At 40.4% G+C, this 68008-nt stretch overlaps 1 protein-coding gene across 5 annotated transcripts; it reads right to left on the reverse strand.

Moving 5' to 3' along the window:
* Positions 1–902: 902 nt before the first annotated feature.
* Positions 903–59397, reverse strand: nexn (nexilin F-actin binding protein). Of its 5 annotated transcripts, XM_002939643.5 has the most exons (15): positions 59024–59396; positions 42364–42447; positions 33625–33816; positions 31283–31364; positions 28576–28724; positions 24735–24776; positions 21942–22139; positions 21427–21606; positions 20983–21171; positions 20431–20622; positions 13783–13980; positions 12661–12882; positions 4550–4735; positions 1373–1727; positions 903–1271 (listed from the first exon to the last, which is right to left on the reverse strand). In XM_002939643.5, exons 2-15 carry the CDS (start codon positions 42388–42390, stop codon positions 1258–1260), a joined length of 2226 nt encoding a protein of 741 aa, XP_002939689.2. In that variant the 5' UTR covers positions 42391–42447; positions 59024–59396; the 3' UTR covers positions 903–1257. The 5 variants fall into 5 exon arrangements, with proteins under 5 accessions (XP_002939689.2, XP_004913973.1, XP_004913971.1 ...); XM_004913916.3 differs by lacking the exon at positions 33625–33816 and having other exon boundaries at positions 59024–59397; XM_004913914.3 differs by lacking the exon at positions 24735–24776.
* Between the last annotated feature and the right edge of the window lie 8611 nt (positions 59398–68008).

Consider the following 68008-nt stretch of genomic DNA (forward strand, 5'->3'; position numbering starts at 1 on the left):
AAGCCCAAAATTTGTATATGTTCACGTAATATGTTGCACCGTAAAGTCTATAGCACATGGGGCAAGTTCCCAGTGTCTGGGCTGCCATGGACAATGCTGAATAAGTACCCCTGCTTGCTTTCATAAAGCCAAATGTGAAACAGTTGAAAGCCCTAGCAGGGGTACTCATCTGGTTCTTTACAATGTTTAGGGGTGGTGGGGTGATTTCACCCAATTTGGCTAAATCTTTTTTCCACCAAACACCTTATATATGCCCCATGTGCCATATGACTAAACATCTTAAGGTTTAGGGATTGACGTTACCATGTTTTATTGTAAAGGACCACATTTATTCTAATTTGTATGCTTTGTAGGGAACCAGTGCCTAGGTGGTCCCCCAGTTACTTATTATGCATTTTGCTTAAACTTAAATAGACCTGACCCAGCCATTCTTAGTTACCTTACACCTGTGTCAGACTATTTTGAGGTCTGCAAATGACTCCCTCTTGTCCATTTTGTTGCTTAGCAAAAGTTTTGCTATGCTGTTCATACTATATATAACATTTCACTTTCATAGTGCCCCCTCTTCCTCAGACTGTTTCTGCGGTGTTCTAACATACTTTGGCCTACTTTGTCATATTAGTAAGTTGACACAATTTTGGGTCAGTAGAGGGGTGCGTGTATATGCACCATATTTTTATTGCAGAATGACTTCAGTCCAGAGTTAAGTTATCTGCCTTTGCAATTGTATATTCTGCATGTGTTGTTTCACACTTTGTGAATATATTTGCATTTCTATTGGATGTATGAGAAATAAAATATTAAACTCTGAATTCTAGCGTAAGCTTTTTTTTTGTCCAATTTATTTGTAAATTTTAAAGTACTTGTGAGACTTTTCCAGTGTGTGAAATAATACAGTAATGTAAGGTAAAATGAAATTATTTATTGGAAAAGTTTTTGCAGTTATACAGCTGTTTGAAAATAAAAGCATCAAATTCAACTTCAGAAAAGATAAATGAAGTAGTAATTTCAATTTCCTAGTTTCTGAACAAAAAACAATATTTATAAAATAAGTTCAGCTGTGAAATAACTTTAATACAAAGCTACTAAAATGTCATTCTGTTCAGCATTGCGCCTGTCAAACATGCATTCATTGCCTTGCCATTGTTTGTTTCAGGAATGCCACATTAATGTAGCAGGTGTTCTCGTGTTACTTGGCCCCCACTGAAGAAAGGATGGATGCAATGAGTCAAAGAAGGGAAACTCCAGTAAAGCAGATTAATAGTCATCAGCTAGAGCAAGAAAAGGAAGATTAAGGAGAGAGAATTTAGACTTGAATGTTTAAAGATCATGCAATCTAAAATTCAAGTGTGAGAAATACTTTAGTTCTTACTTTCAATGCTGAGAATACAGCTGCTTGCTGCTGTGCCTCTGCTGTTTACTGCTTTACACATATATTCCCCATCATCCTCTGGAAATGTCTCAGGGAGATAAAGACAGTATGTTTCTCCTCTTTCAATATACTGATAGTCTTCGCAGTCCTGTAGCATTTCACCTTCAAACCACCATGTAATGGTGGGTTTTGGCTCACCAGTGACCTTAATAGTAAACCTTACTGGTTCTCCATCAACAACGGACATATTTTTAAGTGGTTTCTTAAACCAGGGTGCCCCAGACCGAGCAAGCTCTTCATCTTCATATTGTGAACCATTAACACTTGCTTCCTCTTCCTCCTCCTCTTCTTTTTTCTGTAAAATGTTAAGTGGGATGCATCACCTCAGATAGTATACAGCACACACCAAATAAATGTTAGTGGGTAGAATTTTGCTTCTTACCAATTCTAAATATATACTTATAGTTTGAAAAGCAGTAAAATCTTGCTGTATGAGATATATATTCTCATTTATGTAGCAGCAAAATGAACAAACCCTGCATGCCACTGCCAACCATTTTCGGCAGTTTCCTTCAGTATGAACAAGAAATGGGGAACTGTAATGTACATACTCATTGATAAATTAGTAAAATGTACAGCCATGTGTATGACGACAAAAGAGATAGACACGGGTGACAACCAAAGGTCTTTATGACTAAACATGATATATACAAAATAGGTTTTTGGGGTTTTTTATTTTTGCAGTTTTATTCAAGAATTACTGCTACAGAAAATACCTGGAAGAATAAAACCACAATGAATAATAATAATCAATCTAGGGAGCTTTAAAGGAACAGTAACATCAAAAAATAAAAGTGTTTTAAAGTAATTAAAATATAATGTGCTGTTGCTCTGCAAAAAAAAAAACATGTTTTTGCTACAGAAAAGCTACTATATAAATAAGCTGCTGTGTAGCCATGGGGGCAGCCATTCAAGCTGAAAAAAAGGAGAAAAGGCACAGGTTACATAGCAGATAACTAGTACATAAGCCCCATATAATGGTGGTTTGTCTGTTATCTGCTAAGTAACCTGTGCCTTTTCTCCTTTGAATGGCTGCCCCCATGGCTACAGAGCAGCTTACTTACATAAACTATAGTAGTCTTTCTGAGGCAAACACACCAGTTGTAACAATGCAGGGCAACAGTAACATATTGTTACTACTTTTATACACTTTAATTTTTTGGTGTTACTGTTCCTTTAAAGGAACAGTAACAACAAAAAATGTATATATTTCAAAGAAATTAAACTATAATGTACTGCTGCCCTGCACTGGTAAAAGTTTAGTTTGCTTCAGAAACATTACTAGAGTTTATATTAATCCTGGTGTGTAGCCATGGGGGCAGCCATTCAAAAGAAGAAAAGGCACAGGTTATATAGCAGCTAACAGATAAACCCTGTAGAATACAATGGTGTCTTATCTGTTATCTGCTCTGTAACCTGTGCCTTTTTTCCAGCTTGAATGGCTGCCCCCATGGCTACACAACAGCTTATTTATATAAACTATAGTAGTGTTCCTGAAGCAAACACCCCAGTTTTACCAGTGCAGGGCCACAGTACATTATATTTCAATTACTTTAAAACACTTTCATATTTTGGTGTTACTGTTCCTTTAACAGAGGAATGCCATTCCTATTTAAAAGCCATTTTTAATAGGATAGAAAACTTTTGATGTAAAAAAAAAAAAATGAATCGGTTAATAAGTATTAAATTTGGTGTATGGCATTTGTTGAAAAGCAATTTAATTTGTGAATTGTAGATAATCTGTTTTTGGTGTGTGCTAAATTCAAAAAGCTTTATTAACTTTTTATATTAAGCATGTCCCAGTTAGCGACTTTCCAATGGACTGTAGCAACCAGAAATTTCAGACTGCAATTCAAAAAAACTGCATATATCTCATACTAAGTGAACATGATAAACTATTTATTTTTTCTTTGTTTTTTTTTTATAGTGCTGTAGGGGTTATGCGTTTCAGTCAGGGATGAGCAAAATAATTTGCACAGCAAATCGCTTCCTTTGATGTTCCTTTGGAGTTACTTCTTAGGGTGACAGGTCCCCTTTAATGGGAAGCATACTTAATTCATAAATTATCTTTTAAACCAGCGGTTCTCAACCTTTGGGTCAGGACCCCTTTGGGGGTCAAACAACCCTTTCACAGGGGTCACTTAAGACCATTGAAAAACACACATTTCCAATGGTTTTAGGAATAATTTTATGGTTGGGGGTCACCCCAATACGAGGAACTGTATTAAAGGGTTGCGGCATTAGGAAGGTTGAGAACCACTGTTTTAAACAGTTGAACCTTAATTTTACATCCCCTGATTTTAAATTATCCCTTATTATACACTATTATATTATGCTTAATGCGTTTGCCTAAATGTCCAGGATTTTACACACCTTTTTCTGGTGCCCTGAAAAATGTAAAATGGGTTACTACTGTATATTAAATTTAGTCATTTAGTTAAACAATAGACACAAAGTCAGAGCTTTCTATAATAGGTTTTATAGGTCTGTTTCAAAAATTATAGACAAGTTGTTGTTCATATAAATCATATTTAACATGAAAGGAAGCTTCCATATTACCTGCCTGAACTAAAATATTCAATGCAGACTTTTACTGTGGGGGTACTATGCCACTAAAGTCTATAGAGCTAGCCCTGCCTTATGTAAATATCTGCTGTCTGCCCCAAGTAAACCACAAGGCATTTCAGGGTTTATCATGTCTGAATTCCAGGGAGAAAGGGTACACCCATTATAATTTATAACTCCCCAATATTCTGGAAGATATTTTTTTGTAAATACAGGTATGGGATCCCTTATCAAGAAACCCATTATCCAGAAAGCTCCGAATTACAGAAAGCCTTTCTCCCATAGACTCCATTTTAATTAAATAATTCAGATTTTTAAAACCAATTACCTTTTTCTCTAACAATGAAACAGTACCTGTACTTGATCCCAACTTAGATATAATGAATCCTTATTGGGGGCAAAACAATCCTATTGGGTTTAATGTTTTATTGCTTTTTTAGTAGACTTAAGTTATGGAGATCCAAATTACGGAAAGACTCCTTATCTGGAATACCCTTGGTCCCGAGCATTCTGGATAAGAGGTCATATACCTGTATTTACAAAAACCATTACCTTTTGTAAGGCTGCATCAATCTCCTTCTGTTCAAACTGCATACGCTGAAGTTTTTGATCTTCAATTCTCCTCTGCTCTTCTTCCTCTCTGGCTTTAGCCATTTGTTCAAACCTAGCCTTCATGTTAACTTTGTGGGAAAATGGTGCATGACTCTTGATAGCTGGTCTGACATCAACATCTTCATCCTACAAATATTAGTAAAACAGGTTAATATAATTGTACGCAATCTGAGTCATCTTGAAAAACTTTTCATAACTCATCCAAGCGAATTTTTTTCAGTTCCAAGTTATTCATTTTGGAAAAACTTAAGGGATCTTTGGTAAGTATTTTAAATGTTTTTCCTGCATACAAGTAGTAGTGGCAGCTTGGGCACACTGATATTACTATGAAACTTTAAGTTAATAATAATTTAAAGTGCAGATGAGACTTCTGGTGCTATATAACTCATGGTGATTATATATGGGTTTTTATACTGTTGTCATGGGGGGTAGCTTGAAAAATAACATTCTCCTTTTGTAGCAGCATTTGTCATTGTGCCCCAATAATATGCTTATCCAAACAGATACTTTAAATATGGGTCCTTCTTCCAGCTATTGTACAACTTTACCTCTCAATATCCACTAATCATTGGGAGCAGCCAAAGGGGCTTCTGTGAGATGTCATACTATCTTTTTTGAAGCCCAATCCAGACCCAGTGACGTTACTACTGAGGAAGCAGACCCCGCAACTGGGGTGGACAGAAAGAGATGTGGCCTGGAATGGATATCAGATATTTTACTTTTGCTAGGTGCTCTTTTGCTGCCTGTCACTTGCCACTGTTTTCCTGCTACTGCTTACTGTGGTGGGGCCGGGCCAGTTGTTTGCTGAGGTGTAGTGGAGGGTCGGGATACAGGAGGAGGGGTGCATAAATGCTGCCACAGTGCTTAATTACCTTTTGCTCTGCCTGCAGCCCTGGCCCCTACCCATACCATTTGCACATCACATGAGAGAATCCCCAAGCCAAGGTCCTTTTCTGTTGTAGTTAGGTCCATAAATATTTGGACAGAGACAACTCTTCTAATTTTGGTTCTGTACATTATCACAATGAATTTTAAATGAAAACTCAGATGCAGTTGAAGTGCGGATTTTCAGCTTTAAATTAGTGGGGTGAACAAAACGATTGCATAAAAATGTGAGGCGACTAATGCATTTTTTAAACCAATCCCTTCATTTAGGGGTTCAAAAGTAATTGGACAAATTAAATAATTGGAACTAACATGTTAATTTCTTATACTTGGTGGAAAGCCCTTTGCTGGCAATGACAAATTCATGGACATCACCAGGTTATTATTAACATTTATAAAGCGCCAGCATATTCCGCAGTGGTGTACAATAGGTGGGTTACATACATTGGACATACAAAGTAACATATAAAGCAACCAATAACCGATACAGGAGGTGAAGAGAGCCCTGCCCAAAAGATGCTGGGTTTCTCCTTTTTAATGCTCTGCCAGGCCTTTACTGCAGCGGCTTTCAGTTGCTGTTTGTGGGCCTTCCTGTCGGAAGTTTAGTCTTCAACAAGTGAAATGCATGCTCAATTGGGTTAAGATCAGGTGACTGACTTGGCCATTCAAGAATTTTCCACTTCTTTGCTTTAATAAACTCCTGGGTTGCTTTGGCTGTGTGTTTTGGGTCATTGTCCATCTGTATCATGAAATGCCGCCCAATCAATTTGACTGCATTTAGCTGGATTTGAGCAGACCGTATGTCTCTAAACACCTCAGAATTCATTCGGCTGCTTGTATCCTGTGTCACATCATTGATAAACACTAGTGTCCCAGTGCCACTGGCAGCCATGCATGCCCAAGCCATCACACTGCCTCCATTGTGTTTTACAGATGATGTGGTATGCTTTGGATAATGAGCTGTTCCACGCCTTCTCCATACTTTTTTTCTTGCCATCTTTCTGGTATAGGTTGATCTTGTTTTCATCTGTCCAAAGAATGTTTTTCCAGAACTGTGCTGGCTTTTTTTTTTTTTTTTTTTTTAGCAAAGTCCAATCTAGCCTTTCTATTCTTGAGGCTTATAAGAGGCTTGCGCCTTGCAGTACACCTTCTGTATTTACTTTCATGCGGTCTTCTCTTTATTGTAAACTTGGATATCGATACGCCTACTCAGGGCCGCCATTAGAAATCACGGGGCCCCTCACAACAAAATTTTCTGGGGCCCCCTCCCACCAGTACAAAGGACTCACGGAGATGAGACATTGGTAGCCAGCAGGGCCCCCCCTAGTTCATTGGTAGCCAGCAGTGCCCCCCCTTGTACATTGGTAGCCAGCAGTGCCCCCCCTAGTACATTGGTAACCAGCAGTGCACCCCCTTGTACATTGGTAGCCAGCAGTGCCCCCCCTAGTACATTGGTAACCAGCAGGGCCCCCCTAGTACATTGGTAGCCAGCAGGGCCCCCCCCCTAGTTCATTGGTAGCCAGCAGTGCCCCCCTTGTACATTGGTAGCCAGCAATGCCCCCCTAGTACATTGGTAACCAGCAGGCCCCCCCCCTAGTACATTGGTAACCAGCAGGGCCCCCCCTTGTACATTGGTAGCCAGCAGTGCCCCCCCCTAGTTCATTGGCAGCCAGCAGTGCCCCCCTTGTACATTGGTAGCCAGCAATGCCCCCCTAGTACATTGGTAACCAGCAGGCCCCCCCCTAGTACATTGGTAGCCAGCAGGGCCCCCCTAGTTCATTGGTAGCCAGCAGTGCCCCCCTTGTACATTGGTAGCCAGCAATGCCCCCCTAGTACATTGGTAACCAGCAGGGCCCCCCCCTAGTACATTGGTAACCAGCAGGGCCCCCCTTGTACATTGGTAGCCAGCAGTGCCCCCCCCTAGTTCATTGGTAGCCAGCAGTGCCCCCCTTGTACATTGGTAGCCAACAATGCCCCCCTAGTACATTGGTAACCAGCAGGGCCCCCCCTTGTACATTGGTAGCCAGCAGTGCCCCAACCCTAGTACATTGGTAGCCAGCGGTGCCCCAACCCTAGTACATTGGTAGCCAGCAGGGCCCCAACCCTAGTACATTGGTAGCCAGCAGGGCCCCCCTAGTACATTGGTAGCCAGCAGGACCCCCCTAGTACATTGGTAGCCAGCAGGGCCCCCCTAGTACATTGGTAGCCAGCAGTGCCCCCCTAGTACATTGGTAGCCAGCAGGGCCCCCCCTAGTACATTGGTAGCCAGCAGGGCCCCCCCCCCTAGTTCATTGGTAGCCAGCAGTGCCCCCCCTTGTACATTGGTAGCCAGCAGTGCCCCCCTAGTACATTGGTAGCCAGCAGGGCCCCAACCCTAGTACATTGGTAGCCAGCAGGGCCCCCCTAGTACATTGGTAGCCAGCAGGGCCCCCCTTGTACATTGGTAGCCAGCAGGGTCCCCCTTGTACATTGGTAGCCAGCAGTGCCCCCCTAGTACATTGGTAGCCAGCAGGGCCCCAACCCTAGTACATCGGTAGCCAGCAGGGTCCCCCTTGTACATCGGTAGCCAGCAGGGCCCCCCTAGTACATTGGTAGCCAGCAGGGTCCCCCTTGTACATTGGTAGCCAGCAGGGTCCCCCTTGTACATTGGTAGCCAGCACAGCCCTGCACAGAACGGAATAGCACAGCACAGCCCAGCCCAGCCCCCCTTGGCTGCGGCGGCTCCTCTGGCGGCGGCTCCTCCGGTGAGGTACTTCGTTGACGGTTCCTCTGCAAGTCTGAGTGCCGAAAGACGCCAGCCCTTTTATAAGGTTGCGCCCTGTGCGTACCGACGTGCATGTACGCACGGGGCGCGACCAATAGGATCACCCGCTGACCACCAATGACAGGGCCCGGAATTCATTAAAGGGGGCCCGAGCTACTAAGTAAGCTGTAGCACCGCCGGGCCCCTTTTTAAAGTTAGAATCGTCCGGGCCCGGGACGACTATACCCCCTGTGCCCCCCTGATGGCGGCCCTGCGCCTACTCCCTGGAGAGTGTTGTTCACTTGGTTGGCTGTTGACCATTGAAATGATTCTGCGATCTTCCACCACTGTTGTTTTCCATGGACGTCTAGGTCTTTTTGCGTTGCTCAGTTCACCAGTGCTTGCTTTCTTTCTCAGGATGTACCAAACCTGTAGATTTTGTCACTCCTAATATTGTAGCAATTTCTCGGATGGGTTTTTTTCTGTTTTCGCAGCTTAAGGATGTCTTCTTTCACCTGAACGGAGAGCTCCTTTGACCGCATGTTCAAAGCAAAATCCTCCACATGCAAGCACCACGCCTCAAATCAACTCAAGGACTTTTATCTGCTTAATTGATAATACATAACAACAGACTTGCCAACGAAATAGCCTTTGAGTTAATTGTCCAATTACTTTTGAGCCCTTGTCCAATTACTTTTGAGTCTGATTGTGTTAAAAAAAAAAAGCTTTAGTGGCCTCACATTTTTATGCAATTGTTTGTTCACCCCACTGAATTAAAACTGAAAGTCTATACTTCAACTGTATCTCACTGAGTTGTTTCATTTAAAATTCATTGTGGTAATGTACAGAACCAAAATTAGAAAGTTGTCTGTCCAAATATTTATGGACTTAACTATGTGTTGCAGGTCTCTAGAGCTTTTACATGAAGCAGCTTTGCATTGACAAACATATTTCTCCTCTTAGGCTCACTACAAGGCACAGTTTGTTTATTTGTATAACATTTCTTTTTTTTTTTGTATGTTATGTTAGTGTCACAGCGCAGTGAGGGAAATAAACAAAAGGAATTCTAAACAAGCTCCAAAAATAATCCCAATTACATGGGTTTATCCTATAGGCTAAAACTCACCCATTGGGTTTTAAAGCAGAAGCCAGGATAATAGCTGATCAGATTCCCAACTACAGATTGGTTTCGCCTTTCTTGACTTTCATCAGTGTAGTGGAGGATTTTCTGATCGACTTAAGCTGGCCATACACGCACCGATAACATCGTACGAAACACCTTGCTTGTATGGGAAGTCGGCGAGTCGACTGGTATCTCAGGAGGCTGCTGATATCGGTCAACTCGCCGATCGGCCAGGTCAAAAGATTTTGATCGGGCGCCATAGAAGGCGCCTGAGCAAAATCTGCCGTCAGTGCTGAATCGGCAGAAGGAGGTAGAAATCCTATTGTTTCTACCTCCTTATCTGCCGTTTCAGCCCTGAAGGTTAGTGGCGGGTCTGACTATCTTTCGTGCGACTGATGGTCGCACGAAAGATCGCAGATCGCCACGTGTGTGGCCACCTTTAGGTAGAATCACCATGTGGTTTCACAAACATATAATTAGGGTTGAGGAGGCTGCCTCCTACAGATACAAATAAACAAAAGGAATTCTGGGAATGAATTCCAAACAAGCTCCAGTGAGGGCAAACTCTGTTGTTCATCTCTACTACAACATGCCTTCTGATGGACCTGTTAGCTTTATTGACATCCAGCAGAGAGGTATTATCTATCTGGGAGAGACAAATTCAAAGGGCTGAGAAATGTCAAAGCTGAACACAGTTAAGGACAGTAACATCAGGACAGAAATTAGGTGAGATGGTAGAGACAAAAGAGGGATCACTAGAGAGAAAGTTCTTTACATGGGGGGTTAGAAGTGGTTGTGTATGGAATCACATTTGAATTAGAGAAGACATGGGTTGGCTTTTTAGAGATGATGGTTTAATTACCTGTACATATTATACTCTGTCGTAATTAAATCGTATTGCCACAGGGGAGCTAACATTTCTTTTGCAGGGGTCCCTGTGATGTCTATTCATGCCACTGTCCAGACTTGCTTGAAAAGTTCCAGACTTGACACCTTAAACCAGGGATCCCCAACCTTTTTAACAAATGAGCCACACTCAGATGTAAAAAGTATTGGTAAGCTACGCAAGCATGAAAAAGGTTCTTTGGGGATGCCAAATAAGGGCTGTGATTGGCTCTGCTTGGAGTAAAACTATGTCTCTGTGCTTCAAAAACTTGTCTCCAAGCCAGAAATTTAAGGCACCTCCTTTGAGGCCACTGGGAGCAAAATCAAAGGGGGTGGTGAGCAACATGTTGAGCAACTTGGGGATCACTACCTTAAACCTATAAAAGTGGGTCCAAAACAGGGTTGGACTGGGCACTGTAGGGGGTAAGGTTATCACCTTGCCTCATGGCAGGAGTGGCCCTGGTTGTGGGCTTCTCTTTGCCAGAGCCCTTTGAGTTACAGTGGCTTGCAAAAGTATTTGGCCCCCTTGAACTTTTCCACATTTTGTCACATTACAGCCACAAACATGAATCAATTTTATTGGAATTCCATGTGAAAGACCAATACAAAGTGGTGTACACGTGAGAAGTGGAACGAAAATCATACATGATTCCAAACATTTTTTTACACATAAATAATGCGTAATTATTCAGCCCTCTGAGTCAATACTTTGTAGAACCACCTTTTGCTGCAATTACAGCTGCCAGTCTTTTGGGGTATGTCTCTACCAGCTTTGCACATCTAGAGACTGAAATCCTTGCCCATTCTTCTTTGCAAAACAGCCAGTCAGATTAGATGGACAGCGTTTGTGAACAGCAGTTTTCAGATCTTGCCACAGATTCTCGATTGGATTTAGATCTGGACTTTGACTGGGCCATTCTAACACATGGATATGTTTTGTTTTAAACCATTCCATTGTTGCCCTGGCTTTATGTTTAGGGTCGTTGTCCTGCTGGAAGGTAAACCTCCGCCCCAGTCTCAAGTCTTTTGCAGACTCCAAGAGGTTTTCTTCCAAGATTGCCCTGTATTTGGCTCCATCCATCTTCCCATCAACTGACCAGCTTCCCTGTCCCTGCTGAAGAGAAGCACCCCCAGAGCATGATGCTGCCACCACCATATTTGACAGTGGGGATGGTGTGTTCAGAGTGATGTGCAGTGTTAGTTTTCCACCACACATAGCGTTTTGCATTTTGGCCAAAAAGTTCCATTTTGGTCTCATCTGACCAGAGCACCTTCTTCCACATGTTTGCTGTGTCCCCCACATGGCTTGTGGCAAACTGCAAATGGGACTTCTTATGGTTTTCTGTTAACAATAGCTTTCTTCTTGCCACTCTTCCATAAAGGCCAACTTTGTGCAGTGCACGACTAATAGTTGTCCTATGGACAGATTCCCCCACCTGAGCTGTAGATCTCTGCAGCTCATCCAGAGTCACCATGGGCCTCTTGGCTGCATTTCTGATCAGCGCTCTCCTTGTTCGGCCTGTGAGTTTAGGTGGACGGCCTTGTTTTGGTATGTTTATAGTTGTGCCATACCCCTTCCATTTCTGAATGATCGCTTGAACAGTGCTCCGTGGGATGTTCAAGGCTTTGGAAATCTTTTTGTAGTCTAAGCCTGCTTTAAATTTCTCAATAACTTTATCCCTGACCTGTCTGGTGTGTTCTTTGGACTTCATGGTGTTGTTGCTCCCAATATTCTTTTAGACAACCTCTGAGGCCGTCACAGAACAGCTGTATTTGTACTGACATTAGATTACACACAGGTGCACTCTATTTAGTCATTAGCACTCATCAGGCAATGTCTATGGGCAACTGACTGCACAACCCACTTTGCAGTTATTTATTTGTAAAAAATGTTTGGAATCATGTATGATTTTCGTTCCACTTCTCACGTATACACCACTTTGTATTGGTCTTTCACGTGGAATTCCAATAAAATTGATTCATGTTTGTGGCTGTAATGTGACAAAATGTGGAAAAGTTCAAGGGGGCCGAATACTTTTGCAAGCCACTGTACATCTGGGTTATTCAAATGGAGACACCGTGGTGCACTTTAAACACACAGTTGCTGAAAACCAGAAATCTAAATGTTGTGGTGTTGCTGTAGAATTTACAGTATATATATATATATATATATATATATATATAGGTATATGAGTATATAAATGGGTTAACGTATAATCAGCTAAGCTTTCTGTTGCAGTTTTTATGCCTAATGGTGAAAACGCCACAAGTAGTATGAAAAACTTAGGATTCATTCTGTAGTGATCATCAGTAGAACCAGAGGAATATGTTATTGATGAAGGTGCCTAAAGAAACTAAAATTTTATGACTTGTCTAAATAAAATATGATTAAAGTAGAAGTAATAAAACAGTGACCTCATGAAAATGTTCTGCCTCTCTCTCTTTCAGCTCCTGGTCCATGGCTTTTCTCTTAGACCTTTCCTCTTCAATTTTTCTTTGTATTTCTTCTTCAGATAATTTTCCAATCTTTTCAAATTTACTTTTCAGATTTTTAGCCTGAATAGAGCCTGTCCTTTTCAGCTTGATCAGTTCCTCATATTCCTTACTTAAAGCCCCAGAACTTTCATTTACTTCATCCTGTTTTAAAAGAAAAAAAGTTGAAGCAGAAAGTGAGTGTTTGATAAGGGTACTTGGCAGCCTTGTTGATTTCTTCACATCTGCTATTTTATTTATTTTTTTTGCTTAGATCTGCACCCCAACAGTTATTTATTACATTACTGCATAACTATAGTAAGCAAGAAGACTACAATGGGGTGCCTAGATCCTGTAGCATAAAGTGCTAAGTGTCTACAGACTGGAAGTAACTTGTCATGGGTTTTTAGGGAGAAACAAAAATTGAGTTTTTACACCAGTCCATGGGCCTCTGGGTACTGAGCTGGCCCTCAATATCAAACTAGAGACTAGAGGCCCACTACGCCTATGGCTTAACCCTTTTGAAGAGTCATTATGCCTATACTCACAGTTCATATTCAGTTAACATGGCACTTGTTACAGGGGTTGGTCATCTTTAACTTTAGTATGCTGTAGGGAGTGCTATTCTGAGACATTTTGAAATTTGTATTCATTTTTACTTGTGGTTTTTTTTTAATAATTTTGCTGTTTTGTTCAGCAGCTCTCCAGTATGGAATGTCAGCAGCTATCTCACTGCTAGGGTTCAAATTTCTTTGCAGAGAAAGAGTTTTTTGCCTACTGGGGTCAGTGACCCCAATTTGAAAGCTGGATAGAGTCAGAAGAAGAAGTTAATAAATAATTCAAATACTACAGAAAAAATGAGGACTAACTGAAAAGTTGCTATGAATTGGCCATTCTATATCATACAGAGGACTACCCCTGTTAAGTATAGTGGTATGTGCAAATTTTTCTTATGCAGTTTACTCCCCAATCTTTTTTTCACTCCTCCAGCTACATCCGGTTATCTTATTATTTTTATAAACAAGAAGTTTAAAAATAAAAACTGAATTGAAAAAATTGCCATACCTCTCCCATTTCTTCTCTTAATTGTGCAAATATTTGTTTTTCTTCTTCCAGTTTTTGTTTGCGCTCTTCCTCCTTAACTCTTTTCTCTTCATCCATTTTATGCTTAAGAAACTCTTCAAAATTAATTTCCAGTTTACCTGGAGCTATAGACTCTTGAGAAAATGTTTTGCACAGAGCAATGTTTTCCTCATCAGGCTCCTGCATGATAAATATATATATTTTTTATTTGATTATATTCACTAAGTTGCATCTTTCAAATCAGTTCAGTAAATAACCCAATGTATAAATTTATAACAAAGGCACTTTTCGGTCAGTGTGCCCCCTCGCCCACACTATACAGTGGTTTTTAGATATTATTTTTATTATGATTAACACATTTTGAACCCCCCCCCGGCATAATGTCACACCACTGTTCAATAACATTTTTGCATAGCTTGTCGAAATCACACATCCCTTATCATCTTGCTTTTTTGCCCATGATTTTTAATGCTATCCTGAAAGGCAGCTTCCTAGGCAGCAGTCAGCTAAACTCTTATGTATGTCTAATCTATTAAAATTATAGGGAGTGTTGGTCAGCTGCTATCTATTAAGCTGAACTATACAGACGAACCTCCTTATGTGGGTCAGTCTTGGTTTTGTTTTTCTTTCCTGGCTTTTGTACTTGAGTACTTAAGCTTGGCTATACACGTACTGATAAAATTGTAAAAAACCTAGTTTCATAGGATTTTCAGATCATGTGTGGGGTCCGAATTATTGTCCCGGCCAGGTTAGAAAATTTTGGTCGCCTAACAATAACATCTGAGAATGTACTGTGTAGCGGACAATATCCTTGGGGGACCTAAAATGGAAGTCACTTTCGTAAGATTGGGTTCTGGATGTATTTTATGTTCAGAACATTATCCACTTTTTTTTATAAGGGTTATCCTACAATTTCAGTCTGAATGTTAGTTTCAGATTGTTGCATTTAAACATAAGACTGTATGAGCAGTGCAGGCATTGTGTTCTGTTTATCTTGGAGTTTTCATGACCAGTTACTTGTATAGTCACATAGTCCTTGTCTCTATTTCTATTCTGCCTGCCCTACGCTGCCTGTGAGTGTCATACTCTGCCTGCCCTACACTGCCTGTGAGTGTCATACTCTGCCTGACCTACACTGCCTGTGAGTGTCATACTCTGACTGCCCTAGGCTGCCTGTGTACTCCATACTCTACCTGCCCACTGCTCCCTGTATGTGCCATACTCAGCCTGCCCAACACTGCCTGTGTGTGCCATACCCTGTCTGCCTTATGCTTTCTGTGTGCCATACTCTGCCTGCCCTATGCTGCCCGATGAAGGTGAACATGGTGGGGGTTTGTTCTGGAAGTCTGGTACCATTTGAAAATTGTGTTTAGTGGGTCCCTAAGGTGTGTTATGTGCTGGGGGTTGCTGTGCTATCCATAGAGGATGAGGAGGCATATGAATTTAAGGGTGTGGCTTAATTTGACATGAACTTTTTCCCATATGAGAAATGAGTAATATTCCTGCAGTGAGTACCAACCATTTGGTTTCTGGCTTTGCTACCACCATTTATGTGGGTATGGTCTTAACAGCCCTTGTAATAACATGGGTGTGGTTTTAAGTGGGTGTGGTTTAAAAAGGGGAGTGGTCAAAACTGGCTTCCATTATCGGCCCTTCACCATGCAGGCCAGAAAAATTCTGGCCCTCAGAACCACAGAAGTTGGACAGCACTGACTTAGATATATGTCCTTTAAATGGGAGTGTTCACCTTAAAATTAACTTTTAATGACTCAACTACTAACATTTAGTAGAAAGTAATCCAAAAAAATATTTTTTTCACTGTGAAATGCAAGATTTAAACTGATTGCTAAAGTAAGTCACACCAGCAACCAAATAACTTAGGCTAGTGTAGTAGTAATAGTTCTTTTTTTCTATTAAACATTCATTTTTAAATAAAGGCTGCAGTATGAGTAATTGCCATATGATGGCAGGGGAATTCTGCAACACTTTTCAACTGTATAACCTACTTCTGAGAGAGTAAGCTTAGCATTTCTTACATCTACTCAATATTCAAAATGCTACACTTTTATACTTTTAGATTATTAAAACTGCACTTTTTTGCAGCTGTTTCCTATGTGACTCCTAACAAATATAGAATGGACAATAGCTCTTGCTTTCTTAACTTTCATTTTGATAAATCGGCTTTTGTTAATGTAATCTTGCTTAAAACAAAAACACTGTATGTGTTTTAGTGATTAATCATTGGTTTCTATACTATGGTGAGGCTTCAACAGTTTTTAGACCTTTCTGGTGTAAGGCTCTCTGAGGCCCAACATTCCATCAGATCTCTGCTTAGCTCACAGCAAAAAAGGATATAGGAAAAATCCATTGCTGTGTTACTCCAAGAATATCTATGGCAAATACCATGTGTTCACCCCATATTCTATCATCATTAACCTTGAAACTGTGCTTCCAAGAGCATTAAGAATGCAATAGGGATTCTTCCCATAGGTTGGGCCCACCCACATTTGTTATTATTATCCTTTTATTTCTATATTGCAGCATATATTCTACAGTACCTTTCATGATTATACCCCATTCTCATCAGTCCCTTTCTCACTGGAGCTTAAAATCTTAGATCCCTGTCACACTATGATCAATTCGATCAGGAGATGCTACTGTTAACATATTTTGATGCTACTTTCAAAACAAAGTATACAGGGGCACATTAGGTAGCATCAGCGGTATACAGCGGTACATTAGGTCAGTGGTCACACCTATGTTAGCTTATGCCACACCCAAAATAATACATAGCTTCTGTATGTTAACACAACTGTGGCTGGCTAAAATAACAGAGAAAGAAAGGTTACTCATCACAAAAATTGAGAGAGTTAATCAAATATTGATTAAAATACGTAAAAACATTTATAAAACATAACATTACTGAACATACATTACTAAACATACTGAACAGTTACTGAACATACATTACTAAAATGTTATTAAAGGAACAGTAACACCAAAAAATAAGAGCTTTAAAGTAATAAAAATATAATGCACTGTTGCCCTGCACTGGTAAAACTGGTGTGTTTGCTACAGTAACACTACTATAATTTATATAATAAGCTGCTGTGTAGCCATGGGGGCAGCCATTCAGCCTGGAAAAAAGGAGAAAAGGCACAGGTTTGCTTAGCAGATAACAGACAAGTTCTGTAGAATACAATAGTGTTTTATCTGTTATCTGCTATGTGCCTGTGCCTTTTCTCCTTTGAATGGCTGCCCCCATGGCTACATAGCAGCTTATTTATATAAATGATAGTAGACTTTCTGAAGTAAACACACAACTTTTACCAGTGCAGGGCAGCAGCACATTATATTTTAGTTACTTTTATACACTTTCATTTTTTGGTGTTACTGTTCCTTTAAAGGTAGGCATCGGATCAGACAGCGTGGTAACAAGCAATCTAAAGTGTTTTTGGAAATTGAGCTGTATGAATTACTAAAACTCGTGCTCAATTGCATAGCACCTTAATCTCCATGAAAAGGACAACTATTCTACGTTTATATAGAAATAAAAGTACAAGATGGTACTTTTACATCCACGTACACAGGGGAATGTCTGTGCTTAGTTTTTTTTGCACTATTGGTCAATTTTTCAATTTAAAAATCTGAATTTCGCCTCTTTAACTTGACAAGAGTGGCTTTTTGCTGCCCCTAGAATCCTCAGGGGCGCTGCTGCCTGAGACTAGTTTCTCAGCTCGCCTTATGGCAGCAGTACACTTGCACATACAAAACATAATACAGGTATAGGACCTATTATCCAGAATGCTCAGGACCAAGGGTATTCCGGATAAGGGGTCTTTCCATAATTTGGATCTCCATACCTTAAGTCTACTAAAAAATTAATAAAACATTAATTAAACCCAATAGGATTGTTTTGCATCCAATAAGGATTATTTATATCTTAGTTGGGATCAATTACAAGGTTCTGTTTTATTTCTACATAAAAAAAGGAAATCAGTTTTAAAATTCTGAATTATTTGCTTATAATGGAGTCTATGGGAGACGGGCTTTCCGTAATTCGGAGCTTTCTGGATAACGGGTTTCCGGATAAGGGGTCCGATACCTGTACAATTACGACAATTTAATAGTTGCTAAGAAATAAAACAAAATAACAAAGAATGGGACTAAATCATATTTAGGGGCAGATTTACTAATCCACGAATCCAAATCCCGAATGGGAAAAAATCGGATTGGATACGAACATTTCGCGACTTTTTCGTAGCCATTACGACTTGCTCGTAAATTGTCGCGACTTTTTCGTAGCCATTACGACTTGCTCGTAAATTGTCGCGACTTTTTCGTAGCCATTACGACTTGCTCGTATATTGTCGCAACTTTTTCGTATTGAGCGCTCGTAAACGGCGGGCAAACCTTTGCGTCTTTGCATGATTTTGGAAGCCTCCCATAGGACTCAATGGCACTCTGCAGCTCCAACCTGGCCCAAGGAAAGATACTGAAGCTTGAATGAATCAGAAACTTTCGTACTCAGCGCGACGGCTACAAAAAAGTCGCAACAATTTACGAGCAAGTCGTAATGGCTACGAAAAAGTCGCAACAATTTACGAGCAAGTCGTAATGGCTACGAAAAAGTCGCGACAATTTACGAAAAAAACGCAAAATACCGATCATTATGAAAAAAACGCATTCGGACGCTTTTCGGATGTTCGTGGATTAGTAAATGTGCCCCTTAGTGTAAGAAAAAATTGTTAAAAATCTTTCAGCTAACTGATTCCAAGTTTAGTTTAAAGCATAAGTAACTGATACAATAAATGCAAAAATATTATTATTATTAACATATATTTATAAAGCACCAACATATTCCACATCGCTGTACAATGAGTGGGTTTTATACATTGGATATACAGAGTAACGTATATAGCAATCAATAGCCGATACAAGAGGTGAAGAGAGCCCTGCCCAAAAGAGCTTACAGTCTATAAATATATCGATATATTTTAGTCTAGCAATAGTTTTACACAAAAAAATCGTATGTTATAAATTGGTGGGTCAACTATGTGGTTTCCACAACGCACTACAAAATATAATCTAATGGCACTTTTTTTAGTGAATAGGCTAAATATTACTCCATTTCTGCTTGATGGATTCTCTTTCCCATAAACAATCTGTATTGTATTTTTTTAAGTAACCTGTGGCATTCAATTGTTATGAGGGGCACACGTTGGATACCCCTAAAGGCAGGCATACTCGCTGCTTCTCTTGTGTTCATACTCAAATAATTAATATGGAATTTATAAACTTAGTTATAAAGTGGAATGTTGCCTATTATTTTTTTAAAAATGGCATATTATAAAAAAAACAACTCAGGAATATATAGTTTTTACAAAAATTTTGCATAACTTATTTATTTTTTGCCACCTAAAAATCTGACGACTTTGGCAGCTCAAACCAGGCAATCAGGATCGGTTCCCCAGAGAAGAAATCGCAAGGGTTTTAGTACTCATCAATTACTTTGTCAGAGGGAGCAATATACAGAGACCAAAGGTGCAAGAGCATGCCTTACCTGCATACAGGTAAAACATTGCTTATTGCAACCACTTTTTTGCACTTTGCACCCTGCCCTGCACTTGGTAAATGACCTGAAGTCACTGAAACACTGTTAAAATAAAGGGGTTTGAGTTACATTTACTACCTCAGCATTTGGGGTTTGTACTGCTCACCAACAGGCTTAAATCAGCTGCCAGTCACCTTCCTGCAACTTATACATGCAGATACAAATCTTACTTCAATAGCCGAACACAGGTATAACAAAAGAATGTATAAAAGAGACTTCCTCCATACAAGTGACAGTGACACATCTATTGCAGCAATATTACACACCTCTGCACAAGCAAGTGTGTGTGTACAGGCACATAGATGTCTGTGAATCCAACATACAGGAATCTGTCTCTCAGTCAGAGCTCCCCTGTCTAGCCAGGCTTTCAGGCTTCTTGATTAGCCAGCTGAGTCATATCAGGCCCACTTGGCCAGTCTGTAGCACTCACTCTGCATGGGGAGAGGCTGATCTCTGCCATACGGTGTATAGGCAAAACAAGGAAAACCTTTGTACAAACACTAGTTTATACCACTGTTTATATTTCTAATCGATTTTTGTTTATCCCTGACCTGGTTGATCTTCCTTCTGGGTGATGTCTTTTTGGGATTGGTGGTTCCCAGTTTGAAACAAAGTAAAAAAAAAAATCTTGTAAATGATAATGGATTATAACCCTGCCAGAAGGCAGTCCATGTATTTTTAAAAGACAAAGAAAGTCTATTTTTAAAGGACAAGGAAAGGAACCCACTGGCTGTCCTGGCTGCGTGTGGGAAGGGCAGCAGGGAAAGCTTGGCCCCCACCGCCTGCAACTTGCATTTTTGCTGTGCACGTCAGCCCAAATCTGCCCAATCTGTAGGTTTGGGGCTGGCCCACACCACATCACTAACTACAATGTTATTGCACAAACAGTAACGCAAGTTTTTGTTTCTACCACAGGGATGGATACTAGCCTTTATCCGCCCTTAATAGAAATCCAGCCCTGGCCTCTGCTTCCCAAATTATGGCACAATGTTGTAACAACTAAAGTGGAAACTTACCAAGTTTTTTCTAGCCTCTGCAAACTGTCTCTTTTCCTCCTCCAAACGCTTTCTGGCCTCTTCTTCAGCTTTTCTGTGCTCAGCATTTCGGCGGCGCTTTTCCAGTTCTTCAAAACTTAGTTTTAGTTTTCCAGGTTGAAAGGTTTCTTTTGTTGATTCCACTAATAACTCCTCTTCATCCTCCTGCATAGCCTACATTACAGCAACCACGGAATAATTAATAAATTACATGGCACACATACAATTTTTAGAAAGTTGGATAATCAGTATTGCAACGCATTCTGCTACCCCTAAGGTAGGGGGATTATTTCCCTGAAATTATATACATGTAAATAATAAATTCCACAGTATGTACAACTTGATATAACTTAAGATCATATTTAATTGTTTATAATGAATTGTAGCTATAGTTTGTGAGCTTGCTGTCAAGCCATGAGATAAATAAGGTTATTTATAAAATGTTATGCTCCATCTCTATTTAAGGAGAAATGAATACAAAAGAAATTTAAGTATAAAAATATACATATATACATTTTCATTAAAAAAAATTACCATATTCTTTCTTGCTTCAGCAAATGCCCTTTTTTCCTCTTCTATCTTCCTTCTTGCCTCTTCCTCGGCTTTCCTCTGCTCCTCGTCCCTCCTCTGCTTTTCCAGTTCTTCAAAACTTAATTTTAGTTTTCCTGGGCGGATTTCTTCTTTATAAGCACTCATTGAGATATCACATTCCTCCTCATTCACCTACAAAACAATGTCTTTAATGTCCTTTAAAAAGAGTACCTGATGGTAAATATATGCCTTTGTGTAAGTCTATGATTAAAGTTTATTTTAAAAAAAAGTAAAACTGGGCTCTAAGAAGAACACTACACTCTTTTACGTCACAATGTATGGAGAAAACACAATTATTATGATTACATTTCAAGCAAAATCATAAGAAAATAAATAGGCAATTTGTACCTGCAAGGTGTTGCCAAACAATAAAATCTATAACTTTACCATATTTTGCCTTGCTTTTTCAAATTCACGCCTTTCTTCTTCTAAACGGAGGCGCGCTTCATCTTCAGCTTGCTTTTTCTGTTGCTCTTGTCTCTGCTTTTCCAGCTCTTCAAAGGTCAACTTTAGCTTGCCAGGTGTTAGCTGTTCTTTGGTTTTCTTATCTTGTGTCTCGGTGTCATCCTAGCAAAATGAGATAGGGAAGGCATAGGTGTTTTTAGTTCTTTGCTAAAAACAAAACTGCTACCATCATGCCTGTAAATGGAAAAAAATTGTTACTCAATACATGTCACATGCCCTGCAACAGAATCTTTATACTATTTCTACCAATGTCATAAAGGGCTGCTACATGTTTTACTGATTAAATGCTATATCATGAGATTATAGCCACTTCAAGAGAAGTAAACATCCATACTAGAGTAGCTGTATCAAACATAGAATATTTCAGAAGTGCACATTTAGGAACCAAATCTAGGGATATTAATGATTGCCAAGGAAAATAAACGTCTGACCATTACCATAGTTGAGGGCCGCCTCTTAGCTTCCCTGAATGACCTCCTATGCGCTTCATATCGTCTTTTTTTGTCGTCTTCACGTTTTTTGTTTTCATCTTCTTCCCTTTTCTTTTCTAGATCTTCAAAATTTACATTTATTTTCCCTGGTGATATGTTTGACCTTACTGATATGTCTGGTACAGCTACTTCCTCAACACTTTCCTGTTTAAAAAGAGAAATACTACACCTGATTAGTATACAATTTCTGCAATAGTCTGAAAGGACACCAAAAGGTTAAGTCAGAGTAACACATTCCCTAGAAAGAGCAAGTTCTGTACCAGAAGATATTTGTGTTTTGATAAAGGACATATATGTTGAATCTTAACTGTGAGAAAGTAGCCTAAGATTATTTAAGAGTTGATAAATTATAGCAAAAAATAGTGATTTAAAAAGATAACTATTATATATGTGTGGAGTTTATTTTGTTATATGTGAGAATATTTGTAAGGATTGTGTCTTGTCTAAAGGGAAACTGTCATCAAATTAAACACAGTTAGTCTTTGTGCTCAATACCTGTATATGACATGGTGTTAAATCGAACAGTTGAAAACAAAATAGCACTACAGTATAGTTGGAAGCATGTTAAAGAATGAGCTGGGTTAGTCAACCAGTGGGTCAGTTTAAATGGACACCATCAGCAAATGATAAAGTTTCCCATAAAAAAATGTAAACGATTAAGCAAATAAGAGTGGCCCTGAAAAAAGTTTACTTATGTGCTTGCCTGTTTCCTGCTTGCAATAGATGTACCTGCCCTCTTCTATTCATGTGATTATAGCTTAGTGCCGCCAGATAAGAGTCAGTAGATTTGTTTACAGAAGTAATGCAGGGCAAATAAAATAAGCTAATCTACTGAACATTTCTAATACATTTGTTTAAAAAAAAAAAAACAAATTTGATTTCATTTTTAAAGGGCACATATCACAGGAAACTAGCTGCAGTCTAGAAGCTTTCACATTATGCACATGAGTGTGCCCCAACATGGCTGACAGAACCAGGAGCTCCTGCCCAGAGCAGGCGGCATAACGCTTGCATGGGGACATGTTTTGCAAAAAAGGTAGTGTTTCCTTCAAGTGGACTGTGGGATCTATTAGACCAGTGATCCCCAACCAGTGGCTCAGAAGCAACATGTTGCTCAACTTCTTGAATTTTGCTCCCACTGGCCTCAAAGCATGTGCTTATATTTAATTTCCTAGTCTGGAGGCAAGTTTTAGTTGCATAAAACCCAGTATAAAGCCAAACAGAGCCTTTTGTAAGCTGCCAGTCCACATAGGGGCTACCAAATAGCCAATTATAGCTCATCTTTGGCACCCTCTGAGCTTTTTTTCATGCTTGCATTGCTCCCCAGCACTTTTTCCATTTGAATATGGCTCACAGGTATAAAAGGTTGGGGGCCCCTGTATTAGACTGTAGCACTGTTGGGGGAAACAATTTTTCAGTGACTGGCGCCCTAAAAGCTTTATTGTAGTTTAAATGAAAAGTAACACTAAAAATTTAGTAAAAAAAAAAGTAAAAAATCTATTCTACCCTGCCCCAATAATTGCCCTATCCAGCACACCATTTATTATTTTGAATGCTTTATTAGAAAATACCTGCTAAAACTTGGCTTCCGGTCATTTGAAATAGGGCGATACGGCGATGCAGGGCAGAATCCACTGTGCAACGATCGATTGATCGATCCTAGCCTTCCTTCTCTATAGGAAGGAGTCGGGCTTGGATCGATTAATTGATCGTTGCATAGTGGATTCTGCCCTGCATCGCCATATCGCCCTATTTCAAATGACCGGAAGCCAAGTTTTAGCAGGTATTTTCTAATAAAGCATTCAAAATAATAAATGGTGTGCAGGGTAGAATAGATTTTTTACTTAAAAATATTTAGTGTTACTTTTCCTTTAACACAGAACAGGTTTTACAAATAGATACATTCATAGTTCACAAGGCTGAATTATAGAACACACTGCTGCTAAGAGATAAAACTATGGGAACTGTAATTGGCAACCATGGAGACTGAAGTGGAACTGAGAAACTTTAGCTTTTTTAAATGTTAAAACTTAGAAAACCAGTAAAGAGTTGGAAATCAATTAAAATTGTGGTGTACAAATCAATATCAATATGTTTTGTGAAGGTGACTTATCCCTTTAATGAAATATTTCATATTTTCTAAATAAAATCCACTGCTAATTACCTTATTAGCAACAAAGCAATTTGTATTTACATCCCTACTTCCAGGAAGAGTCCTGATAGTTTGTGAGGGACCCTGACAAACACCTGCATGATCAGGGCAATTGTGGCAATTTCTAGCAATACTGTGGAAGCACAATAGTTTTAATGTGAAATCAAACCAGTGACATTGCTATAAATGCCTCAAACATGCTTTGGGACAGTGAAAAATAGCAGGAGGCCTGGGTTTTCTAACTAGGTCACTTTGCATTACATCCCCTATAAAAAAAAAAAAAAGTAAGTAGAAAATAGTTCAGAATCTTTTAATCGTTATTATGTAGACTGGAAAGTTGCTTAGAATTAATTTGTCATGAGGATCCCCTCCATGACAAAAACATATAATTAGCATATATATACAGTATTATGTTATGTTAACCATGCACCCAGGCAGTACCTGGAGTTCTCTGTGTGCACCATTCCTGGACTTTTAGCTAGGACTAGCTATAAGTCTAAATTTAAGCAGTGACAGTTTCCCTTTAAAGAAGATAACAAAAGAAAGAAAGAAAGGAATGTGTATTTTTTTTAAATTGATCAGTTTACCTCCATGTCCGAGTCACTTCCAGTACAGTTTATGTCATCAATCTATTAAATGAGAATTTCATAGCATTACATTTGGTTGTGTTTGCTATTAATAATGTGAAATGATATTTGATATCTTGAACCGGTACGCTGTTATGTCTGTCCTATGTGAAAGCAAAAATATTGGGCTGTTGCTGCACACAAAAGGAGTTGAATAAAAAAAGTCTAATGTGTGGCTTTTGATTCCCTTTAGGAAACAGACTGGTGTTGTATAAAAGCACACAAGGGCCCTCTCACTGTACTGTACTCCTAAAGTAACCAGTAAGCCAGAAGTTACCTCTGACATTGCTTGAAAGAGCTATATTGTGCAGGTTAGTTATGAAGTTCTCATACAAATCTCAAATACAAATCTTGGTTGTAAAAACAGAACATTACACATTATTTAGGAAAATGTAGTTTATAGTGTTATAACAACTAAAAATAGGAATATAGCTTGTGTTCATAGGCTCATTCTCATTTTACTTACAGGGTTTGATATTGCCTTAGTCAAGTATTTCAAAGCAGCCAGAGATTTACTTTAATTCTAATAACATTAGACCAGTGCAATCTGCTTTGCTGTATTATGTTACTATACACTACACTGCTTATGAACTCATATAAACAAGGCTGAGATGTTTATTAAACCAAGTTGATTTGTAATAAAGGATTGACCAAGATTTTGGGAGTTGTAGTTGACAATAATTTACCTTCCAAATGCAAATCAACATTCAATAATGGATTCCCCAGATGCTAAATGACCACATCATAATTGCCTTAGCTCTAATTCTCCCTTAGCTAATGTAAACATCAGAGGGAGAAGTAATAATCTCCGCTGCATGCTGGCTAATGCGCGTAGCTTGTCGGGTAAATTAGGGGAGCTGCAAGCTATTGCATGTATTGAAAATTATGATTTAATAGGTATCACTGAGACCTGGTGGGATGATAAATGCGACTGGGCTGTGAATTTAAATGGGTATACACTTTTTAGGAGGGACAGAGAGATTAAAAAGGGTGGAGGGGTTTGTCTTTACGTAAAGTCAGACTTAAAGCCATGTAATAAAGACATTACCAATGAAAACGTCGAATCTCTTTGGGTAGAAATTTCAGTAGGGCTGAAGGTCACAAAGAAAATGATCATTGGTGTATGTTATAAACCACCCCGTATAGATGAGGGGGATGAGGCCCAGCTATTGTTGCAAATGGAGGAGGCTTCAAAACTGGGTCAAGTTGTTGTTATGGGGGACTTTAATTATCCGGACATTGACTGGAGTAATGGGGTGGCTAAGTCAGAAAAAGCTAGTAGGTTTGTAAATATGCTAAATGACAACTTTTTATTTCAGGCAGTTCAAGAACCCACTAGGAATGACTCTATTTTGGACCTGGTGATTTCTAATAATAATGAACTTATCTCTAACATTTGTGTGGGTGAGCATTTGGGGAACAGTGATCACAACATGGTCTCCTTTGAGATAATGCTGCAGAGACAGCGCTATAAGGGAGTAACTAAAACACTCAATTTTAGACGTGCAGACTTTGCCAGTATAAGGGCATCTCTGCAATGTGTCAACTGGGAAAGGCTTTTCATGGGGTTAGACACAGAAGGAAAATGGAACATCTTTAAAACATTGCTTTGTAGGTATACGCAACAGTATATCCCCCTAGTAAGCAAGGAGAGGCATCGCAAAGCAAAACCTTTATGGCTGAATAAAAGTGTTATTGTCGAGGTTGGTAAGATAAAACGTGCTTTTAGGGCATTCAAGTTAGCTGGGACAGCAGAAACTTTCATCAGGTACAAGGAAGCAAATAAAGCATGCAAAAAAGCTATCAGGCAAGCTAAAATAGAGATGGAAAGGGATATTGCTGCTAGGAGTAAAAAGAATCCAAAATTATTTTTTAATTATGTGAATAGTAAAAAAATGAAGCAAGAAGGGGTGGGAACTTTATTATCACGGGGGGGTACGTTGGTTGATGAAAACGGGGAAAAAGCTGAAATTTTGAACTCTTATTTTTCATCTGTCTATACATCTGAGGAGCCAGATAATGAAGGCTTCCCTTGTAATATGCCCAGTTCTAGTAATTTAGCTACTGACGCATGGGTCACTCGGGAGGAAATTCAAAAGAGACTTGAACATGTAAAGGTAAACAAAGGTCCAGGGCCGGATGGGATTCATCCCAGGGTATTAAATGAGCTGAGCGCTGTGATTGCCAAACCTCTTCACTTAATTTTTCAGGATTCATTGAGGTCTGGCATGGTGCCAAGAGACTGGCGGATTGCTAATGTGGTGCCGTTATTTAAAAAGGGATCCCGTTCTCAGCCTGAAAACTATAGGCCTGTTAGTCTGACATCAGTAGTAGGAAAACTTTTGGAAGGGGTAATAAGGGATAGGGTACTTGAATACATTGCAGTTCACAATACTATTAGTTTGTGCCAGCATGGTTTTATGCGTAACAGATCTTGCCAGACTAATTTAGTTGCCTTTTATGAGGAGGTGAGTAGGAACCTTGATGCTGGAATGGCAGTTGATGTCATCTACTTGGACTTTGCTAAAGCGTTTGATACAGTACCTCACAGAAGGTTAATGATCAAATTAAGGAATATTGGCCTAGAACATAATATTTGTAATTGGATAGAGAACTGGCTGAAGGATAGAGTACAAAGAGTGGTTGTAAATGGAACATTTTCTAATTGGACCAGTGTGGTTAGTGGAGTACCGCAGGGGTCAGTCCTTGGGCCTTTGCTGTTTAACTTGTTTATTAATGACCTGGAGGTGGGCATAGACAGTATTGTTTCTATTTTTGCTGATGACACTAAATTGTGCAAAACTATAAGTTCCATGCAGGATGCTGCCGCTTTGCAGAGCGATTTGACAAAATTAGATAACTGGGCAGCAAACTGGAAAATGAGGTTCAATGTTGATAAGTGCAAAGTTATGCACTTTGGTAGAAATAATATAAACGCAAACTATCTACTGAATGGTAGTGTGTTGGGGGTTTCCTTAATGGAGAAGGATCTAGGGGTTTTTGTTGATAACAAGTTGTCTAATTCCAGGCAGTGTCATTCTGTGGCTACTAAAGCAAATAAAGTGCTGTCTTGTATAAAAAAGGGCATTGACTCAAGGGATGAGAACATAATTTTGCCCCTTTATAGGTCCCTGGTAAGGCCTCACCTTGAGTATGCAGTGCAGTTTTGGGCTCCAGTCCTTAAGAAGGATATTAATGAGCTGGAGAGAGTGCAGAGACGTGCAACTAAACTGGTTAAGGGGATGGAAGATTTAAACTATGAGGTTAGACTGTCGAGGTTGGGGTTGTTTTCTCTGGAAAAGAGGCGCTTGCGAGGGGACATGATTACTCTGTACAAGTACATTAGAGGGGATTATAGGCAGTTGGGGGATGTTCTTTTTTCCCATAAAAACAATCAACGCACCAGAGGTCACCCCTTTAGATTAGAGGAACGGAGCTTCCATTTGAAGCAGCGTAGGTGGTTTTTCACGGTGAGGGCAGTGAGGTTATGGAATGCCCTTCCTAGTGATGTGGTAATGGCAGATTCTGTTAATGCCTTTAAGAGGGGCCTGGATGAGTTCTTGATCAATCAGAATATCCAAGGCTATTGTGATACTAATATCTACAGTTAGTACTAGTGGTTGTATTTATAGTTTATGTATGTGAGTATAGATTGGTAGGTGTGGGTTAGGTGTGCTGGGTTTACTTGGATGGGTTGAACTTGATGGACACAGGTCTTTTTTCAACCCTATGTAACTATGTAACTATGTAACTATGTAACATCAGTGATTACAGAAAGAGCTCTGGATTTGAATAGACCTACCTCTTCTGCTTTCTTTGCCAGCTCACGTTCTATCTTACGTCTTTCCTTCTGATCCTGCTCCTGTCTCCTTTTCCTTTCCTCCTCCATTCTTTTTCTTTCTTCTTCATTTCTCTGTTTTTCCATTTCAGCAAATTTTCCTTTCACTGTTCCTACAGAAAAAAAAAATACAAAGGAAAGTGGTATTGCCTTATGTTGCAATAAAATCTTTTTTTTTTTCAGTTTTCTGGCATTGCTCAGGATTTATTAAGAAACAACTCTACTATCTTAGGCAATGTTTCACTAAGCCCATTAACCCATGGTACCTATTCAGCAGGCAGCCTTTACTGGTGTGGACAGTTAGAATAATAAAAGCAACACCTCTGATCAGAAGCAGTGATCAAAGGAACTTGTTTGGCCTATACCTTAGTGTGTCATATGTGTTCAACCGCCAACACTGGTAACAAGCTAATTGATGTATAATACAAGGATCCCGGTTATGTAAAATCAAATAAAAACGAATTACATTTTAGACTATAATAGTCATGATCCGCATCTATAAGGCAGCTGTAAAAATGGACATTGCGCTTTTGCACTCAACCAAGTTAATATTGCACATGGATTTTTTTGAAAGGTATATTTTATTGCTTTTCATACAAACAAAACATAAAGTAACACACTTAACATTACATTAAAGAGAATATGCTGGTCTTTCTTTTCAGGTCTGTCATTAAGGCTTGTTACAAATATCAAAGGGGAAGATGTGACAATATAAGGTTTAAGCATGATTCTGGCAGCAGTTACATAAGATTGGATTCATCTACCTACTGAGCTAAATGCTCAGGATGTGATGGAGAGGAGTGGAAGAGTGCCGGGGGTTTTACCATGTGAGTGGGAGTGGAGTCCTTCAGTTTCCCTCCAGGTCACACCAAGGGCCCCACACTTTATTGAATTTATCGGGCGCGCCCCTATTCTCGTATGTGAGTTTGTACAGAGGAACAACAGCATTCACTAGATTCTTCCAGGCTGTAACGGTGGGGAGGGTAGTGCCCATCCAATGCATTGCAACTGTTTTTTTGGCATAGAACAGCAATATTCTGTAGCGTAGCCGGGAGCTATTTTGGGCAATTATAGTATCTAGAACTCCTAGCAAGCAGGTTTCAGGAGCAGTCACAGTGGGGAAGGCTAAGTTGTTCGACAGATATTTGGTCACTGCTGACCAGAATTTTGCAATATGGGGGCATGACCAGATCATGTGAAAAAAGTTAGCTGAGCTTGCTGCACATCTCGGGCAGCGATCTGTTGGGGTACGGCCCATCTGATGCAACCTTAGTGGTGTGATATACAGGTGGTGAAAGATTTTGTATTGTATTAGCCTGTCTCTGGTAGATATAAGACAGTTGTATATTGTATCTGTTGCCTCTTCCCAATCATCTTGGGTGAGTGCTGGTATTTGGGAAGTCCACCATATTTGTGCGGAGTGGAAGGGTTTTGGGCCTGTTGAGAGTAGATTTTGGTATAGGTTTGAGGTAAGCTTAACTGGGTTGTTAGACTGTAAGATTTCCTCCGCTGTTAAAGAAATGAGCTGAGGGGTAAGAGTGGCAAATTGATCCCTGAATACTGATCGCAGCTGCAAATATTTATAAAAGGGGAGACTAGGTTGTTGAGCTTTCTCTCGGATCTGCAGATATGTTGGGAAGGTTGAGTGTTCCATAAGATCTCCCAAGTATTTAATATCATGGCGGGGCCAATATATGAAATTGTGTAGTGTCCTACATTGTGGTAAATATCGGTTGCCCCAGAGTGGAAGCCTAGTCGTAAGTAAGGGTGGCGGGTGTTTGAATAGTGTATGTGCAATGGTCCAGGCTTTATGCGGAATAGTTAAAGTTGTTGGCAATGGGGCTGTATCTTTAAGATGCCGGTAAGGAAAGTTGCGTAATCCTTCCAGGGAGCCAAGTATTGTTGCCTGGAGCTGCAGATTTGGATTGTAGGGGTCATGAATGAAGCACCAGTGTAGGTAGTGTATTTGTGAAGCTAAGAAGTAATGGTAAAAGTGGGGGAGGGCTAGGCCTCCTTCGGCTAGTGGAGCGCATAGTTTTGTCCAGGCCATTCTGGGGGGTCGATTGTTCCAAATAAATGGTAGGATAATCTGGTTAAGTTTCTTAAAGAAGGTTTTAGGGATAAAGATTGGGGCATTGTGCAGTATGTATAAAAATTTGGGAAGGTATATCATTTTTACTATATTTATGCGGCCCCAGAGTGTAAGTGGTAACTTGGACCATTGGGTCAGTCGGGCTTTGAGATCAGACAGCAAGGGGTCTAGGTTAAGTGGTATGTAGTTAGTAGGATCTGTAGTTATCCAGACTCCTAAGTATTTAAATTGATTGGCCCATTTTAAAGGTATATTGGGTATTACTGGTTGTGGTTGAAGAGGATCTATAGGGCAAAGGATTGATTTATCCCAGTTGATTCGCAGACCGGAGTAGTGTCCAAATTTGTCCACTTGCTGCAGTAGAGAGGTCAGCGAATCTCTGGGATCTGCAAGGTATATTAGCAAATCATCTGCATATAGCGGCACATGGATTTTAAATATCTTTAATGCAAGTACATGAAATTGATGAAAAATGTTTAAAGTTGATAATGACAATAATCTTTATCCCAGAGATACTGTGTATTTTCCTTCAGTGACAGACACTTATCTTATAACAATACTATTTGCTTTTAGCTTTACCTGTCAGTTTTGGGACATAACCCTTTTCAATTTGTTTTGGCTTATTTTCCTCTTCATCATCGGAAGCAAGCAGTTCTTTCATCTAGGAAAGTAAAATACATTTAGTGGAACAGTCCATTACATTGCTTTTTTAAAATAGGTTTAAAGGAGAATGCAAGTCAAAATTTAAAAAGCATACTGCCCAATAGTCCTCCTATTGTTTAGTAAAAACGCCACACTTTTGACTCACCTAATCAAATATTTACTCAGTCACACTTACTTCACATTTTCTAGAACAGGCAGCCATCTCTAAAAATGTATTCTCCCTTCCTTTCCCTCCTTGCTTCATACTGCACATGTGTTTCATTCCCTCCCCCCCCCCCTCTGCCAGATCCGCTTCTGATTGGCTGGTGGGCATGTGTAGCTCAGAACAGGATACAGGATCAAGTTTACACACATGCTCAGAGAATAGGAAGGCTGCCGCTGGCAGCCTACAGGAAGGACAGAGAGATTTCAGTGATGTCACTGTAGTCTTCACACTGCTGTAGGCTGCCAGCACCATATCTCAGAGAAGCAAGCAGGGATCTGGGAATTTAGATATGCAGTAAGTACTTAAAAAGAATGCCTTTAGACTTACCTTTAATCTATTTTGACCTTTCATTGTCCTTTAAGGCACTTTCACATTCTACATTTTTCCAGTTATTTTATAGCAGCATTTGGTAGCCATACGTGGAGTTATAGCTGTAACGTTTCTTTATTATATTCCCTCGGTCTCTATTCTAGCTCTCAAACTGTATTTGTATAGCAGCAAACAACCAGTGGTAGGCTGGGGAAGTATTCTTTTTGTTAAAGAGTATTTTCCCATATAGATATCCAAAGATCGCCCTAAGCAAGGGCTATTAGGTGCCAATTTAGACTACCACCCCTAGTTGTGGTCAAGCCAAATTGAAAGGAAGACCTGGTGCTATGTTGAACAAATGACCTAATTAACTTTGAGCACAGTGCTGAACTATAGTAATGCTTTAAAATTTTTTGTCTATAAATAAGCCTTACTTTCACTTGAGCCAACTTCCCACTATACTATACTAAGTAACTTTGGATTTGCAACAGGCAGGGGTAGGTAGCCTACCTCAGTGACTGTTGCTGTTGGACCCACAGAATGCTATATATGCAAATCTGACTTTCTTTTGAAGCGTTTTTTTTTTTTTACACAGCAAATCAACACCCACAGCAGGTGCTGTCATACTTTCTCCCCCATATACCAACCAAATATCAACACCCTTGCTGCATAGCTTATATTTTACCAAGTAAGCTGGTGACTCACAGATGCAGGAGATTTTCCACATGTTCTAAGCAAGCCAATATGTATATATAATAGTTATTTTTTACAGCTACAGTTTTGCTAATGTTAACTCTTAACTTTGGCTTGAATACTTAGACTTGTTACTTAGCCTACTAACTGACCTGACCTTATATCGATGTTACATGGACCTAGCAAGACATAATGAGAACAAATCTGCATTTTCTAGACAAAATACTTATCTGCATAATTATGTCTTTATAAATAGCCAAATTGCTTTATAAGTAGAAACATACAGTAGTTTATAAAACTTTCCCAGGGAACAACTCTCACATGAAAGAATCCATGAAATCTTCTTCTAAATAATTTAGCTGATTCTGGTTTTGAGAGCGCAAGCATATTTCTGATGATCTTGTTGCTATACAGCCAACATAGAGACAAACTGATAAAGTAGGAAACCAGGACCCTGCCCGCAAGAGTCTGAATCTTAATGTGTGGTTCACATGATATGCAAGAATGCAAGTTAATAGGGTAGTTTTGTGAGAATGAAAGGCTTTTGCAAGGAAACTGGTAGGAGTTTATAAGTAAGAGTAAGTTTAGGTGAAGTTTTGAGTGTCCATTTGAAACCATTTAAATGTATTGTTGCATGTTAATAAACTCCATAGGTAGCTTGCCAAAGGGTGTATTCTTGCAGTGGACCTTAAAAAAACTTACCTGATTATATGCAGAAGCACATTTTTTCCAGATAGAATAGAATACAACATATAAACCTTTTCCTATGGTTCTAGCAGTCTAGCAGTCCCATTTGATGCATTGTATTATATATGTAGCCTGGTATAAAGCTGAATTTCTGACTTGCAATTTAGCCTCTCAGCAGGGGAAACTTCCACACTGCCTACAAAAGTGGCAATGATAAAACATACATGCCATATTGCACTGTGCATTGTAAATGTAAACTGCATTATATAAGTAAAATGCATAAGAAAGAAGCCGTTTTTTTAAACAAATTATGTTATATTGTATATTTTTGCTGTTTGAATGGAGATAGAAAATAGCACAAAACCTCTTGCTTTCTTTTGTTCCAAATCTTCTCCCTGGTATATTGCTCCTTTCTTCGTTGTCTTTCTTCTGTGGATCTTCTCTGGCTCCTGTCCTCCCTTGCTTTATTCATGACTTCAAATTTGTTCTTTACATCCCCCTTGCCAAGTTTAGGTACGTAGGATTTTTGGATAGGCTTAGATGTAGAAAGCAGAATCTTTCAGATGAGAAAAACAGGAAAGAGACAGAAAAGAATGGCAGATATTAGGAAAGAATAGATGGGAAAGGTAATAGAAGTATAGAAAAGAGTCTGCTGGACAAAAAGTTTTATCTCACTTTCTCTGGAATTTTTTGTTGAAAGGATTTATTTTTTGCTTTTTCTACTTCTTTATAACCTGAAATGCAAATGCAACTGGAAACCACACTCATTGTGAAACTAGTTTTTCACTTATTTTCATGCATGACATTCAAACCCTGCCTCGTTACTAAGGTCAGTTGGACTAGAGCAACCAGATAACAGTTGAAATTCCAAACTGGACCGATAAAAAGGTGAATAATTGAGAAAAAAAAAATTGCAGTTGTTTCTCATTCACTAAAATGGGAATGCTCTGCCTGAGAAGATTGGCTTTGAGGTGATGGTAGCAATTCAAATCCCCAGTGCAGCACAAATGTTATGTGGTTGTTTAGGCAGTTTGCTCCCTACTCTAGTGTCAGAGCATTTCACATTCTAGTTAGTAGGAAGCTGCAGCCAGTGGAGATGAGCATTGTGATTCATACAGTTATGAATGAGAGGTTAACAGTAATTATTTATAAAACAATGGGCACATTTGCACCTGGGCAAATAACTCATGGCAGCCAATCCGATGTTCCCTGTAGTTGGCTGAATTTTGACATGGCATTAAATAAATCCACCACCAGATGGTACTAATGCAATTCAGTATTGTTATCTCCATTTGCTAAAGTATTTGTAGTACAGATGGCATTAGACATTTTCTATAACCAATTCAGTCACCGGTAGACTGCTTTGATTTTTATTCCGCAGATAAAGATTGGATGTAGTTCAGTAAGTAATTACAAATTCCTTTCAGCCATCTTACTGGTACCATACCTGTTTTAGAGCAGCTACCGCTTGCAAATTCATCTTGCACTTAGGATCACTATAGTTTCCAATAAATATCATTAATACAGCTATATATTTACATCAGGCACTACTACAGTGGGTTGCCACTGTCTTTAAACAATTGATATAAGTAGTTATCCCTGTAAATGCATCTTTGCATTTTAACATAATAAATAGATGGAGTGCTGTCATTTGTACTGTTTAATTTGATTTAAAGGCTTCTAATATGTATATAAAATAAGAATCCCATAGATGCTGATTTTTCTCTTTCATACTATCATCATTGAACTGAATCAAATCACCCTTTAAAAATTTGCATAACTAATCTAACATTAGTGTTGTCCTGAGAACTAATTCACCCATAAATAAACTTTTAGTATGTTATAAATGGACCAGTTCTAAGCAAAACTTCTACTGATCTTTTGTTACTTTGTTTTTTAAATGTTTTATCTTTCTATTCTGTCTGTTTTCAGTCTGTTACAATGATTAATGGCATGCTAGTCTCTTAACAGGGCAGTATACCTCCTTGTTCAACATTAATTTGTTTTATTTAGGAAAAAATCAATAGTTTTGGTTATTTTTGCCTTAAACAGGGCAAATATGGAGACTAAAGCTACTCCATATTTAGTTTCTGATATATAGACAGACAGATGGACAGACTACCATTATACAACCTTTTACCTTCACCCTCTGTTGTGGCTGTTTTGTCAGCAGGAGTTCATTAAGCATGGGGTTTATTTGTACTCTGGTAATCTATTACATTGCGTAAAGTAAACATGGAGTAGCCTCAATTTCCTTGTTTAGCTGAAGAAATAACATAAACCATAGATTTATTTGTGCTTAAACAATAGGCAAAAATTATATCTGGCCTAAGCCCTTTCATTGAACTCATGTTGAACAAGATGGTATACTGCCTCATTAAAGATAGCAATAAGGACATTGCTACTTTGAAATGGTGGGGCTGTAAGAGAGGTACAGCTTCATTAAACAGGGACGAACTGGAGGGTGCAGGGTCCACCGGGGGTGCTGCCCCAGGTGCCCCTGCCATGGCCCCCACACAGCCCCTCCCCTGAAATTAAACATACTTTTACACCTCATCTGGCTAGATCTGCAACCCTGGGAGCAACGGTGTGGCCCACTTAGTTTTTCCCCGATGCCCTGCTGGTCCAATCTGACCCAGTCATTAAATTACTTATTCCACTTAGTAGATGGAAATGTGTTGGATAAAGGAGGTGATTCCCCAGAGTCAATAAGGGGAGGGGATTGTCCTAGGATGGTTATATAATTACTGCAGGTTTTCTTGGCATGACAGGGATAATTTCTAACGAAAAGGGCCTAAGGACAGCCATGTAGACAATCCTCAGACCAGCTAGTATTAGTTAGTTCTGTGGAGTTCACCTTAGTTGATGAGAAAGATGCAGAGGCCAGTTAGCTCTTAGGCCACAGCTCAACATTCTCTTTAGGTGTTATGGCCAGTGACAAAACAAAAAAAGAAGACTAATTGCAAATTAAAAAAAACTGAAACTGAGAACTACACAGTGTTAAAAGTTACTGCTAGTATTAACTACCCCTGTTATTCTATTGCTTTCTTTTATGAAAGAAAAATATGTTTGTTACATTTGAACAGAAATCTGTATATCCAAAATAAATAAAGTGTGTTCATCTTCTTGGAAGATAAACAATTTAACCAGGTTTCGGGTCATGAGTCACAACTTTGGCACAGAATCTGGTCTTGCAACTATTACTGTCATAGACAAGGGACCTGGAAGGGAAAAAGTGCACATATCTAAACAGGTTAGGTGTGCATAGAATTTATTATTACAAGTCTATTGGAGGAGTATGTCAGGATTTCCTTATGGCAGATATGCAATATATTAGCACAGTTGGTAAGGATATTATATGTAGCATACTTGATAATGCTAGCACACTTGATTGATTCTGGTAGAGAAAGAGGGTGTTTCACATCACCAGATAAAAGTAAGACGGTGATACACTTTTGTTAAAAATCTGTGTCACAACATCAGTAACCACAAAACAGATGAATATTCAGAGGGATAAAGGAATACTGTCATGATTTTTATGGTGTACTTTTTGTTTCTAAATTACACAGTTTACATAGCAAATAATTCACTTGTAATATTGGTGTGTAGGCAGCCATCTCAGCGCATTGTGCCTGTGTCTGAGCTTTCAGAAGGAGCTAGTGCTACACATTAGAACTGCTTTCAGGTAACCTATTGTTTCTCCTACTCCCATGTAACTGAAGGAGTTGCAAGCCAGACTTGGATTTCTTACTATTGAGTGCTATTCTGATATCTACTGGAAGCTGCTATCTTGCTACCTTCCCATTGTTCTTCTGATCGGCTGCTAGGGGGGTGATATCACTCCAACTTGCAGCGCAGCAGAAAAGTGTGATTGAAGTTTATCAAAGCAAACATCACATGGCTGTGGCACCCTGGGACATGAACAATATGGCTAGCCCCATGTAAAATTGCAAAATTAAATTAAATATAAAAAAAAATCTGTTTACATTTTTTGAAAACACATTTGCCGGAGAAGGTCTATGAACTGATGTGCCCATGACAGTATTCCTATTTTAACTAGTCTTGCAATAAGCAGCAGTATAGTGAAATGAAATATTATCAGAGCAAGAACTGAGCCAACTGAGTTGCAAGCTATTTGTTTTATTTACTGTATGTACATATGATAGGAATAGAGCTCCATGGAGAAAGAATCATGCCAAAGCTTTAAGAACATCATTGCTTACTATCCTTGCCTCATACATAACTGGTAAGTGCTGTTTTGTTAACTATACACTTATGCTTTACCTGATTTTCTTTTTCTTAGCAGTGATAACACTTATTTGATCTATTACACAGAAGTCCATTATCCAGAAACCTCAAATACAGCAATAACATTTCCAATAGTACCCCTAATTCTACATTATTGGGGCACTGTGCACTGGGCAAGGTGCCCTCATTTGGCAAAGACTTTTAAATCTCAATTCTTCCCCAAGATTTGATATAAAGATTAATCAAGAAACAAACAAAGGAAACAGTTTTGGAAAAAGCACATTCACACAAAACCAATGTTCGAAACTGGCATGAATTAAAAATCCAGCTGTAATAAAAAAAAAAAGCGAAAGAATACATGAATCTGAGTGGGCTCTATACCCTTATTGTGAAGTAAATAACCGGAAAATAGCACTGTACACTCCAAAGCAGTAACGTGGCATCAGTGATAACCCTAGAAAAGCTCATTATGATAAAGATCCTCAAGCCCAGCAGTGCACACAGTATACTATATTACAAAAGCACTAGATCATAAATGCCTGTCTCAATCATGCCTCAAGGAAGCCAAAGGGCCAATTTCCAAGCCTTGCAGTGGTTGAGGGAATAAAGTTGCATTTATAGGCTCAAAAGCCAGAAACAAATTAAGGGAAAAGTTTTCCTGGCATTCCTTTGTACACAAATTAATGGTAACTTATTATTTGACAAGGTTTAGCGTGGAAGTCTCATAACTTGTTCAACAATCTAATACTTTGCACCCTTAAAGAAGGGAGGGGGTTAAACGCACCCATGGTAATTCTGCCAAGAAAGGGAAATGACTGAATTTTCTATTAAACTATATTGTTTGGTTACAGGGCCTTTTTTCTACCAACAGCAACATGTATTCCAGTGAATAGGCAGCTTTCTTGTCTACTAGGCTGTTTGTTTAGAATAGCCTCAAGCAGAGTTTCTAGTCCACCGGTCAGTGTGGGTCTCTGCTAATAACAATGGAACAAACAAACTTCATTAGTGGGATTCTTTCTCTCACTCAGATCACTAAGCTAAACTGGCATTCAATACTTCTCTAACTTTAAGGGCTCTGGCACACGGGGAGATTAGTCGCCCGCGACAAAACTCCCTGTTCGCGGGCGACTAATCTCCCCAGATTGCCATCCCACCGGCGAAAATGTAAATTGCCGGTGGGATGGCAAACGCAGTGGCGCGATTTCAGTGAAATCGCGCAAGTTGCCTCGAGAGGAAACTTGTGCGATTTCAATGAAATCGCACCACCGCGTATGCCATCCCACTGCCGATTTACATTTTCGCCGGTGGGATGGCATTTCGGGGAGATTAGTCGCCCAAGACACAGGAGATTTGTCGTGGGTGACTAATCTCCCCGTGTGCCAGAGCCCTAATACAACAATTTCTTTCTACAGGATCAACAATATCAATATAAACACAAAATGCAGTTTTTAAATGAGGGTTTTTATTATTTAGGGAGAAAAAAATCCAAACCTACATGGCCCTGTGTGAAAAAGTAATTGCCCCCTGAACCTAATAACTGGTTGGGCCACCCTTAGCAGCAATAACTGCAATCAAGCGTTTGCGATAACTTGCAACGAGTCTTTTACAGCGCTCTGGAGGAATTTTGGCCCACTCATCTTTGCAGAATTGTTGTAATTCAGCTTTATTTGAGGGTTTTCTAGCATGAACCGCCTTTTTAAGGTCATGTCACAACATCTCAATAGGATTCAGGTTAGGACTTTGACTAGGCCACTCCAAAGTCTTCATTTTGTTTTTCTTCAGCCATTCAGAGGTGGATTTGCTGGTATGTTTTGGGTCATTGTCCTGCTGCAGCACCCAAGATCGCTTCAGCTTGAGTTAACGAACAGATGGCCGGACATTCTCCTTCAGGATTTTTTGGTAGACAGTAGAATTCATGGTTCCATCTATCACAGCAAGCTTTCCAGGTCCTGAAGCAGCAAAACAACCCCAGACCATCACACTACCACCACCATATTTTACTGTTGGTATGATGTTCTTTTTCTGAAATGCTGTGTTACTTTTACGCCAGATGTAACGGGACACGCACCTTCCAAAAAGTTCAACTTTTGTCTCGTCGGTCCACAAGGTATTTTCCCAAAAGTCTTGGCAATCATTGAGATGTTTTTTAGCAAAATTGAGAGGAGCCATAATGTTCTTTTTGCTTAAAAGTGGTTTGCGCCTTGGAAATCTGCCATGCAGGCTGTTTTTGCCCAGTTTCTTATGGTGGAGTCGTGAACATTGACCTTAATTGAGGCAAGTGAGGCCTGCAGTTCTTTAGATGTTGTCCTGGGGTCTTTTGTGGCCTCTCGGATGAGTTGTCTCTGCGCTCTTGGGGTAATTTTGGTCGGCCGGCCACTCCTGGGAAGGTTCACCACTGTTCCATGTTTTTGCCATTTGTGGATAATGGCTCTCACTGTGGTTCGCTGGAGTCCCAAAGCTTTAGAAATGGCTTTATAACCTTTACCAGACTGATAGATCTCAATTACTTTTTTTCTCATTTGTTCCTGTATTTCTTTGGATCTTGGCATGATGTCTAGCTTTTGAGGTGCTTTTGGTCTACTTCTCTGTGTCAGGTAGCTCCTATTTAAGTGATTTCTTGATTGAAACAGGTGTGGCAGTAATCAGGCCTGGGGGTGACTACAGAAATTGAACTCAGGTGTGATAAACCACAGTTAAGTTATTTTTTAACAAGGGGGGCAATCACTTTTTCACACAGGGCCATGTAGATTTGGAGTTTTTTTTCTCCCTTAATAACGTAAACCTTCATTTAAAAACTGCATTTTGTGTTCAATTATGTTATCTTTGACTAATAGTTAACGGTTTTTGATGAGCAGAAACATTTAAGTGTGACAAACATGCAAAAGAATAAGAAATCAGGAATTTTTTGTTTTAAGTCCCCATATTTCACACTAATTAAGCATCTATGGTATCTGGGCTTACAGAAATATCTAGGACAGCAAATGGGCATTCTCCCCAAATTTTACAGTAACTGGCCTTTAGCTTGTGTCCCCCAAAGGCCAAAATCTCCTGGCCCTATAGAGGGTACAGCCCCACAGTTTTTCCTGTGGAAACATTTGGATCTTTCAACTACAGTATTTCTGGGGAAGCACATGCACTTTAAAACATTTGAATTATGTTTAGCCTAGACAGTAATATGCAGCCTAATATTACACCATAGGGCATATTTATTATACTGTGTAAAACGAATTCACAGAAAAAACTGCGTAAAAAGCTGTGTAAAGTAAACGGAGAAGACCGGCTTCCAAACACCAGATTTTATGCCGTTATTTTATGCAAGATCCGGTGGAAGAAAAATCGCTTAAAAAAATTACACCAATTTGACATTTTTTTGCACAGCGAAGCCTGGCGATGTGTGGTGAATTTTCTTGCCATTTTTTACACAGCATTATAAATATGCCCCAAAGGCTGTTAAGCAGTGTATTTTTTTTTTTTTATAAGTTTTTATTTAAGGTTTTAACATTTTTAACAACAACAAAAAAAAAAAACAGTTTAGAAGGAAAAGAAGAAAAGAGGAAAGAAGGAGAGAGTATCTAGCCTACTGCACCCAGTGTCGGACTGGCCCACCAGGATACCAGGAAAACTCCCGGTGGACCCAAGGGTTAGTGGGCCCTCCTGCTCCTAACCATTTGGCCTACTTCATGGTCATTCCCTATTTCTGTATGGGAACAAAGGGGAGGAGAAGATTGAAGGATAGAGAATAGATGCTAGCATGTAAATAAAAGAGACTTGGAGGACTAAGTGGTTCAGTGAGGAAAGGAAGAAAAATAGTTTGGAGAGTGGGCCCTTGGTCTAAGGTTTTCTGGTGGGCCCCTGGGGTCCTAGTTCGACACTGACTGCACCCATCTGGGGTAATGAATAGATACGATAGGCACCCACAGAGGAACTGCCCCATTAACAAACATATTGGATCTATAAAAAAAAAAAAAGTTGAAGCAGAAATCATCCTTTGTATTTGGAGACACCTGAAGCAAACTACTGTTCTATTCTGTTGTTTTCTATGCAAGGGATATAAATGTATTTTATGCTCTTCAGTTCTTGCCAGCTGTCTTTCCAAACAGCCCTAAAGCAAATGTTGCCTCTATGCAAATAACCCACCAGAATACATATTACCTGCGCATACTTCACAACTCTTGCCAAGAGCTCCCAAACTGCAAGGCTCTAGTCAAGGCTAATTACTGTTAAAATAAAGAGTATACACTGCAATGGCAGGGCAGGTGCATTTCTCATTCCAAAGCAAAAGGTAAACAAACACAGCATTAAACAGCAGAACCCACGTTCCATTCTCCCCACTGCTTTCTTGAAAGTGTCAGCACAGGCAGTATGCACTCATAAGGGCAAAGTTAAGTACTTTGGAGAAGTATGTGGCATTTGCTTTAGCCACCACATGATAGACATGCTGAGCGCTGTGCACCTGTACACTCTAAACTGCACATGCAATAAATTCAAAGGCTAATTTAATTTGTGCTTGCCAGGCAAAGGCTTTTGGTGCTCATTTGGCATTTATTCAGTACCTAGAAATATAATGTGACCCTTTGTCCCCCACACCTCAATAAAATGTAAATGTTTCCATGTTAACTCATCAATTAGTGCAACTTAATGGAATGTTTATAATTAAAGAGCTCACTCTGATCTAGAATGAGCTACACAGTATTACTTGTATTTAATAAAGGCAAATCTTGTAATCTCCAGTAAAACCAACTTAATGTGAATGGCCAGCTGTGATGACAAATCACCAAGCCTATAATATAATGCGTTACAATGTAAACGCCTAACTACAATGTAATTCATATTTACATTGTTCCCAGAGACCTACCTCTGTCTTTTGAGCCACGTCATTCATGATTGTTATCCCTTCCCTTTCTTTGCCCAACAAATATTTCTTTCTTCAGTTCTTGACCTAAAAACAAAGAAAATACCATGTAAGATTAATTTAGTGAAGTATGAAATTTCCATATATTCTTCATTTGAAGGTGGGGCCTTATCTGTGGCAGTGTGGTGTTTTTAGAACATTACACATTTAACTCTTCTGGTTTGATACCCACATAATGCACCATATGAACTGTTCCTGTGTTAGAAAATTTCAGAAATCCAAACAGGACTCCTTGACATCAAACCATAAAACTAAACCATGTTCGCCTGACATACTAACAGGTCTTTAGTCTGCAGCAGTACAAAGCAAAGCTCTGTACAGTAATTTAGAATTACTTAAATCTGTTGTGACCAGATTAACTTGACATTTTTATTATACAGATTTCTAAAAGTACACTACCCTTCTATGAAAACTCATTTCATTATCATTAAATAGCAGAGAGCAATGCGAACACTGGAAACACATGTTTCACAAGGAATGATTAAGCACTTATTCCATTTCACTGATTATGCAAAATATTTATGGCATAATTGAAACTAGTGATCTCTAGTATATCAGGCAGGTATCCTAAATTTCAGAATAACAGTGCCAATATGTGCAAAATATAGAATTAATACAAATTAACCCTCAGTAGTCTTATGAGGCTGAGCTTGTAAATTGGATTGCATTGTGTTACATTCAGTTCTGCAACTACAAGGTGAACTTTTAATACATTTTTGTGGATTTCATAAATTATATAAATTTTGCTGTTCTGTAATAAGGAAGGGATATCACACTAGATTATTATAAAGATAGCCATTTGTTTTGTGGTGCTCTTTTCTTCACACCCCCATCTATTGTTTTCTTTTACTTTTTCTTTTCTTTTTATACTTGTATCGACTTTTCCTTCCACCAGCCTTTTTTTAACACTTTGCACCTTCCCCCTTGGCTGTAAATGAGTCCATCAGGCCAGGGCCTATTTTTTTACACTACTGCAGGCTGAAAATTTACAAGTCAGGGGAAATTTTGCTTTGCAAGTTACATAGTTAAATAGGGTTGGAAAAAGACCAAAGTCTGTTAAACCCTACAAATGAACCCAGCACACACAAACCAATACTGACCTATCTATACACTCTCATACATAAACCATATTTGCCAATGTAACCCTATGTTGGCTAGTATTTGCCAATACCCAGCTAGAGGGTATGAGCAGAGGCAGGATAGGCCTTCGCAAGTGGAAAGAAATGCGATTATGAGATGTTGCTGAACTGCAAAAGGTGTATATGATGGAATTAGGATGCCAGAGGTTCTTTTGCAATGAACTAGAACTTGGTTTATTAGTGCAATACAAAAGCAGATGCAGGGTGAATACTCACAGCACTGAGGTATAGTTGTACAATGTCAGATGCAGTTGCAATAAAAGCAGAATGTTGTAGCACCACTGTGGAGATGTGGAATAGTAGACAGAAGTCCCAAGGGTGTCCATCTTAACTGACCCAGATCCCTACAGCCAACTGTGGTTCAGAGTTTAGATATAACCTGAATCCTATGTCTGAACTGTGGTCCCTACAATAAGGCAGAAGAGCCTTGGGTGTACTAAACCCACTAAATTCTCCTTTGTTGGAGCACACAACTGCTCTTGCTAAATAACCCTGTGCTAAGTCACACTCCTAGAGCGTGCTATTACAGAGGTCTAACCTGCAAATGACTTTACCTCATTCACGGGGTCCCTGCTCCCTGACTTAATAGAATCAGTTAACATGTGCTTACACAGTGAAAATAGCTTCTTGCAGCCCCAGGTGCACGCTGTACCCACTGCCCGGGCAGATAAATTCAAAAATGAAGAAAACAGCAGCACTCCGGTTGTTTTGAAAAATGTGAATCTTTACTTAAGTGCCAAAGGCAACGTTTCGGGCTTCACTCCAGCCCTTTATCAAGGCTTGATAAGCTTCACAAGATAAGATTCACATTTTTCAAAACAACCGGAGTGCTGCTGCTCCCTGACTTAAATCACTAATAGGATGACTAATAGGAAGGCTTTCCAAAATGTCATGCATTCTAGTAATGATGCAGATTTTTTTTAAATTAAGCACAAGTGAATTTCATCAACATTTGAAATTCTTCTTCATTTTACAGGTGAGGTGACTTTTTTTTTTGAGTATTAATCATTTGTCAGTTCAATCACTTGAAATTTTGTATAAAAGCCCAAGAAATTTTTTTCTTACATTGCAAAGGGTTTCCATAGCCTTTAATGTTAAAGCAACGCAAGCATTTTCTATTTAGCCTTTTTGTTAGTATATAATAAATGGAGCGACAAAAATATTTCCATTTCAATAAACAATGACGTGCCAATTTGTTTTGGAAAACATGAGAAAAATTGGTAAGAGAAATAATTCAATAAGTAGGAAAAAATAGATTTCATTTCTACATTTGACACAACCATGCCTTAAGTAAGGTTTACATAGAAATGCACATAGGACATTTCCATTTGGAGTTTCTGGACATTTAACTTTATTGCTAAAACCGGTGTTTTCTCAATAATACTCCCAGCATCTTTAACTTTCTCAACCAACTACTAAATCACTTACGGATTCCCTTTTTTTTTTTAAAGTTTTCCTCTTATCAAAAAATTTATATACAGAATTATGTATTAGTAGTTTAATGGCAACATATGAAAATGTCATACTCAGAAAGAACACATTGCTTTCTGAAATGGCTGCTTATGTGTGCATGCTCTGGCATATTTGTGCGTAAACACTGATCCAGGAGTAAAGAGTCGGCTTCCAGAGCACAGGTAATGTCTTGTCAGTCACTGACATTAGAGTTGGGTATAGAGGTAACCACAGAGGCCAGCTGCAGGTATTTTGCATCAAGCGGCAGAATTAAGGTACAAGGTTTCAATTTGAAAATAGGACCTGTTATCCAGAATGCTCCGGACCAAGAGTATTCCAGATAAAGCCAATAGGATTGTTTTGACTCCAATAAGGATTAATTATATTTTAGTTGGGATCAAATACAAGGTGTTTCATTATTACAGAGAAAAAAGAAATTAGTTTTAAAAATATCAAAATTATTTAATTAAAATGGAGTCTATGAGAGACGGTCTTTACATAGTTCAGAGCTTTCTGGATAACAGGTTTCCGGATAATGGATCCCATACCTCTATTTTCATGTTCCAAACACTTTCATGTTCCAAAACAGTCTTTGCTTAGGAGAATATTGTATGGATTCTTTAGACAGTTACACTTGAGTATAAGTGTCACGGTCGGCACCCAATACCAGAACAAGTGCCAAACACCCTGGTCTCGGCTCGTGCTTCACCAGTAGCGTGACCGCCTTTGGCTTTGGGAGGAGCCCTCAGCTACTCGGATGCCACCTGGACTTATACGAGAGGTGCAGAGCAGGAGTTCTGGCTAGCAATGGGGCACGACGGTAGAAAGTCTAAAGGCCAATGGTCACGGTACAGATAGGAGTAGGCAAATACGTGGTCAGACAGGCTGGGTCGAGGCGGGCAGATAACTAGGATCGTCAGGCAGGCAATGGGTCAAACCGGATAATCAAACAGAGGGATGAGGCAGAAACAGTAGTCAGGGACAGGCACGGATCAGGATACAGAAATCAGAGTCGTCAAAGCCAGGCAGGGTCAAAAACAGGAGCAACAGGACGCATAAAGCACAAAACAGGCACCAGGAGTAAAAACCTATCACGGGCAATGAGTGGCAAAAAAAAGGCCCTTAAATAATTCAAATTTGGCGCCATTGCGCGCTGACGTCATGCGTCATGACGTCATGCGTCAGCGCGCCTGCGCCTTTAAATAGAAAGAAGGCGCGCGGCGCGCGCACTAGCAGCAGGCCGGCAAGACGGGCGGTGCGGCGGGCGGCCCCGCCGATGGCAGCGCGGCGGGCGTCCCCGCCGCACCGGTAAATTCTTTACATTACCCCCCTCTCTAGGGGGGGCCCCAGGACCCCCAGGTTTCTCAGGAAACTTGGCATGAAATTGCCTCCGAAGGCGATCCGCCTTGATGTCATCTACAGAGACCCAAGAGTTCTCTTCAGAGTCATAACCCTTCCACCTGACTAGATACTGGAGTCGACCACGCACCAAACGAGAGTCCAGAAGCTCCTGGACCTCAAACTCGGACTGCCCGTCAACTAATACTGGGGGAGGAACCGGTAATGCACGGACCTGAGGAGCTGGCTTTAAAAGAGAAACATGGAAAGAATCAGAAATCTTAAAGGTTTGCGGAAGCTTAAGACGAACAGAAGAGGGGTTTATAACCTCAGTAATAGCATAAGGACCAATGAATCTAGGCCCCAACTTAAGAGAAGGGATTCTCAACTTAATATTCTTTGTGGATAGCCAGACAGAATCACCAACTTGATAGTGGGGAGCCTCCCTGCGAGATCTGTCAGCAGATCTCTTTTGGCTCGCGGTGGCTTTAGAAAGAGAATCATGAACATCAGACCAAATCTTAGCAAACAAACTAATCGAGGAATTAACAGAGGGCACAGACGACAATAAACCGGAAAACGAAAATGCTTTTGGGTGAAGACCATTAACAATGAAAAAAGGAGACTGACCAGTAGAGGAGTGAGTGGCGTTATTATATGCAAATTCTGCCCAGGGTAATAGCTCCGCCCAAGAGGACTGGTTGTTAGCCACATAACACCTCAGGAATTGTTCAAGTGACTGGTTAACTCTTTCAGTTTGGCCATTAGTCTGAGGGTGATATGCGGTGGAAAATGATAATTCAATCCCCACCAGAGAACAGAATGCTCGCCAAAACTTAGAAACAAATTGCACTCCTCTATCAGAGACAATGTTAATCGGAAATCCATGCAACTTGAAAATATTAGACACAAATAACTCAGCCAAGGATTTAGCGGAAGGGAGGTGTGGGAGGGGAATGAAGTGGCTCATCTTACTAAACCTATCCACTACCACCCAAATTACAGTTTTCCCTTGGGACGGAGGAAGATCTACAATAAAATCCATCGAAAGATGGGACCAGGGTCTGTCAGGGATTGGCAGTGACCTTAACAATCCCTGTGAAAGGTTTCTAGAAGACTTAGATCTTTGACAGACGGAACATGAATTGACAAAGGCTTTGACATCACGAGTGAGAGAGGGCCACCAAACACTACGAGACAGGAGGGACACGGTCTTGGCAATGCCAGGGTGCCCCGCCATTTTGGAATCGTGAGCTTCTTTTAACACCTGTTCTCTGAGATTTTCAGGAACAAATAGCCTCCCGGAGGGAGTCCCAATTGGGGCAGAAGACTGAACTGTGGACAAAAGGTTGGTGAAACCTAAAAACCGTTGGGTAGCACGTAAGGAAAGAGGTTGCGTCCAGTCAAGAACAGCTCTTACTTTCTCTGGATCCATTTCTAGACCCTTACTGGAAATATGGAACCCCAAAAACTGAACGGAATTAACCTCAAAGGTGCATTTTTCGAGTTTTGCGTACAAATTATTCTCCCTTAATCTTCGTAACACCTCTTTAACATGACTACGATGGTCACTTAGGTTAGAGGAGAAAATTAGAATGTCGTCCAAGTAGACTACTACAAACACCCCTAGTAGGTCCCGGAAAATATCATTGACAAATTCCTGGAACACTGCAGGAGCGTTGCAAAGACCAAAAGGCATAACTAAATATTCGTAGTGGCCATCCCTTGTGTTAAAAGCGGTTTTCCACTCATCCCCTTCCCTGATACGAATGAGATTGTAAGCACCTCTAAGATCAAGTTTAGTATAGATGCTAGCACCCTTAACGCGATCAAAGAGCTCAGAGATTAGTGGAAGGGGATAGCGGTTCTTAATAGTAATCTTGTTAAGCCCCCTATAGTCAATACATGGGCGAAGACCTCCGTCCTTCTTGCCCACAAAAAAGAATCCAGCACCGGCAGGGGAATTTGAGGGCCTAATGAACCCTCTTTCTAGATTCTCAGAAATATACTCTCTCATTGCCTGGGCCTCGGGCAATGAAAGGGGATAAGTTCTCCCTCTGGGGGGAGTAGAGCCGGGAATTAGGTCAATTGGACAGTCATAATGCCTATGAGGTGGTAGTGTCTCGGCAGCTTTCTTTGAGAATACATCAATATAGTCATTATAAGCTGCAGGTAACCCCTCCAGGGACGTGACTGCCATTATAGGGGAAATACACGAACCCCTACAGTTAGGTCCCCACTGAATAATTTTCCCAGATACCCAGTCAATTGTGGGGTTATGAGCTTGGAGCCACGGCAATCCTAAAATGAGCGGAGAGGTGGCACCTTTTATGATGAATAGTGCTAGCTTTTCACAATGAGAATTTATACTCAGAGAAAGAGACATAGTTTTCTCAGAAACCAATCCTGATCCTAAAGGTCTTTGATCTACTGCCATGATTTTCATGGGGGCACTTAAAGGAAGTAAAGGTACACCAAATTTGGCTGCAAAAGCAGCATCCAAAAAATTCCCCTCTGCCCCCGAGTCTACAAAAGCAGATACCTTGACCGAACCCATGGGCCATGTTAATTTGACCGGAATCAAAATCCTAGAGGCAGATAGGGGAGAGAAAACACCTGCACCCAAATGGAGCTCCCCTTCTCCATTTAGGCTTGGGAGTTTCCCGGCCTCTTAAGACATTGATTTAGGAAATGACCTTTTTCCCCACAGTATATACACAACCCTTGAGTACGCCTGCGAGCCTTTTCCTCAGGAGATAAGTGAGAAATGCCCAATTGCATGGGTTCTTCCTGAGGCAAAGGTACGGAGGGCCCAGCACATTCAAAATTAGATACAGCTTTGGAAGAGCTGAAAAAATTAGAACGAAGAGAGGAATTCCTCTCACCCCTTCTTTCCCTCTGTCTCCTATCTACCTGGATGGCTAAAGACATGAGGTCATCCAGGTTAGAAGATAGGGGGTAGTTGACCAGACTATCTTTGATAGACTCAGACAAGCCTATACGAAACTGGCTGCGTAAGGCCATGTCATTCCAGCCGGTTTCTACTGCCCACCGACGGAATTCAGTACAATACACCTCTACATCCCGTTTCCCCTGACGAAGCCTACGAATCGCGGCATCGGCAGTGGATGCACGATCCGGGTCATCGTAGAGAATCGCCATGGAGTCAAAGAAACTATCTAAGGAGGAACGGGCTGGGTCTGAGGTGGACAATCTGAGGGCCCAAATCTGAGGGTCACCTTGAAGGAGGGTCATTACAAATCTTACTCTCTCCTCATCAGTAGAGAATGAATGAGGAAAGAAACTGAGATATAGTTTACAAGCCTCTTTAAATGTAAAAAATTTGGATCGATCCCCACAGAACTTTTCAGGGAAGGCAATCTTAGGTTCTTGGGGCCTAACGGTGTTACCCCACAAGTTAGCAGAACCTCCCGGAGGAGAAGAACCGGAACTGGACCGCTGCTGTGGGGTCTCCAGTTTACGGGTCAGATTATGGAAACCCTGCAGGAGATAGTTTTGTTTCTGCTCCTGTTCCTCTAGGCGTTGAAGCAAGGTGGTCAGCAACGCTTCAGTGGTGGAGGAGGCAGATGGAGCAGCAGCGGCTTCGTGACCATAGTCTTCCATGGCCCGTGATAATGTCACGGTCGGCACCCAATACCAGAACAAGTGCCAAACACCCTGGTCTCGGCTCGTGCTTCACCAGTAGCGTGACCGCCTTTGGCTTTGGGAGGAGCCCTCAGCTACTCGGATGCCACCTGGACTTATACGAGAGGTGCAGAGCAGGAGTTCTGGCTAGCAATGGGGCACGACGGTAGAAAGTCTAAAGGCCAATGGTCACGGTACAGATAGGAGTAGGCAAATACGTGGTCAGACAGGCTGGGTCGAGGCGGGCAGATAACTAGGATCGTCAGGCAGGCAATGGGTCAAACCGGATAATCAAACAGAGGGATGAGGCAGAAACAGTAGTCAGGGACAGGCACGGATCAGGATACAGAAATCAGAGTCGTCAAAGCCAGGCAGGGTCAAAAACAGGAGCAACAGGACGCATAAAGCACAAAACAGGCACCAGGAGTAAAAACCTATCACGGGCAATGAGTGGCAAAAGAAAGGCCCTTAAATAAGGCGCGGCGCGCGCACTAGCAGCAGGCCGGCAAGACGGGCGGTGCGGCGGGCGGCCCCGCCGATGGCAGCGCGGCGGGCGTCCCCGCCGCACCGGTAAATTCTTTACAATAAGGTTTGGCTTTGGCTACTCATTTCCATTGCTTGAATTTAGATCCTTGGTTTGCAAATTAAAATATATGACTTATGTAAACATACCTTTTAGATAAATGATACATCTGGCTGGGTTAAGCAGTTATGATTTAGTTATCTGAAGGTTTCAGTATGAAACGGAGGCCAATGACTTGTAAGATGGTGAGCGACAAACTGCTTTTCTGAGAATTCCATTCCACACAAAATGCATTTTATGGCACAAAAGGACTTGTTTCACGAGCTTTTAAAGCAGGGATGGGCAAACTACGGCCCGCGGGCCACATCCGGCCCATCAGCCCTTTTAATCCGGCCCGCCGTCTCCGGCCCCCTTAAAAGAATTACGGGCTCTGATTGGTTGTGCCCCGTGCATGCGCACAGCGTCAGCACGCACGGGGCGCAACCATATAAAAGAATGCAATGGGGAGCCGGGGAACAGAAGGACGGGACGGAGGAAGCAGCGGGTCGCTGGGGAGGAGCTGAGAGGCCCCATAATTTTTGATGGCAGCCCCGGGCGTAACGCTGTCCCGGCCTGGTCCGGCCCGTATGTTAATTAATGTGGCCCCTGAGCTAAAAAGTTTGCCCACCCCTGTTTTAAAGAGACACTGTGATCAAATAGTTACTAGACCCTATGTGTAATACTGGGTTAGGTGGGGCAGTTTGGGGAATAAAACGTTTAAGCTTGCAAAGTTATTGTTATTCTTGCCCCCCAGGGCCAAACGATCGGATTACATTTGCGGCCATGGGGCAGTCGCTTCGGGGACCGCATCAACGAGCCGATGCAGTCCCCGATCCTACTGGATTTTCTAACCTGGCTAATCGAGATCTGGCCAATTTCAGGCCAGATATCGGTCGGCCAGGCCGCTCGGTTCTGCCCATACACGGCCGATTAGCTGTACGGCAGATATAATCGGCCCGTGTATGGGGACCTTAACACATAGCAGCCAATCAGCATTGGTTACTGCTACCAGACAAACATAGTGCCTTTTATTAAATATTTTCTATTTTTATTACATTCTAGATTCATACTCAAAGGCTATTTTGCAAGCTAGGCTTATTGACTAAAACTTTTCACCTGGGCAGTAGCCTATAGAAACCAATCAGTGATTAGCTTTGTTCATCCAGCTATAATAGTGAAAAAACAGTGAAAGTTAATATGCTGCACAGGTTACTGCACTCGTCGAAGTTTGCCTACTGTCTTACAAGACACCAGGTACAAATAAGTAATCTTAACAGGATATTTACAGTACTGTTAACTTGACAAGCCTGCAATAAAAGATTTAAAGGGGTGGTTCACCTTAAAGTTACCTTTTAGCATGTTATAGAACAGTGCTGTCCAACTTCTGCGGTGCCGAGGGCCGGAATTTCTCTCGCATACATGGTGGAGGGCCGCTAATGGAAGCCAGTTTTGGCCACTCCCTCATTTTAAACCACACCCACTTCAAACCACACCCATTTTGTCACAATGGTCGCTGCAGGGATATCAACCATCATTCATATGTTAAAGAATGATATTATGTCATATTAAGACACACCCTTAAATCAATATGCCGCCTCCTCCTCCCCTGTGGATAGCACAGCAACCCCCAGCATATAATTACACACCTTAGGGACCATTTAATGGCTATTTCCAACTGCTAACAAACTCCCAGACCAAACCCCTGCCAGGTTCACCTCCCACAGGCAGCATAGGGCAGGCAGAATATGGCACACACAGGCAGCACTCTGCCTGTCCTATGCTGCCTATGTGCCATACTCTGCCTACCCTATGCTGCCTATACACAGGCAGCATAGGCCAGGCAGTACATATAATGTCTGAGGTGTGAATAGGTGAACAATGTGAGTTAATACAGCCTGAGGTGTGAACACTGCAGGTGGTGAACAATGCAGAGATTAAAAGGTGTGAACAACACAGGGGATTACATGTTTAAACAATACAGAGGGATTACAGCCTGAATCTGAGGTGATAACTATGCAGGGGGCCAGTTAAGGTCAGTACTGATACCATTTAAAGCTTACACAAAGTTAAGCCATCAAAGCAGCCAGACAGGTGGGGGCCACACAGAGGGGGGTCGAGGGCCGCATGCGGCCCGCGGGCCGCCAGTTGGACAGCACTGTTATAGAATGTATATAGAATTCTAAGAAACTTTTTAGTTGGTCATCATTATTTATTTTAAATAGTTTTTTAATTCAATTTTCTTCTTTTAACTTTTTGCAGGTTTCAAATGGGGGTCACTAACCCTGGCAGCCAAGAAACTATTGCTCTGTGAGGCTACAATTTTATTTTGGTTGTTACTTTTTATTACTTATTTTTCTATTCAGGTCCTATTCATATCACAGTCTCTCATTCAAACCACTCCCTGGTTGCTAAGGTAGTTTGGACCCTAGCAAACAGATAGCTGCTGAAACATCAAACTCAAGAGCTTCTGAACAAAAATTTCAATAATTAAAAAAACAACAAATAATAAAAAATAAAGACCAATTGCAAACTGTCTTAGAATATTACTCTCTACATCATACTAATATTAACTCAAAGGTGAACAACCCCTTTAACTGGGGTGGGACAGAGCTCAGCTACTACATATACTTGGGTTGGAGTATACAAAATCCACTAGACATTTGAAAAATATATTAAGGAAAAATAATATAGCACTTCTTAAAAACATTCTCCATCTAGCTCATAGATCAGCGATAACCATATCACAAATACAGTGTCAGACTAGGGCACACGACAGAGCCTGACACCTTTGTACCACTTTTATAGCAACTAGATGTACCAAATAGTATAGATTTTTATATAGGCCCACAGTGGAAATAAGAATTGGCAGAAGGGAATTGTCCTGTAGTCTGATAGATCATCTGACTATGAACAAACAGTTGTCTTGTTTGAGTATGTGCCATGAATATGTTGTTATTTTGCATCTCCCTAGACAAGAAGCACTCAGCCAGTATGCTTGACACTGGCTTGATATTGGCAGCAGTTAGAAGGGTTATCAAGCTGTCATTTACTTGAAAAACAAATTCCACTGTTATCTAGCTGAGCCTAAATTAACAAGCACTTTACTACTTTCACTCCCCTCTGAATTCCTCCCAAATGAACTAAACCTCTTCAAGCTACTGGCAATTCAGCTATTTCATTCCACTTGTCTTCCAGTTCCTTGCACTTCGCAACTGAACAATAGATAGTTTTCCTCTACTAAAAGCAGAAAGACATAAATGTACTGCTATGCCAACGAATGCCTAAGTTAATGAATATTGTGCTTGATTTTTCTGCATTTTATGATCTTTACAGATTTAACACAGATAAGATGGGCCAGGCTTTCTTTTAGTTTGGTTAAATTGTTTATGTTAGGTTCTTTTTTTTTGACTGGATAAAGGTCTCTTACCTCTTCTGTTTGTTTTAAAAGAAAAAAAGTTTCCTTGTGATACTTGAAAGACATTTGTGGCTCTGTGCTGTAATGAGCACAAACTAAGTATTGCTGCCAACTACTAAAGCTAAATTAAAGGTGCAGAGCAAAATTCCACAATGTTGCACAGAACCTACACAATACAAAGTTTCTTCTTGAAGTTTTTTTTCCAGAAAATGATGAAATGAAGGCTATTTCATATACATATGCTATAAATGTCCTTTGGTACTAGCAATGTAAAGGAGAGGCCCATTTTCCAAGAACAATATGCAGTAAGTAAAACTTGCTTGTGTTTTTAAAAATAAACATATCATTAGTGATAGGAAGGGAAAGGTATTGCAAATGGATGTTAGCCCATACAGTTCAGTGCCTATATCGCAGACTAGCTCAGCATTAAAGGGGTTGTTCACCTTCAGTATCCAAATCTTATTAAACCACTAACAATGCTCTCAGTGTGTTAGAAAATCCATTTTCCAAATCCAAAATCCATTTTCTCTGATCAGTTTTCTGAAGGGATGGGAGTGGCTTATTTTGAACCCGACACACTGAGAATTTGCTATATGCTTACATTATTATTATTATTATTAACATTTATTTATAAAGCGCCAACATATTCCGCAGCGCTTACATCATCACATCCAGGCTTTGCCCTTACTTCTTTCTTATTGGACCATAGAGTTGCTTGTGCACTCTAACCATAAATTGAAAGGTCATTGGTTAATTTCTCCCTTGCATTGGCATAGGCAAACAGACTCAGCATATCACAAATCTAACATACTGTTATGTTAAATTTGCAGCACTGTCACAGGCACAGGAAGCAGTGTCAGACTGACAGAAGACACAGCCAATAGGAGTTAAGTCTGCTGTGTTTATAGGGGTCACTGACTCCCGCAGCACAGGGTCTGTGGAGAAGTGATTATATGATAACCCTCTTTAGATTAGATTATTTGGTTTTAACTAAAATTTGGACTAATATAGACATCATTTTTGTGGCCACATTGGTCACAGATCTGGTAGTTTGTTGGTACAGTCAAACCAATAGATCTGTATGTCTGCTGTCATAGCACAGACACTGAAGTGGATTATGGGGTTAATTCACTCCTAAATGGTGCAAAGAAACATATTCAGCATTGTGTCACCCTGGTATCTAGCACCTTTGGATGGACCTTTGGACAGGGAACAAAACACTTATAATCACCCCTCCATTCATTTAAATAGGAATAGCCTGAAATGTTCTGGTGCACTTTTGTGGCATACGATTATCACTAAATAACTGCACAAGTAAAGATTTTAGGTGAGTTCCATTAAAATGAAAAAAACTGATTTTCAGTGTTTTGTCCTCAAAAATGCTGGTGTTGACAAAACACTCATTTTTCTGCCATTGAACTAAAGGTGAGGACTAATTATAAGGCTAGTCTTTAGCTTGCTTTGCACAGACTAATAAAAGCTGTGCTAATAAAAACTCAGCCCCTCCAGACTGTGCCAAAAGCTTACTGGACCATGGATGGGGCCTCCCTCTCTGGTATAAAGCTTAATGGCCTTCTTGTATGAAGCTTACTGGTCACTAATGCCCTGCCCTTCTAGTATCCAGTTGAAAACCCACCAGATATCAATTTGGCAAGTAACATAATCCTCTGTGTTGATGCAGTTCACTTCTGACAGGCCTGCCTAAGCCAATAGTATGTCTATGAAGATTTTCATTCATCCAGGTCATGGTATATCTAGTATAAATAAATTTGAAGCAACTGGACTTGTATAGTAGAAGTCCAACGTCTTCAATGATTACTATACAAGTCCAGTTGCTTCAAATTTATTTATACTAGACTAAGCCAATAGTATGATCAGTGCATGGGTTACCCTATCAGGCACATGACCTCACGAAACGAGAAAATGCTGCCATGTATGCCCAACTTTACATGTAACTCCCTGTAAAACAGGCATCTGCTGTAGTCTCTGTTGGGTAAAACCTGATTACAAGCCATTTACTACAATTGTACTTTAAACACTTACACATTAAACATTTTTTTTTTTAAATCCATGAAGGCAGCCACGTTGCATTAAAATGCTCTGGGTTTCTATCCAGTAAAAATAGTTCAGTTCTTACAATTGGCATGAAAACATATAGAAGAATTGCCAAAATATGAACATGAAACATTTGAGACTCCCAGCTCAGGATCTAAAATAACTTGTGCCTGGTGAACTTTTAGCAGATATGTTTGTGATATATTTGTGTTATTTGTTTACTTTTCATTTCAAGGTGATTAATAACAACATTAGGCCAGACATTTACTTTCAAATGGATTTTGATCTGCATGTGTGAGTTTGGAAACATCTAGAAGGGAACAGGAGCAAAATCTTTCAGCTGTGTCTTCTTAAAATAGCTGCTTCAGGCTTGGGGGTCTGTTTGCTGAGCTCCCATCATACAGACAGCCAGACAGCTCCAACATAGAGCATGGTATGTAACTTGCACAAATGACATTTCATGTAAACCTAATAAATGCAGGATGTTTTCATTTTAACAGCACATTGCCTGGTGCATATTTTATTGCTGATGTTATTATAAAGTTTTCTGAAGCGCTAATATATTCCAGAGTGCTGTACAATGGAAGGGTGCATACATACAAATACTGACCAATACAGAAGGTAGAGATGTTCAAGCATTATTGTTACACACCATTATATCAATATCTTTGCTCTTGAGGTAAACTGGGGTTAGGGTAAAACTGAAGAGGCAGCAACTGTCAAGAAATGTAAGGTATCTTTATGATACTCAATGGACACTATGGGCCATATTTATCTAGCAGTGAAAATGGAGTTTGTTTTATTATCACCTGCTGATAAATATACACCCACAAGTAAAAAGAGGGTTGTCAAATTCCCACTAATAAACCATGGAATAAATATGCCTCTGTGTATGACTTTTTAAAGAAGGTTTTACAGTAAGTCCTTATTTTGTGCAAGCCATGTATCACCAACCTTGAATTGTACAACCCTACAACTTTAAGAGATTGTTCTGCTGTGCTTAATTGCCCAGCCTGAGATCTGTATTAGAAGCAGGCACACAAACTGGGTGTTACTAGCTAACATGCCCAGGCCAGCATCTCCTAAAAAGCCTGGTAGCTCAGATTTGGTCTAATTTACCAACACACTGAACACATTTGCACCTAGACAGTAACCCAAGGAAACAAATCAATTTTTTTTGTTTATTCTTCTATGTGCAGCTGACTTAACAAAGCTAACTAAGCCCATGTCATGCCCAGATCCAAAACAGCCAGAGTGTACCTTGCTGCCATAGACCAATGAGTAAGGATCAAGATACGTCACAACTGAGTAATAAATCACAACCTATAGGAATGACTGTGGGTGCCAGTGGGGAATTACCAGTGGGGCATAAAATAAGACAAGTAATAGGCATGTTGTAAGCCATCTATCTGTACAGTAACAAAAGAAAAATAATTATAAAACTAGTAAACTTAAAAGTAGTTTATGAAGCACCTAGATGGCTAATATTCTGTATCGCATTAGCCTTTCAGTTTACCCTCTCCAAAGATTTCTCTTGCGCTATTATTACAAAGCATGCTGTAATACTGACAGATGCATTTGTAACCAAAAGACCCCTTTCCCTGCAGTCACCACTTCCTGCTGTTACTTTCTTTATAGCCTTTATACCATGGTGGACCACACCCAAAGCAGCAAATGAGTTTTACAAAGAAAATCTCTTTTCATGGGCAGAACAATGCCCATATTATCAGGGTATTTCCCCACTGTGTTTAATAATATAAAAAACAACTTCAGTTATAATAGTATTGTGGCTAACACAACTGAACTAATAGATACTGCTGGGACAGCAGGGACAACAGCTGCCACCTGCTCTAGGGCCTCATCACATGTGCCAAACACACCGCATTCTCTCCATATATACTGTGTGCTGATAAATGTGGCTGTTCTCGACTGCCCTTGATAAACACCCAGCCTTTCCAAAAGAAGTGACAGAAACTAGTAATTTACTCTAGTTGTAACAATATAAGTAGGCTTTCTACTCCTTTCCCTTCAGTGTCTTCACTGGAGAATGTAAATTTGGTTTTCGTAGCTTAAGTTTAGAAAAGCAATAGCTCAAATACTTTAGATGTTGACATTGGCTAGTGCTGTATTTTGGTATAAGGGGCCATAATTAGTACAGGACTGATATTTTTTACAATCTCACATTTCATCCAATACACTCCAAATGCTGAATTCATTTCCCCCTGACTTTCAGGATTCTATGTATAAATTGACTTTGGTATTCCTGTAGTATGTAAGGTATTTATTATAATACATCATTCCACAGACATGTAGCAGTTTTATATACTGTGTGTGTGAGTGTGTATGCATGTATATATATATCCAACCCCTGTAAGCATATAACTGGTGTGGCCCACTAGGCTGGGTAAAGACCTCAAGATATTGTTAAAGCCCCTTTGCATGTCTGTGGCATGATAAGAAATGGAGTTTAGTGGATAAACAAGAAAAAACAACAAAACCAGGGGAAACCAGTAGAGAATACAGGGAATATACCTGTGTATATACACAGTGTCCCTTGGGAACTCCCTCTGTTCCATACTAGTATTTATTAAATGGGACACCCTGTCACCCTAATAATGTAATTGTAAGAAATCTTCCCATATTGTTAAATTCACTGTTTCAGTATTATTTAAAATTGTATTTGCTACTAAAAGTATTGATCCCCTTCTGTTCTCTGCCCGGCTGGTTGTAGCTTTTGAAGCAATGTAGCAGAAGGCAGCTGATTACCAGACCTCCTTTAACCTTTCTACCTATGTAAAGCCTTATTCAGACTATATATGTATTTGCAGTGCTCTCCGGGAAGGGACAGTTGGTTAAGGTCTGTCTGTGTTAGGGCTAAAGATTATTAAGACATCTCTATTAATACTCCGGTATAATGTATCACTTTGAGTGGGATGCGCAGTGCCAGTACCTAGCAGTAACATTGGCGCCTCAGTGCCACACAGGGAAAGCTCTTACCTGGCTCTGCAGTGGCACAGTCCTGCTGGCTATATGGTCACTCAGTAATCCCGGCTGAGGTTGAGGTGCCCCCCTTATCCCCGGCTGTTCCCCGTGGGTGCTGGTTGTGCAGCTGAGCAGGGTGCCTGTTCTCCCAGTATGTGCTGCTGCTGCTGCGCCTGTTGCTCTCATCAGACTGGAAGCCGTTTGGCTGGAGTTGCTCACAGGCTGTAAGTTTCCATAAAAGTCCTGCTCTCAGGTCATCTATCGCATTCCTGGCGAGCCAAAAGCTGCCTCAGCTGTTCCTCGCCACATGGCCTCAACTGTTCCCTCTGCTGCTGCTGCTATACCCCCTGCATGGGGAAGCGCCTCACTCCTGGGCTCACAGCACCCTGGGAAGTGTTACCGGCCTGAGGGCCCCGGGCGCTAGGAACAGGTTGCGTCTGTATAGGGGACTCTGTATCGGTGTGAGGGGGGCCATACACCTGAGGGTGGGGTCACTCGCTCACCTTGTTATAAAGAGGGGAAAGATGTAGCACAGACAATATGTAATAGACATGGCACTGATATTTCCCACATTATTTTGGCCGCCACGCACGTTTAAGAGAACGTCTTCAAAAGCAACTTTCTATCCATTATACAACGAACAAACCACCAAGTTTACTTTCATTTTGGAAAATGCCAAGTGCAAATAATTCAGTACAACACATCTCTGCGTTTCTGTAATATCTGTAGGTGATTAAAGAGAACTAATGGCTAATGACAAGAGAAGCTGCTGCTTCATTGTGATACAGGCACAAAAACATTTTACACGTATGCACTGGTGCCATAGTTCTGCCATCCAGTGGTCTTAGATTTTTCCACATTATTCATAAAGCTGTATATGTGTCTGTGCCCATGGTCACTATGAGGTTACCATGGTAATCAAAACACAAGCCAGGAACCTATTGTGTTTTATACTGTTGCAGCTTCCTTGCAACAAGAGCAGCTGGTTTACCCTAAGGGGCACCATTAGCAACAATGCAAAGAGCTCAGTCATTTTGTTATTCCATACTATTATAATGGCATACCTTGCTACATGTGTTATCTGTAGTGTGTATGTGTGCTTGCATATTGCATACCTATGTATACTTATGTTATAAATCCGAGACCTCAACAGATAAGAATGTAAAAAGGAGCATGCCCAGCTTTTATACAAGTGGGGCCAGTTTTGATGCATACACTTTGGAAGCAGTGCAGATCTGTATCTTAGCTCACAGATTACCTAAGCCTTCTCATATGAAAAATGGAGTCCAAAACACTCTACCCATTGCCAGGGCCAAACATAGAGGTAGGTAAAAGATGCACCTGCCTAGGGCAGACAGTGGTGGGCCAAGCCGACCAGGCACCCTAGGCAACCCAGTCGGCTACCTTGCCCCTGCACCCCCCCCCCCCCCCCAGTGTTTGCATGCATGCACGCACAATTCTATTGCAATGTCACCCCCCCCCCCCCATCATTGCAGGTGTCACTTCTGCCTGCCCCTAGTTCCTTCACTGCATGGTTGCCTGGGGTGCCTGCCCATGGCCCACCCTGCCCACTCCTATACAAGGCCCCCTTCTGCAAATCACACTGTTTCACCATAGGGCACACTTTTTACAAGGTCCTTTTTTTTGTTGTGCTTCTCTCCTTAAAAGCCAGTGTTATGCATAACTTTTGATAAGGCTGACCCATACCTACAGTGTATTAAGGGGGTGATAGCATTATACTGGGGGGGGGTTAATTAGGGACAAGCCACTTGCCAGTCACACCCATACAGAAACTAATAGGTGAACTCATTAGGGTGAGGGCACACTGGGGGCATATTTGTTAACATTGGAGGCAAACATCACTGGTGTTGTTACCTATCAATAAATCAGAATTAGATTTGAATGATCAACTACAAGTTAGAAAACCAAAGCAAAGATATGATTGGTTGCTATGGGCAACACCCCCGATTGTACAGTCTGCATCTCTGCACCTGTGTTTTGTAGGCAGGTGGAGAGATGCGGATTTGCTCCTGTGTGTAGCAGCACTGACAGGCACAGTGTCGGCCTGAGTGCAGCTACATAGATCAGAGATTGGCCCAAAAATGTGCAGATCAGTCTAATAATTCAGAGCCCTATATTCAAAATGCAGAAAGCCGGTTTCGATCTCTTTAGATGTCATCAGTGCAAGAAACTGGGACATACTATCATTAGACAAATGAAAGGGGAATATACTAAATTAAAATATAGATAACCTATAGTTGTTCTACAGTTTTTATTCTCTACTACTCATGCAATTTGCTCTGAGCATCCCCAACTTTTCAGCAAAGCAGAATTTTCCAGTATTGCATATCAGCTCTTGTTCTATCATTTCTCTTCTCCAAAAGTTACTAACCCCTCTGTTTTTAGTTCTCAGAGTCTATTACATTGTATTAACTTCTTAGCACCTTTTGAACTGCCTGCAGGAAATGGGATCTGCAGAATTGAACACAATAGTCTAATTTGAGACCAGCCCTATTTAATAACCATAATAACGACCTTAATAATGACAGTGTTCTTAAAAGAGAAGGAAAGGTGAAATCATGATTGCTCTGTGGTAAAAAAAAAAAAACCCAGACCAGTGCAGTGTTCTGCTTACAGGAGTACTGGCCTGGTGTATCAGTTAAGTGAGTATAATCACTTGGGTCTTGGTCTTCTAGACAGGGGGCTGCCATCAGAAAATGACTTTTTCAGTTGGGGACCCCTGTGACATACTGAACAATATTATATATGGGTTTACAGGGTCCCAGAAATGTTAAGGTCCTCTATAATTGTACCCACTTCCCCTTTGTTTACATGTTTTGTTGATAAAATAATTTTATTTTTAGATTATGTTGGAGGGACCAGGAAGAACTATCCAAGTTAGGTTGAGCAGTGAAGATCTTTAGGTAAATTTTTGAATACACTTTGGAGCTCTTTTCTCATTAGGATTCCAAAGCAGCCAGTCATACTACACATTGCCTGCGTTATAATGTGACACATAGCCGTTTGGGAGTTTTAATGCTATTTTTGTATATTACAGGAGCTGCTGGCAATACTCACGTGAGATATTCTTGTACTGGATAGTCAGGATTGAAGCTTGGGACATTTTATTTAAAAGTAAATTACCATATGCAGGAAAGTATAGCCTTAAATGACATAAAATAATCCAATGAACAGGGCATAGCACCTTGTATTCAGATAAACTTCATTTTCACAGTATTTGCATGAATACATATATATGAAGAAGTCAATGGTGAGTTATAACAAGGAGCTTTGGGCCTGCTACCCTGGGCTCAGACATAAGGATTCCAAAGTCTTATGGAAATATTATGATAGCACATCATAAGAACCACCCAAGGCCTGAGGTAATCTTTATTATCTTTATCTTTACAGGAGCTGCCCTGTTCTCCATAGAAAGCAACAGAACATTATCCTATATAAATTGAAGGTATTGTGGTATCTAACATTTCACATTTTTACAAGTTTACCTCAGCCAGGCTTGAAATACAACTGCTCCCACAAATATAAATATACATTTACACAATAAATGTCATCATACCAGTATATTACTGTTTTCTCTGCAATGTATTTAGGGAATATCAGAGATTCCCAAACTATGGGGCTTTACCCACTAGGTCAGTGCTGTCCAACTTCTGTTGTACCGAGGGCCGGAATTTTTCCGACCTACGTGGTGGAGGGCCGATAATGGAAGCCAGTTTTGACCACTCCCCTTTTTAAAACCGCACCCACTTGAAACCACACCCATGTTATCACATGACCATACCCATATTAATGGTTGTAGTACAGCAAAAACCTGCCACACTCTGCCTTCCCTACCCTGCCTGTGTGTGCCATACTCTGCCTTCCCTACCCTGCCTTTGTGTGTGCCATACTCTGCCTTCCCTACCCTGCCTGTGTGCCATACTCTGCCTGCCCTACCCTGCCTTTGTGTGTGCCATACTCTGCCTGCCCTACCCTGCCTGCGTGCCATACTTTCACTGTGTGTGCCATTCTTGGCTGGTTTGTGCCATACTTGGCCTGTGTGTGCCATACTCTGCCTGCCCTACCCTGCCTGTGTGCCATACTCTGCCTTCCCTACCCTGCCTGCGTGTGCCATACTTTCACTGTGTGTGCCATTCTTGGCTGGTTTGTGCCAAACTTGGCCTGTGTGTGCCATACTCTGCCTGCCCTACTCTGCATGTGTGTGCCATACTCTGCCTTCACTACCCTGCCTGTATATGGCACACACAGGCGGCCTACAGTGACACAATGCTGGCACTGCTCCTACAGTCTGCACAATAACTATATATTAAAAAACGTTTTAATTGCAGTACCACCTCAGTATATGTTCTTTTTGTAGTGTGCAGGGTTTATTTGTGGGTTTCTACTGCTCCTGAGGTGTGAACAGGGGAACAATGGGGGTGATTACAGCCTGAGACTGAGGTGTGAACACTGCAGGGGTAGAACAATGCAGGTATTAAAAGGTGTGAAAAACACAGGGGATTACATATTTAAACAATACAGCCTGATTACAGCCTGAATCTGAGGTGAGAACCATGCAGGGGGGCATAGGCGGAGGGTGACTTTTTTGTTTGGGGAGGCTAAAGATGGCCCATACACAGACTGACCTACAGCTAATGTGACACTTAGTGGATTCACTGCTGGCATAAAAAGTTAACCACCCAACACCTCTTGCTGTTCCTACTGACTCCCAGGGATACTGTACAAAAGTGCGGGGGGGGGGGTGCTTTTTTTTACCCTAAAATGTTTAGGATGTAAAAGTATTCATACATGCACTTCTGTTAGGGGATCTGCAAACATTTGTGTTTGTGATCAGTTAGCTTAAAGGGGTAGTTCGCATTCAAATTCACTTTTATTTTTAATGGTTTTTCAGTTATTTAGCTTTTTGTTCAGCAGCTCTCCATTTGGTATTTCAGCAGCTATCTGGTTGCTAGGGTCTTATTTACCCTAACAACCAGGTAGTGGTTTAAACAAGAGATGGGAATATGAATAGTTAAGGGGCCTACTTGGAAAAATAAGTAATACAAAATTATAATAATAATAAAATTGTAGCCTCACAGAGCAATATTTTTTGGCTCCCATTTGAAATCTGTATAGAGGCAGAAGAGAGGCAAATTATTCAAAAAAATTAATTAGGAAGACCAATTGCAAAGTTGCTAGGAATAGGCCATTTTATAACATACTAAAGGTTAACTTAAAATGTCCTTCTATATAAATAGGTACAGTGGATGCAACTCCAATATGGATTCATTATATCTTAGTTGGGATCAAATATGTGGTACTCTTTTAGTGCTGGGCGGTATACCGCCAAATACCAAATACCGTTTTTTTAAAAAAAAACTGATATTAATTTTTGAAATACCCCCATACCGGTGTAGTTTGTGTTGCGCCCCGTGCATACGTGACGTCAGTACGCACCAGAAGCGGCACGGACCGCATCGCTAGCCATACCGCCCAGCACTACTTAGAACCCACCAAGCTGAAAATCCCTCAAAATACCCTCAAATCCACCACCTTCTTTCCTTTTACTTTGCACCATGCACCCTATACAATGCTACAAGAGTGACTGACTACTTGTATTTCACCCCACAGCATCCAATCACTCCACCTTGCCCAGACATAGCCAGTAATACACTAAGGTTTCACATAAACTGCTAACAAGACAGAATTTATCTGCAATGTCTGAATAAAATTGATAGTAAATATATACAAATGACAGGGATATGTGTAAATTCATTTATTTAAATTAAAGAAACCCCCCCACACTGGAGACAAATTCTTATACTGAAAGCTTGCATCTCCAAACTTGAATTCACTGTGTTCGAACTCATTCAGCCTTGGGATGTGGATCTTGCTTAGTATAGCACATTTTTAAGAGCGTTCTGTGGCCACCAAAAAAAATACCGTCAAATACCGTGACACCGATATAATTTTGAAAAATACCGTGATATAAATTTTTGGTCATACCGCCCAGCACTATACTCTTTTATTATCTTGAAGAACAAGGAAATCATTTTTAAAAATGTATTTAAGTAATTCAGAGCTTTCTGGATAACAGGTTCCCAGATAACGGAAAGAGGGGGCCACATTGCTAGTACAGAGTCAAAAATCCGATTTAAAGCTACCAGGAGTGGCTTCTTGCAGGCTTATGGCAGCAGCGCCCCTGTCTTCAGGATATCCAGCTATTGCTGATCTGCAACTGCTTTCAGTCTCTTACTGCCATTGGCATTGGTCTGATATCTAGTGGGCTCTCATAGTTATATCACAAGCATCAGGGATGTGTATCAATTGACTTTTTATTGCCAGTGGAAAGAAACAGATTTTTCCTGTGACAGTTGCTTTCAGCTGCCATAGACAGCTCAGTTCCACTAACTGTGGCAGGGACAATCAGCCATAATTAAGGCAGGCAATTTTATAGCTGGTATCAAAATGCAAAAAGAGGATTGGTGGGGAAAGGTAAATGTAGCCACTGAAAAAGTCAAAAAGGCTATACAGCCAACCCGGACTTTGGGTGAAGTGACTTGTCCAACATCACAGGGTACAGCCAGCGGCCAAGGGTGGAATTGAACCCGCGTCTCAGTGGGGGTTGACCCTACTGAGGGCGGACTCCCTACCACTCGGCTACCTGGGACCTCCCGAGTATAAGAGGATCTATTCGTTCTCTTGTCTTAGATATGACGGTGATGTCGTCACTGTGTGAAGGAAACATGCAGGGTTAAAGCCGGCTGCACCAAGACCTGTATGAGTAGGGGGACTGTTACATAAGCAGAGAGAATGAATCTGCAAACTGTGCTGCACTATTCATAACATAAAATTAGCACAACATCGATTTGAAAAGTGTTTGACCTGAAAGCAGGTGCCTGTATGGCTATTCCAGCTGGACCCAATAAAGCCCTATGTGGGTTATATGAGAGACTTTCCATACAAGGCTGGCTGGCCACTCTTATATCATGTATACTAACTGTATAAGCACATCGTTCCACAGTCTTTAAATGTTGATTGCATCAACGTTTTAAACAGATTTTGTGTCTGTATGTCTATGTATATCCAATAATATATACGTAATTATTATTACTTTTACTTGCATTATATTTTACATTTTGGTCCCAAAGCGGAAACAAAAACTTGGGCTATATTGCAACAATATTTATTTTTGATTATTAAAAGGAGTGTAAGTCGTTTTTTACACACACCTATATTACACCTAAGTATTTGTACTTATGTTACACCTGTCAGCGGCAAGGCTTTTACTGTAAATAAGTATGATTCTATTATAGGCACATATATTGTAGTGTCACCCACTGTGACCTACAGCACTTATACTGTATTTGCCTATTTGTGTCTGTAAGTTACCCTCCCATATAGATTGTAAGCTCTACGGGGCAGGGACCTCCATCCTCTTATGCCTTTGACTCTTAACTTATTGCAACTGTATCTCGTATTTATTTGTATTTATTATTATACTTTGTATTTATCTATTATTATATTAATAACCCCCTGTTTGTATTAATGTATTCTACTGTACAGCGCTGCGTACATAAGTAGCGCTTTATAAATAAAGATATACATACATACATAGAGTAACCTAGTGCATAAACTTGAGCGCAGAAGTAGAAGTTACATCGGTCATTAACACAGCTCTCCTTACCAAGCCTTTGCCTACCCTGCCACAGACAATCTAATGTGGTGTTGTGCACAGTTTATAGATTTTGCCTTTAATAATTAATTTAAAATGAATAAATTAAATGTTCTGTGCAACACCCAGGTACAGTTCTCTGACTTCAAATATTTTCCATCCAGACAGGCACTCAGACCAGCAATAAAGTTTTTGCCTATGAACTTTGTTCTTTGCAATCCAAAAAAGAATGACTTTGGCCAATGAACCCTTTACATAAAAGTTATTATTTATTATAGATATTGCCTTGTCACTGGCCTGATGTTGCGTCGAGTGCGTGTTTTCAGTCGCCTCAGTGCAGAACGTGTCCTGGGAGCGCAGAAGGCCCGTCACAGATATGTGCATAGGTGGAGGGTGACTTTTTTGTTTGGGGAGGCTAAAGATGGCCCATACACAGACTGACCTACAGCTAATGTGACACTTAGTGGATTCACTGCTGGCATAAAAAGTTAACCACCCAACACCTCTTGCTGTTCCTACTGACTCCCAGGGATACTGGGGGGGGGGTGCTTTTTTTTACCCTAAAATGTTTAGGATGTAAAAGTATTCATACATGCACTTCTGTTAGGGGATCTGCAAACATTTGTGTTTGTGATCAGTTAGCTTAAAGGGGTAGTTCGCATTCAAATTCACTTTTATTTTTAATGGTTTTTCAGTTATTTAGCTTTTTGTTCAGCAGCTCTCCATTTGGTATTTCAGCAGCTATCTGGTTGATAGGGTCTTATTTACCCTAACAACCAGGTAGTGGTTTAAACAAGAGATGGGAATATGAATAGTTAAGGGGCCTACTTGGAAAAATAAGTAATACAAAATTATAATAATAATAATATTGTAGCCTCACAGAGCAATATTTTTTGGCCCCCATTTGAAATCTGTATAGAGGCAGAAGAGAGGCAAATTATTAAAAAAAATTAATTAGGAAGACCAATTGCAAAGTTGCTAGGAATAGGCCATTTTATAACATACTAAAGGTTAACTTAAAAGTGAACCACCCCTTTAGATGTGTTTATGTTAGTTTTATAGCAAGAAAGGCAGTGGGTACTGACTCCGCATTATATACAGTGAGACGCAGTCCTTATTTACAAAACCAGCACATTATATACAGTGAGAAGCAGTGGGTACTGATGGCAGATATAGTGCCAGGGCCTGAATAACACTGGCACTGATACACAACATTGGCTCCACTGTAACTAACTAGAAATGAACAAAACAATGACAAAAAAAAAATAGTAAGTGCAAAAAACAACAACAAATATATAAACACACAATGAGCTTTTTCAGGGGGA

Source organism: Xenopus tropicalis, chromosome 4 (genome assembly GCF_000004195.4).
Source record: "Xenopus tropicalis strain Nigerian chromosome 4, UCB_Xtro_10.0, whole genome shotgun sequence".
Taxonomy (NCBI): Eukaryota; Metazoa; Chordata; class Amphibia; order Anura; family Pipidae; genus Xenopus; species Xenopus tropicalis.

What these genes read in the sequence shown, in the direction of transcription:
- nexn (XM_002939643.5), bottom strand. Translation starts at nt 42,390, where the DNA reads ATGAATGACGTGGCTCAAAAGACAGAG. An exon ending in GAAGTGACTCGGACATGGAG is followed by an intron (nt 22,140 to 24,734) that starts GTAAACTGATCA and finishes CTTTTTAAACAG; the next exon opens with GAAAGTGTTGAGGAAGTAGC. An exon ending in AGGCAGAACATTTTCATGAG is followed by an intron (nt 4,736 to 12,660) that starts GTCACTGTTTTA and finishes TAATATTTGTAG; the next exon opens with GATGAAGATGTTGATGTCAG.